This window comes from Medicago truncatula, chromosome 6, assembly GCF_003473485.1.
Source record: "Medicago truncatula cultivar Jemalong A17 chromosome 6, MtrunA17r5.0-ANR, whole genome shotgun sequence".
In the NCBI taxonomy this organism is placed as follows: domain Eukaryota; kingdom Viridiplantae; phylum Streptophyta; class Magnoliopsida; order Fabales; family Fabaceae; genus Medicago; species Medicago truncatula.
The window spans coordinates 14157092-14218039 of record NC_053047.1 but is presented as its reverse complement, the minus strand read 5'-3'; the positions used below and the strand labels follow the sequence as shown (position 1 = coordinate 14218039).

General features: G+C 34.2%; 2 protein-coding genes and 3 long non-coding RNA genes across 5 annotated transcripts; 2 read left to right on the top strand and 3 right to left on the bottom strand.

Moving 5' to 3' along the window:
* Window positions 1-2112: 2112 nt before the first annotated feature.
* Window positions 2113-2756, bottom strand: LOC25496214 (uncharacterized). The gene is made up of 3 exons (XR_003012996.2): window positions 2617-2756; window positions 2422-2524; window positions 2113-2342 (listed from the first exon to the last, which is right to left on the bottom strand). It is a non-coding gene; the product is annotated as an uncharacterized lncRNA (long non-coding RNA).
* A 5744-nt stretch (window positions 2757-8500) lies between these two features.
* Window positions 8501-13606, bottom strand: LOC25496212 (PXMP2/4 family protein 4). The gene is made up of 4 exons (XM_024785599.2): window positions 13124-13606; window positions 10162-10390; window positions 8877-9001; window positions 8501-8736 (listed from the first exon to the last, which is right to left on the bottom strand). Exons 1-4 carry the CDS (start codon window positions 13373-13375, stop codon window positions 8653-8655), a joined length of 690 nt encoding a protein of 229 aa, XP_024641367.1. The 5' UTR covers window positions 13376-13606; the 3' UTR covers window positions 8501-8652.
* A 6374-nt stretch (window positions 13607-19980) lies between these two features.
* On the top strand, window positions 19981-23377 carry LOC25496211 (uncharacterized). The gene is made up of 3 exons (XR_003013018.2): window positions 19981-20140; window positions 20232-20330; window positions 23073-23377. It is a non-coding gene; the product is annotated as an uncharacterized lncRNA (long non-coding RNA).
* A 10821-nt stretch (window positions 23378-34198) lies between these two features.
* LOC25496209 (uncharacterized) lies at window positions 34199-37592 on the top strand. Its single transcript, XR_005642143.1, has 3 exons — window positions 34199-34358; window positions 34450-34548; window positions 37312-37592. It is a non-coding gene; the product is annotated as an uncharacterized lncRNA (long non-coding RNA).
* A 21206-nt stretch (window positions 37593-58798) lies between these two features.
* Window positions 58799-60634, bottom strand: LOC25496201 (uncharacterized oxidoreductase At4g09670). Its single transcript, XM_013596474.3, has 2 exons — window positions 60066-60634; window positions 58799-59587 (listed from the first exon to the last, which is right to left on the bottom strand). The coding sequence occupies exons 1-2, from the start codon at window positions 60534-60536 to the stop codon at window positions 58967-58969; spliced, it is 1092 nt and encodes a 363-aa protein (XP_013451928.2). The 5' UTR covers window positions 60537-60634; the 3' UTR covers window positions 58799-58966.
* Between the last annotated feature and the right edge of the window lie 314 nt (window positions 60635-60948).

Below are 60948 nucleotides of genomic sequence, written 5' to 3'. Positions count from 1 at the left end.
TTGATTTGGAAGGATAATAATCCCATGCCTACATACCCTTAAAGAAAAGGGATCAAAACCAATGTAGTTCACCTAAAAAGTTTCTTTTTGGTGGGTTAGGTTTATTTTAAGATTTTTTGAAAATCGGTTTTTAGAAGGGAAAGAGGCCTCAAGGCATGAGATAAAATAAGGTGAGGTTGGTCAAATTTTAATTACAAAGAAATCAAGTCTATTATGAATATTAATTCAATTAAGCATTTGATTAAGAAAATAAAAGGAAAAAAGCACTTGGGTTACAAACCAAGGTTTATTAAAAAATATTTTTGAAGTTTTGACATATTTGATTTTTTTTGAGAAAATGATTTTTTTAACGAACGGTGAAAACTAACATAACAGCGTAACGTAACAAGAAATAAATGTGAAGTGTCGGTGCATGTTCTCATTTATGGATATTTACAAGGGACCTAGATACATGCTAAAGCCTCAAGAGAAAATAAACGACAAGAAAAAAATAAAGTGCACAAATTAAATTACATCAATTCCTAAATACACACTAAAATAATAACAATAAAATAAGATGACAAAAATTAAACATGCATGAGATGATTCAAAATACTAATACAAATATACTATAACAATAATAAAAAACAGTAAATAAATGATTAACACAAAGTAAACTTTTTTAGGAAATTTTAAGCAAAAAGGTGCAGAAAGTAAAAACAGTGGTGACAAAAGTAAAACAGTAGTGAATTTTAAAAATGGTGGGCTCAGACTGGATAAATCTGGACTGTTTGATGAATCGGAAGGTCTAGATCTAATCACAGGAAAATCTCATCACAGCCACAGGATCTAAGATCTAACGGTTTAAAAAAAACAGCACAAAAGCAGAGAAATAACACAGGAAACACAGTGACCGTCAGATCAACAATCTGACGGTTCAAACAGAAAATACACCATATTTCACATAGGAGAACACACACATGATTCAAGATCAAAACACGCAGTAGCCATCAGATCCTGGAACAATCCAGATCTGATGGTATAAAAAAACAACGGAGTATGGTGAACATTACGGTGGCGCACACATGGTATCAGGGGGATATATATATATATAGCAATCTCACACACATAACTTAATTTACTTCTCTCTCTAAAAACTTATAACACAAAATGCTCTCCCCTCTCTCTATAAAAGTTTCCGTCGGAGAAGAAGGACGAAGGTAGTCCGACGCGGTGGCCGGCCGGTTTCCGGCGGCGGAGCCACCGCGTCGGAAAACTAAACTTGTTTTTTTTTTTAAATTTTTTTTTGACAATCCTCTTCTCTTTCTCCTTCTAAATACAATTTTGAAGTGATTTTTAAAAAGGGTAGAGAGATTTGGGCTAGATCTAAGCTTGAAGATTTGGATTATTTTTTGGAAAAAAGAGTGTTTGATCTGAACAGATCTGAAACTTTGGGAGAATTAGGGTTTGTGAGTTTGACTATGCGGCTACTGATTGGTGACTCTGTGAAAGTTTGTGTGTGAACAGTTTGTGCGGCCAGGGTTTTTTATGATGTTTTTTTGGTTGTGGAAATTATTGTCTTTGTTCTGATTTCCTCTTTTTCTTTTAAAGGCTGATACAAATTCTTAAAAGGAAATAAATTAAAGGACCATGAATTGGCTTGATGGGTTATTAAGTGACTCTTAAAGGTTGGAACACGTTTTAGCTTGATTTGGAAAGAAAAAGTTGACTTGAGTAACTTTTGCCACTGAAGGTGGCGTGTTTGAGCAGAGGAAAGAAAGGACCTCGAACAAATTTTCTAACCTATTGACACTTTATTATTTTTTGACATTTATTACCATAAAAAAGAAAAACGAAAAAATAAGACCTAAAAATGGAAGGAATAATAATAAAAATAAGAGATAAAGGTAAAACTGAATAAAGAAGAAAGGAAAAACTAAAAGATGGAAGATTAAAAAATAAAACTAAAAGGCTAATAAATAAAAAGTGTGGAGAGGGCCCGACTCGGAATCAAAAATGAGGTACTTCAAAGTAACCTCTCTGTCGAAATTTCGTCTGAAACGACGAAAATTCCTGACTTTAAAAATACGAATAAAATGGGTAAGAATAGAGAAAAGTGATCAAAATTTGGGGTATGACACTAATATATTCAATTGTTGCTTGTTAATTTTATTTTTTTTAAGAAAACATGATATTGAACATTTTTTTTTTTTTTAAGGAAACATGCTTATAGCATTTCATTGATAATTAAGAATTCAATACATTCGAGTATATCATAATAAATAGTGGAACTAACTTAGAACATGACTTCTCTTGCAAGTACATGAGCAACCGCGTTGGCTTGTCGCCTAACAAACTCCACACTAAAGTTAGAAAAGAAAGAAGTAAAAATAGTTAGAGAGAAATTATAAGTGTAATAACTAATAAGATATACTTTTTTACCTTAACTAGAGCGTGCATTTACACCAACCATTAACGCACTTAAATGCAATTTCACGAGGACAAGAAAATATTTTATAACAGTCGTGGTCATCGACACATTGTCCTGTAGTGTAAAATAAAATAAATACATATAATTAAAAATGGTAGAATGATTATGTATAAGATAAACAAACGAAAATATGAGAATGAGTTTACTATGTCTATTTTCTCCACCGATCCTTTTTCCACTGTCGACTACAACAAGAAAAAGAGAAACAAAAAAGATCACAACATAAACAAACTTGTAAATTTCAATCATTTTTATAACCTTTGCGTGTAACAAATATAGAATTAGCTGATCACTTTATATAGTAAAAAAGATCATGCAATGTTTACGTCAATAAAATATTTAATAATAATTTTGTTATTGCAAGAAATTCTTCATTAAAATTAAATTAATTATTAAACTTATCTAAAGTGGATTGATGTATTATGTTTGTCCCTTTAGTTCATAGAATAGATCCCACATAAAAATAATACTTTGTAATTAGAGATCATTCTTGTTTAACAACCTTTCATTATTTTTTTATTTCTTATCTATCTTTTCATGATTGATATAGAAAAACCGTTATTATATTATATTTTCAATGAGTAGAACTACACTCGCATATCTTGAACAAACGACGATATCACCATCCTTTCTTCCATCACCTGGAGAATAAACCCCGACATCACCTGATGAAACAACATTCTCACCTCTAGATCTCCTGACTGTCTGCCTCTTGCTTGTGGAGTTCATCATTAGTGGCCTCTCCCAACATAGCAAAAAAGCTCAAATTTGAACTCCGTAGCAGTGTTTCCTGGGCCTAGGTCGTCCAAATTTAGGGGAATTTGCTAGTTAAGGACACCAACCTGTTGCGGAATACTATCAAAAGACTCTGCAATGAACTACTACAAAGGGGCATCCATCTCCATTTTACAAGCTGCAGAATTTAATCGGATAGATCCTTCAACTTAACCTTGTGTTTCATCTGGAGGGCTTCCAATTAGATAATACATTTCCACTCGGATGTCATCAAGGTAGCTAGGAGTGATTGCATCTTCTCAGTCGGTTTGCATGATCTTGACACTTTTTGCAGGCCAACTCCGATTATGTGCGCTTGGCCACCTATATCACCTTCTTCATATGCTCTTTCGATGTATCCCATTAAGTCATTAAGTGGAGGTGTTTTGCAACGACTCTTCTAAGACATCCTTATTCCTATTGATTTCCAATAGTCTTAGTTTCAACTTGGCATTCGGCTCCTAAAAAATTTGAGTTTTTTACTCATTGATACCTCACACCTCGGTCAGAGTGAAACAAAGAGCATGATCACGACATGATCTTTTCTTAATTCTTTTACATAAGTTCAAGTCTATCGCTTTGTTGGCGGAGCAGGTTCACTGGATCCATAAGGACTTCGTTCGTCTCCGGAGGCTGTGGAGCTTGAGGAGACGGAGGAGAAACATCCTTCGGTTGCGAGATAGGTGGAGGTAGCGTCATTGCATTTACGGAGGTTGTAGCGCGGACACCGTTAGCAATGCTGCGGATGGCATCGCTTCCCTCAGGATTCACCGGTCCAAGTATCATAACTGTTTGGCTCTAGAGAATTTGGATCGTAGAATGCGGTTCGGGAGAGGTGGAGGAACGACTCGCGGCGGTTCTTCTGCTAGTTCCGGCGATTACTTCGAAGGTAGGAGCAGTAATTGTCGACCGTTGCGCGTAAAAGAAAACAGTTACGGTGGAGGATCGTTGGACCGAGGTGGTTTAGTGAACGATCCCCTCCTACTAGCGCCAAATGATATGTCCGGTGAGAACTGTTGAGTCGTAACAGTTGTGGAGAGTGCTCCGATGATCGATAACGGCATCCGATGCGACGGCGAAGCGTTCACTACGGTGGAACGAAAGGTGCTGGCAAGCTAGTTAGCACTCCAACGATCAAGTCAGTAATGGAACTGAGAAAAAATCCTTAGAATTGTTGTAAAAAGTGTTGTGTACCTTGAGGGTGAAGCAAGTTCACCTTTATATAGGCGCACTTGGCATAACCGTCTCCGAGTTATGCGGCGTATGATAAGGAGTTAGAGCGGACACGTGTAGGGTGATCCTGGCAGGGCACAGGCGAGTTGGCGTGCTCCTTCGAGTGTGAAGCCTTGAGGCGGCATAATATTGTACACGTGTAGCCGTGTAAGTGGTCCAGAACAATATTGTTAATTAGGTGAGAGTTTTAGGAGTAGACTATGTGTTTTTTTATTTGGCATTTGACTGTGTATACCCTCTATAATGCCCTTAATTGTTTTGTTTTTGTGGGTAATCCAGTGAGGTTAAGCAACCACTGAACATAATTTATTCTCTCCCTTGGAAATGGTTTTTAGGTTGACACTTTGGTCACCAATGTTTCCTCTATGAATGGAAGGAAGAACCAATTCTTTGTGGCGCCAATAGCGTTTTGTTTAGGTGTCAGAGATGGATTCAAAATGTGTGGGGGCTTTAGATATTTCCCAAATCTCTGAGTCTTTTCTGTCATTGTGGTTTCTGGCTTTGAGAATCATTCAGAATATAATAGTTTTTCTCTTCTACATTAATTTAGAAGAGAAAATAACCTACTTCCTAGCCTCCAGAGACCACATATAAATTACTATATATGATTATCATTGTTAAATATATATTAGCCATGTATTATATGGTATTTCAGAAAGGTTCCTAATCTTCGCGAGCTTCTACAACTTTCTAGAAACTATAAGTGTGTGAGTGAGGAGTGTAACTTTGGCCCAGTGATTGAGTCATTCAATCTATTGTGCCATGGTATCCTATCAACAATCTTATAGTGTCATTGGCCCAAGGTTGTCAAAATCGCGATCTAACACTCAAGATCATACGATTTTGCGTTTTTTATGACCATCATCGATTTGGAGCGGTTAGGAGATCGAAAAAGACGTCGGAGCGGAAGATCGCAGAATCGGCACTTTTATGCAATTGATTTCGACCCGGTTCAGAGGTTGAAGACCCGACCCGACCCGGGTTTGACCCGGCACTGTCCAGTATAAAACGACCCGCTTTAGTTTGATTTCGACCCGTTTTCACTTGAAAAGGTCAGAATATGCCATTAATTTCGTTTTTGGGGAGTTGTTGGTGTTTTATTGAATCATTAGGTTAGGGAATTGGGTATTTCTCTGAAATTGTGAATTTTTCTCTGAAATAGTAATTGATTCAATTATTCATTCAATGAATCCATTCCCTCTCATCCTTCATTTGTTCTATAAATTTCAACCCATTCTCTCTTAGTTCTCATATCACAGTTATTGGTGCTTCCTCATCTGCTCCCCCTAGAGTTCAAAAAAAAATTCAGAAATGGAACATGTTGGGCTTGATCAAAATGTCTTGAATGACTTGTTGAACTAGTTTTTTTTATGTTTAAGAAATTGATGTGTTGTTATTTTTCTAAAAACTTTTTTTTTATGGAATGTTATTTTTTTTTAGTATCTTTTATTATTATTTTGTCTATTAGGCGGGATCTTACGATCCTACGATCTAGGCTCTTTCTATGCCCCAATGATCTTTAGTAGGATACCGATTTTGACAACCTTGCATTGGCCCATATTTTTCACCTCTCAAACATGAGTTCATTCAGCTAATCTACTATATATTAAACATGCACTTCATCTTTCTCTACTACTTTGATCCAAAATATAAACTATTCGAACCACAGTTTTACGACAGAAATCAGAATGACATATCACTTTCTTATGAAGTACGCAATTTTTCAAATGACACTTATAACAAGATTGAAAGGAATACCTAATAGACAGACAAACGATAAAAACAACATGATTATGAATAAATGGGCAGGCTTCTCCACCCTGAGTCTAAGTGGGATCATGAGAAAATTAACAAAAATAAGGAGGCATAGATGGAACTTGATTTAGCAGATTTAATAAGCCCTAGGAGATCAAATGCAGAACCATCACTATAAATAAATAAAATATTGGTTTAGATTTAAGAATTTTGTGCTTCCCCTCTCAAAAAACAAATTTGTGGTTTGATTAATTTCCATGTCGAGCAAGTATATTACCACAATTGTAAAACATTTTTTTATGACAAATGTAAATAGTTAGTTTGTTAGATTAATATTTTCTCCTTCGTCTGGATTATGAACCTATGATCTCGAACTCTTTTTCCCTTAGTTCAACATAGACTCGTAAGGAAATCTCGATCCCAACATTAGTGACTTCAACTCCAAACAAATTCTTATTATCTTATATGTGAGTACATAAATCAACTGAAAATCACCATTTAATGAAATATCATATAAACTTGGGGACAAGAATTGAAGAGCTTATAAGATTAACCATTTAAAATATGAAAATTACCTTGAAAACGATTGTCGTCGTAGGAGAAGAAAACATAATTGAGGTAAGTTTTCATCAAAGTTGATACCAAACCTCTCGTAGGTAAAATATTGGACAGAAAATTGAACCACAAATGCTGTGATGGTCCCAGGATTAGTAACCCATATACTGGTGGTTTTCTAATCATCTAACATGAATAAATCAATAGGTTAGTAAACTTATTAGACTTTTCCTAGTAAAAGTAAACTTTATACATTGACACAACCTTTAATAAGATGTTACGAATATGTTTTTATCGCTATAAATATTTTATTTTCAGTGTTAATCCCTTTATTCAATACGAGATGTGCAATGTTTAACACCGACAATAAAATTTGATGACGGAAAATTGTTTAACCCTAATAACTATAACCCTAGATGAGGTTATAACCAAAAAGTTATTGTTACCTGTGAAGAAAGATCAGCAGCGGCGCAAATAAGCGAGGAAGTTACGGCTTTAGTAATAATCGGGTTAGTTTCAAGCTTATTCAAATACCAAGCAACAAACTCAGATTTCTTAAAGGAAGACAAAAGATTGGGTGTTGGTGAGAAAGAAGGGTGTGAATATTTGTGATGGAAATGTGTTTTATTTTTCAATGGGTGATGACGACGAATATGTCGTGAGGAATGTTGTTGGAGGGTAGTAGAGAGGGTGTGGAAGAATCGTTTGGCCATTTTTGGGAGTGAAAGATTGGGAGAGACGAAGGGAGATGATGGTAATGTAAGGTGGTTTCCATAGATGACTCGTTCCAACAACTTCACCAACATGTGTTTTTTGTATTGTGTTTGTCCTTTTAATTTTTTTAATTTTAAATTAGTGTTTTATATATATACCTGGATTTGGACTATTTGGAAGGGCATGAATAGTAGAATCTTACGCTTCTGCTTATTGATGGCGTTGAACTATTATCTTTTAAGTGGATAAAATTTCATTTAAGTAATTCTTCTTTTGATTTCCATCATTGATGTTGTATCCCTTTGCTGAGTATGGGCATTGGCTAGCATTTTTTATTTCCTTTTGCTTTTGTTTTTTGTTATTGTATACTTTGCATAATTTATTGCTTTCTTTCAGGCACGCCTTGTGCTTGAGTATGGTAAAAAAACGATAAAATTATATAAAAAGATAAATATATGAATTAATACTCTGCCAATGTGGGTGGCATCCCATCTAACACTCGAATCTCTTTTCCTCAACAAAAAAAGTCTAACACTATAATCTCATCTCATATTATAAAATTAAAAAAAATAAACCAAAATAACACTAGAATCTCTACGTACTTAACAAAAGAGAGAGAGGTATTTTATAATACCTCATAGGTTTGAACAATATTCATTCATTCATGCATAATCATCTTGTTTGCCATTCATTCATTCATTCATTCATTCATTATACTGTTGGTTCCTATCTTCTGATAAATATTTCAAATTTTGTTTTTAATCTCTTAAAAAAAATTCAATCAATTTTGGTCCTCTAAATATTTTCCATCACAATGTTTGGTCTCTGTTTTATATTTTCCTCTAAGTATCAATAGTGTACTCTAAGATACTTACCTGGATGGTTAAAACTAGCCTCAATAGAGTACTCTAGTGACGGACAGACAGAAAGTGAAGACATTTCAATGAAGTACTCAATTCAGATTAAAGAGGGAAGTTAAGAAGTGAACTAAAAGCTATATACAAAACAAAATTGAATACCAAATTGATACAAAATCTATAAACTTGCCATTACCATGATTTTTATACCTAGTTACATATCCTTGCAGCCAAATAATGCTAAGCTATAAAAGATTGCTTTAGAACACTAAATACTTGTATTCAAACAAAAATCTAAGCTTCGGTCAAGTTTGTTCGGTTCGCCATGTAAGTTAAATAAATGGTCCACACATATGCGCAGGAACTATTCATCAGTGGCTGCAGCAATTATGAAAGAGAAAGATACATTAGCTAAAAAGCAAGACAATTACTTACTGCTGAGTTGAAGATCATGATGAAAATTAAAGTTATAACAGAAAATTAAGTTCTGACAATGGCATTCGTCGAACTGCACAAACCTGCAAATGGACTGGAACGAATTTGAAGGTGACAAAATCACATACAGGCCAAAACATAGCACCGCCTATTAATGTAGGAAGTAGATCTCGCTTCAGCCTGGCAACAATTTCAGGCCCACTTTCACCTGATTTTGGCATCGAAAAGGGAATTCAGAATCACCGATAACCATATACAAACAGAATTACCAATTCATGACCTTAATTCCTTTGCAAAAAATGAGTAAAAAAGCAATAGTGCACAATCATTCCATATAAATTAAGGTTTAAATATGTTAAGTCTCAATATATCATTTTAGCTTTCAACTCGTCTTTATTATGTTTCTCGCATTTGGTTCCTCGGCGTTTAAAAGTGATTAGTTTTGGACTTTTGGCCACTGGTGTTAAACTGGTTTTGCCAAGTGATACACATTATCAATGTCATATGTGATCTGTATGTGTCTTTTTTAGTAAATTTACTTTACAAAATTAATGTTTTAATACACAACCATTCAAAAGAAAAAAGAATTTGAAACCCTACAAGTTCTATTTGTTAGTCTTCTTCCTTATGAGAATTAAAGTTGTTTCTCTCTAAACAAAATAGTTTTGTCTTGGTGTCGTCATCCTTCCATACTTTTCACCTCACAACCATGAGTTCATTCACCATAACATGCTACTTCTTGACAGAGAACACTCCATTTTCTTGCTCTCTCTCTATTGTTTTGATCCAAAATTAAAAAATTATTTCCCCAGTTTTTCCCTAACTACCAGTCTGCTACTCCTTTTCTCTTTAATTAAATATTCTACCAACTACCAGCATGACTGATAAGTTTGCATTATCTGAATCGACACTTATAGTAAGATGGAGGGAGCATCTATTCGTTAGACAAAGGTTATACAAATTATGCCTGTGGTTAAATTGGTAATCCTGCACCCTGAGACTAAGGAAACCTGATTTGGCACATTTAACGAGGAAACTAGAAGATTATATGCAGAATCATCACCTTAAGTATATAAAATAAAATATATAATAATGGTTGAGATTTCAAAAACTTCTGGTTTGTTATACATGTCGGCAAGTATCCTATCACAATCTTAAACCACTGATTTTTTAACGAGTGGTTATCCTTGAATCATATAATCTTTAGGAATTCTCCTCACTTTGAGAATTCATATCGAAACTGATTCTTATATTGGAGTACAAAAGAATCAAAATCAATTGAAAATCATGTCAATGAACTATCATATAAACTCACGGGATTAAAGAGATGAAAAAAGTCACCATTTAAAAAAAAAATATGAAAGTTACCTTGTAAAGCACCAATGTAGGAGAAGAAAACAGTATTGATGACAGGTCCAAATAAAGCTTGTCCCATTAAAATTTTCTTCAAGGTTGTTGCCACATCTCTGTTAGGTAAAATTTTGGATAGAAAATTAAAATACTTATGCTGTGATGGTCCCAAGATTAGCAGCCCATATATTGTCATACGGGATGTCCTTTTTAAATCATACGAAGCAGAAGAGGGTAATGTAATCATCTAACATGAACAAATCAATAGGTTAGTGAAGACACAAAGACCTAAAAATAATAAAAATATTTAGAACACTTTTTTAGACCCAACTTCGAATCCCTAGACCTATAGTGAAAACAGGTATGTAGTTCCATGAAATCAAAATCGTTAAATGATATGGTAAGAAAAAACTATTTCAGCCATTCTACCAGCTTACAAATGTGAAAGTCGAGATGAGGAACCAATGTTTTATGATTCCAACCAGTAGAATCATAGAAGTCTTGGTGTCAAATATTTAGGATCGCGAATTTTTAGATTGAAATAACCTTTTCAGAAGATTAAGTTAATATATTATGATAACAAACTAAAATTAGGGCATTTTACGATATAGAAAATCCTCTGAACGCTTTTAAGCTATTTCATATTAGTTTAACCAATTTCTTCATTCGATCAAAACATAGCATGAGCTTAGTTAGATAAACTACTCCAGAAGCACTTAAGGAACAAGAAATATTTATAGAACTTTGCAGCAACTTTGGGTTTGAAAAAATAATTCATTTGTTGGATCAACTGGTACTAACAGAAAGATTATAGTAAAGAACAAAATTTTGAAATTGAGGAATGAATGTAGAACATACTCTTCTAACTTATTTTCCAAACCGCTTTCTCATTCTCCTCTCTCCCTATTATCACATCCCAACCAAACCTTATCTCTCTAATCAACTAATTAGCTAAATTTAACTAACAGACTATGAATATCTATCACTCTTGTATAAGTTGAAATTAGTTTCTTCATCTCAACATTTTGAAAACTACTCTCATATGCCACAATTATTATAGGTCCATTTTAAGTAGTCTGTCTTACTTCATGCGTCAAAGATACTCTAAAATATTTAATATACAATAAACGATACTACGAGATATTTTGTAGATATTTTAACGGTCTTTCGTACATCATCATGGGAAGAGAAGTCACCATAACATATCTTAGGAAAGAAGTCGGAACAGAACGATTGTCAATGAGAGAAGAGACCACCATTTGGTATGATACATTGCTAACAAAAGAAGTGAAAAACACCAGATTCAAGAATAACTTGAATAATGGTCCCCTATCCCATCCACTTTCTAAATGTTAAACAAACAATAGCCAAAATAAAAAGAATAAATATATAAGGAAGAACAGGTCATAGCAGAACATATAAACTCCAAAAGTGCAACTGGAGGATAAATAAAGTAGCCAGAATATGAAACACTTCGCAACACACCATAAGGGCAGCCAATTGTGTGATGCACCCATTACATTAGGTCGGGTAGGCAGGTAGATGTACTCATGTACACGGCCATATTCCCGCAAACGGTGAGGCTATATCTAGAGTTAGAACTGAAGACTTACCAAGCAAGGCAAACCCAAACCAATCCATGATAGAAAATACAAAGCACTAACCCCTATTGATATTAAAAATAGACTCCTAAAGTCCTCACCATATATGTAAACAGACAACGAAATGTGGTTAAATCTAGAAACTAATGCTAAGAGATCATCTAAGATACTCAAAAATATTTTACGAGGCAAACATTTGAAATATTTTCTACATCCTGTAGCATTTCATCCAGCAATATGACTGCAGATGGACAAATATAGTAACATGTTGGTCATATGAAATTCATTCTCATTGTTTCAGAAATCTTGAAACATACATTCACAATCATTTGGAAATAAATTTAGCATATTTCTATTCTTTTAGAAAATGGTTAATGCAACAAACCAACATAAAACTCAAGCTTAAACTATTTGCTCTGAATGCAAAATATTCTCTTTCACAATCATTTGGGTGTACAATAGCGAATGTACAAACCCAGTGGAAATGTCTTTTAACCTATGAAGCACGGGGACTCCTCAGATTAGGTGTGTCATGGACTCATGGTGTCGGACAGGTGTCCCTGTCTGAAACCGACACGACACCGAGACATATAACTTCATTGAATTATGTGATTTTCTCAAAATATTATCGATGTCAGTGTGTCGGTGTTTATGCTCTACCAAGCAAAATCCACATGTCAGTTATTTAGTCACTGTCTGTGATTATTAGATGTAGTAGTTAAAAACCACATTGGCAATTAACCGAGTAATTAAAATATTCAAGAGAAAATCCTAGAGCAAAAAAAAAAAAATCCTTTCCTCTTCTGACATGAAGCACTGGCATGGACATCATACACATACACAATACTGACCTGACACTGGTAATAAATAATTTCATAAAATGACATAATTGAATGTAATAATATGTATCAAATGTCAAACACCACACACGCCTTCAATCATAAGTGACCGTACTTCAAGAGATAGTATCATAATAACTTGACACCAATAATAATTTAAAAAATGACATAATTGAATGTAAGAGGAGTGCTATGAACACTTTATTTCTAAACACTCACTCCCTTGTTGGATGAAACTCGTATGAGCCTTGTGTTTTAGAAATGGATCCACGTAAAATGGTGAGATCCACATAAGTTTCACCCAAAAAATCAATAAAAGAGTGAGTGTCAGTACACATCTTCAATTAGAAGTGTCGGTGCTACAATTGTATAATAACTAACATGACATCAGTAATAATCTTAGAAATAATGTAATTATATATGTCGTGTCAGTATCACACCAAATACAATTTTGATCAGAGGTATCAATGTAACAAAGATTATATTATACATAATAACTACATAACCACATATATGAGTATAAAGAGCTATTAGTATTACCTGTGAAGTAAGATCAGCAGCAGTAAAAATAAGCGAGGAAGTTATACACTTAGTAAGAACAGGGTAAGTTTCAAGCTTACGCAAATACCAACCCACAAACCCAAGTTTCTTAGAGTTGTTAGAACAAGAAGAAGAAGAAGAAAAAGAACGATTATTCGTTTGTGAAGTTCTGTAATGAAAATGTGTTGTTTTGTTCTTTGGGTAATAACGTCGAACATGTTGTTGGAGAGTATGGAAGAAACGTTTCGCCATGTTTTTGTTTGTGTGTGTGAGAGAGATGATGATGATGATGTAAGGTGATGTTCAGTCGGTTAAGACGTGATCCGGTGATTTCGATTGATAGATGACTTACTTTCGATTGGTATATATCATTGAGTTTGTTTGTTTTCTTGAAGGATGTTGGAATTGGATGCACGCTGTAACTGCGTTAACGCAGGAATGGTTTGGGCCATATGATCAAAAATTAACGGTCATGATTAAAACTGTGTGAAATTGTTTATGCAAATCTAAACAGTTGGATCGTATTTATATGGGCAGGATTGTGTTCTGTGTGGAGCAGTTACAGCAGAGAATTCGGGTCCAAGGGGGTCATTTCTTTTTCTGATATATGCAGTATTCGATTTTACTAAGTCAATTCTTAGAAAATACTCAATCAAACCGTTTGTACTTACTTCAACAAAGGAAGAGGGGGCCTCCTCAATAGAAGGACTTTTTTTGCCTTGATCCCAATTCAAGACTAAACAAGTCCGAACTAATTGAATCCTTGTGTCGGAAATTCCCCGAATGGATTTTCCATTTCCATAAAGAATATAATTGACAACTTTGAGTTCCAGATTATCCCTTTCCTGGAATAGATCTTGGGGAAAAAGTTTTATAAAATCGATACTGTCCGGTATTTCATATAAAATTACAGGTCGAACCAAAACAAAATACTTTTTCTTGGTAGTTGCGATCCATTGGACATAGATCCAATTATTAATTTTTTTTGATTCCTTCCGTTTTTTTTTTACCGTTCCGGGTGGTATCAAGATAGAACTGTGTCGGGATATCTTATCCCTCTCTCCGGGAAAATGGATATTTCCAGAAAAATCCTATAGATTAGAAACTGTAACCTATAATATTATATGCATATCCTAACCTGGGAATATGCGCAGAAAAAAGCACCTTTTTTCACTTTATCACTGGATTGCGAACTTACTTATCCTTTTGATGAGAATGCCACTACTCTTACTTACTATCTTCAAAGCCGCCTATTGGCGTGTCTGGATCAGGTGAATCGCTTGGCTAGATATCTCCTTAAGCGATATATCGTTAACTCCTTAGTTCCGGATAAGAAGGGAGAAGCACGAAAAACCCTAGCTTTCTGTCGATCCTTAGCTCCAACTTGCGTCAGATCCTTTTGCCCCTTACTCTGCTGGATGGAAAGCGGATGCAAGAGAACTCTCAATGGCTGCAAGTAGAACTGCCATTGAACTATATGGATAGCAACTCCCACCGGATGGAGATATCTTAACTTTTTTTTCAAGCCCGCTTGCCGGTAAGAAAAAGAGACAGCTACTGGACACTACGGGGACTGTAAGCGATCTAACAGAACTGGCTTGTTGAACGGAACTCAGACTAGAGATATCAAATGACCCAGGGACTGGACCTCTAGATGTAGCACTGGATGTAAGAAAAAAGTCGCAGAATAGATAGGCAAAGCAGCACTTAGCACTCCAACTAATGGCCTTAAGACTGTTGCAATTGGTACAACTGCTTCAATGGGATAGAAGGAAACTGGCTAAAAAGGATTAGAAATGGACTAGTAAGAGACTCCAATGTAACCTCAAACTCAAATTGGAACCCTAACCCCCGTAACTTCGGGAGAAGGTTGAATGTTTTCTAATTGGTAACCTTGTGCCAAAGCATCTAAGGTGGGTGGGTAGGCGCATTAGACTGAATTAGTGTTTGTTTTGGCATTTGTAGCAGGAGAATAGGAAGAATTGAATGACAAAGCGATATTATCTTATAAGCAGAACTAGCGCTTAAGGTGCCTAAGCGGGGGAAGAAGTAAAGTCTCATCCCTTGACTACGAAACCGAAACTAAGCGGCTATTCTTCATATCGAGAAATGAAGTGAGAAGGATTTATAGCTAGTCTTCCTTATAACCGGGTAAATGACTTAATTTTTGGGGCTAAATTACATCAACAATGCATTTAAGTTTAAGATTTGTAATATATTATTTTGATCAATTATAAATTCTTTAAATTTGAGTTTGTAACAGATTGATTTTTAAGTTATGTTGGTCATGCGTAAGTTCTTTTAAGTTTGTAAATCTTTTCAATTTACTGCTTACGTTAATCAAATATTGTGAAAACAATGATGTTGCAGAATGACTAAATCGAAAACATTTACAAATTTAAATGACTTATGTGTTAACAAAATAATTTATAGAACTAATTTGTTATAAACCTCAAACTTAAATGACTTCTGATGTAATTTAGCGTATTTTGGGGTATATAATGTTTATCAGAATAGATATGTTAAGAATATTTTCTTACTGGTTAGCATTCTGTTTAACATTCACTTTCTTATTGAATAAAACTTGTTTGATTCTTGTCATTTTAGATCCATTTTCAATATGTGATACTCATATAGAATTCACTCAATAAGATAATGTGTTAAAGAAAATGTTGGAGAATGTCAATAACACTTCTCTCACTCACCTCATCTCAATTGAACCGGTTTTGATTTATACTTTTAAAAAAATTGAGATTATCTAATATTATTTTAAGGTTCTTTGATTTTGACCTTACAAACTTTTCATTGTGCAACATGAATGATGTGGCACGTTGATTTAGAATTTTTATTGTATTTTATTCCATTTAAATTTATTTTATTAATAAACACATTTGAAAAATAAAAACATAAAAAACATCAAATCAAATTCTAAAAACAAAAACCCAAGAACATTGTCTCTCTCCCACATGAACCGCAAACACAAGAAAAAAAAATTTCCAGCAACATTAAACCCATAATTTCTCTCGGTTCAGATCAAAACTTTATAACGACCATACAATTGTATTTTTTTATATTTAGACACCACAACATTTTCTCTTAAATCTTAAATGGTGTCATATTTGAATAAGTGTACGTCAAACAATCATTTGAATTTGAAGATTTAAAACATTCAAAATATGTTTTTAAAATAGTATGAGTTATTAAACTCATTAATTGATGTGATTGATGTTGTAACACATTATTGAATTGAATATATGTGTATAAATTATTGAGTATATTAATTAAACTCTAAGTAAAATGCATTTATCTAAGGTTTAAAAACTTATGGACCCTATGCAAACACGCTTTCCCCTCAAATATGAGAAGAAAGTGAGAAGAACATAAATATTTGAACCAAATTATCAAATCAATTGGCTTTAATGCTTATGAACTCTCCCTACCTCATGAAGCACGAATTCACCTGGTGTTTCAGGTTTTGAAGCTTAAGTCGTTCTTTGGACGGACATTGTTGCAAGTCCCACCCATAGACGACTCAGTCACAAGGCCCTTGGTTCCTTTGCAACCGACACTTATCCTGGGGACACATAAGCTACATACCGCTAAGGGTGTGATCACACATGTTCTTGTGCATTGAGAAGGCAAATCTGCTGCTAAGGAGACTTGGGAAAATTTGCTTGAATTGCTGAAAGCGTATCTCAACTAGGGGTGTTCGCGGTGAGGTTTGGTTTGGTTTTGAGCAAAAAAGTCATCCAAACCGCGAGATAAAAAAGCATACGGTTTGGTTTGGTTCAGTTGATTTTTAAAAAGTCATCCAAACCAAACCAAACCAAACCAATGCGGTTTGGATTGGTTCGGTTTGTGCGGTTTAAATCTCATTCAAATATGAACAATCCTTAACAAAATAGGAGAACCAATCTACAACATGATGAAAAACATTGAACACTATAACTTAGTTAGATTAATATCTCATTATGAATTTTGATAAAGTTACGAGATAAATCGAGATAACAATAAAAGGAGATAATCAAAATCCGAAATTTAGTTATATTAATACGTCAAAAAAGAATCGAACCTAAATTCTCTATGGTTGGTCAGACAACAACAGACATTTGGATTAATACAATGGTTAACATCATTCATATCTCAACCATTAAAATAAACTAATAGTGGAAACTAGTCTGAATCAAGTTGCACTGTCCATAGAGGATCAAGGACCTCAAAAAGCTTCCAGATAGTGTACTCTCTAACTATTTTATAACAAGATTTCTGAATGACTTACACAATACTTTTCCTTCTCTTCAATGCTCCCAATTTCTAGAATTTTCTAGAAACTGTAAGAGTGTGTAACTTCAGCGCAATGATCAAGTCATCGAATCTATTGGGTCGTCGTGTCCAACCAATAGTCATCTTGTGTCATTTGTCCAAATTTTTCACCTCTCAACCATGTATTCATTCATCATAATGTGATAATACTTCTTTTCAGAAGATACGCCATTTTCTTTTTGAACGTTTGGTATCACGCTGATACCACACATGCAACTCATCTTTCTCTACTGTTTTGACCTACATTAAACTATTTCTTCAAGTGGGGTCAGCTGACCTCATTGCCCCCTCATTGAATCTGTCCCGAGAATAAGAACTAAAATGTTGTTTTATATAACAAACTGAAATTATAATATTTTATAAAATAGAAAATCCTCTGAACTCTTTTATGTTATTTCATATTTGTTTAAACATTCTGTACATCTGATCTAAATATAGTATGAGCTTATTTCAATAAACTTCTAACTAAACACTTGTGGAAAAAGAAATAATATTACAATAACTTTTCGTTTAAAGGACTACTTTGATACCATCAAGTGGTAGTGTACTTGCTAAAGCACAATAATGGGTACCAGGATTCAGTATTGTATTCTACGGTTATTTAAACTGATTATTGGATGCCGTGAGAGTGATCACAAGGGTAATATTTATAGCCACTTATGGGTCTGATTTCAGGCTTGCTTAGGCGTTAAGTAACGAGGATAATTAAGTACTTTTAGAGAGTTCTAGGTGTTTCTAGAAGTGGATAGAGACGGCATCCTGAGGAGGACGCGCCTTGGGATTGGAGCTCTTGTTGGGGGTGCTAAGCCCTCTAGTCGGGTCTAGGAGCCCTTCTGGAGGTCTCCTAGGCTTTTAGGAGTATATTGACGGTCCACAGCCCCCCAAGCATAAGTCTTGGAACAAGGCGTAGTGATGATGTCAAGCTTTTGGAATTTGGAGCCTTATTTGCACATACAATGATGGTCCATAAGCCCCTTAAACACAAGTCTTGAGACAAGGCGTGGTGATTATTCTTCTAGCCTCTCAACCTTTGGAGCCTTGTTTGTAGATACAATGATGGTCCATAAGCCCCCTAAGCACAAGTCTTGGGACAAGGCGTGGTGATTATTCTTCTAGCCTCTGTTCCCCTGTCCGCCTTGGCGACGTCTTATGATAAATCGTTTTTGGGTGAGATGTTTCCTTTTCCTACTGTCTTGTTTTAACGGTTCAGATTTCGCAATCTTTCGTTGGTGCCTATGTGCTCTCATCTTGGAATTTCCGCTACGTTTCCCCTATCGATGCCTTTGTCAGTGCATCTCTCGAAGCTACATCTAATGCCTGTTTTATAAAGGTAGTCCCTTTTCTTTCATTTTTCAATTCTTCCTTACTTTTTTCTCCGGCCGCCTGTCTCGTCTTTGTGTTCCACCTTACTTCCAATTCAGTTGTTACTCCGGGAAAGGCTTTTCTCTTTTGATTTCAGGTATTATTCTTCCTCATCCCTTCTATTTTTAGTATTTATTTAGGGTACGGAGTTTTTGGGCAAGGAGTTTTTTCCCACGGATCCCGTTGAAAAGGAAAAACTGAGGAGCGTGTTTGAGGCATGCTACGCGGCCAAATGGTCTTATCGATTGGGGAGCGTATGAGTTAAGCTATTTTTGTCATATGATTATTGAAGAATTGTCGAGTGGAAGTGATAGTAGTAGTAGTTCTGATGATAGTGATGACAATTGTTGTGCTTTCCTGTATTCGACTCCAAGGAGTGGTTCTAGGAAGGAAGTCATTGTTTACTCTCCTCTTGTAGTGGCTCGTAGGGATGGTGGTTTACTTTATGGGTCTGGCTCCGAGCTTGATATGAAGGGTTTTTCTGGTGATGTTCAACACTATGAATCCTCCTATCACGATAAGGCGAGCGTAAATTTTCTGCGGACCAAGATATTCATTTCTTCAACTGGGTGGAAGGAAGACATTTTGTTGACACCCTGCTTTCCTGGAGAAAAAGTTTGCATACATCCCCCTAAGAGTGTGAAAAAAATGTTTCATATGTACGGCGCATTTTCTTGAGGAGTTTGGGATAAAAATTCCTTTTACCCTTTCGGATAAGGACATTCTGAAATTTTCGAACATGGCTCCCTCTCAAATTCAATCCGGGGCTTTGCAATTTTGTGCGAGGCGTTGGGGATGGAACCTTCTGTTGGCGCTTTCTTTTACTTTTACGGGACCAAGGGTGTGGATAAGATGTCTTGGGTGTCTATAAGTGCGCATCCAGGTAAGAAGTTGTTTCCACCTTACGTTTCTAATTTTAAGAAGGATTGGAGGGAATCATTTGTCAACCATAAATATATATATTCTGAAATTCTAGATAAGTAATAAAAATTAATTGAATATTAGTGAATTGGTTTAAACTATAATTACAAACAACATTTTTATGTAATGTATATTACATGGGTTAAAGGGACAAACATGATACACAAATTTAATTTAATTATATTTAATAATAATTATATTTGTGAGGAATTTTGTCCAAACGAAGAGTTGTTAAAAAATATTTACTTTATGTAAACATTGGATGAAATTTTTTATTATATAAAGTGATCAGACAATTCAACATTTGATATATGCAAATCCTTTTTATTAATAGAATGGCTGAAATTCTCAAGTTTATTTATAATGCGATCCTTTTTGTTTCTTTGTATTTTATTGTAATTTATGGCGAATGTAAGCTCATTCTATTATTATTATTTTTTATCTTAGACAACACATTTCTTTTATATTTAGTAATATTTCTTTATCTTTATTTACCTTACAGTAGTGTGTGATACTGATGACGATTGCCTGAAATTTTTTCCTGACAATCCATATCCCATGGAGTGCATCAACAGTATTTGTCTTTCCTTGACCGACTAAGGTAAAACATAATTCTCTAATCTTTCATGTAATTCTTCGACCTTGCAATTTATTTAATCACATTAGAATCATTTTAAATATTTTTTTTTAGTGGAATATATATCAAATTGAAAAAGGAGTACAAGGGGTACTCCAACAACACAATAAAATCCAAAGCCCCTGCGAATGGGGATCATTTTAAATAGGAACTAAGACTCTAGAAAATCAAAATAATGGGATGGAAAAAAGTACACCACACAAAAAGTACAGCATACATCCTCGACTCAATCATATTATACATCATCGTTAAATTTCATTTCAGATCATTCATATGTATTTGATGCATATCAAACTAAGCGTTGACAATTAAACTGGTAAATTATGATGCCACAAATGGTCTCGCTAACAATGTGAAAGCACCCTGTTACTTCTAATGGAGTCTAAATGCTTTAAGCTTATTGCAGTCCATAATTTTGGCTAGAATAGATCACTATAGTGGCATTTAGCCATGTTCAAAATAATGATAATATCCTTTCTAAAAGATGGGACCAGTAATACACCTTGTAAAACCTCATAAACTTAATGGTGGAATAACATCAATAAAATCTTATGAAATTCTTCATATGTAATCTCTATAAGTCATGGAAACTTAGTCCATAAAAATCACTAACTAATCATTTATGTTTGTATGAAAAAGTCATGTTTATATTTTTATTCATATCCATAACCTTAGTCGATTGTCATACTTGTAATTTGTTTTCATCATAATCATAGTTTCCCTAATAATATTATACTTTTATCTTACTTATAATCCTGATGATCATAATAATCAATGATCACACAAAAACCTACAGTATATTAACACCCTTAAGTTAACATATAATAAGGCATCATGAACATATAACTGCTTTAAATATACAGAGGACATAACTATGTTATTAAAAATGAAAAATATATCATCTATGATATTTCGTACATAAATAAAATATCATATATAAAAGATGATCCAAATGCTCTTACGCTACCAATGTATGAAAACAATTAAAATATCACACTTATATTATAGACAATATATTGACAAAATATATCTATTTAGATGATACTCTTAAGAATGAAAAAACAAATTGTAGCTACCATTATCTTCTTAATACCTGGTAGATCTTGTTTCACCTATATATATTAATTGATAAACTATTTTACCATATTCGTCCCAAATATGTACTAGATATTTTATCCACTTTAGAATATTGAAGAAACGAAACAAATGCTTTGATAACTCTAGCACCTACACAAGTACGCCACAACATGTACAATAAGGAAAAACACCAGATTTGTCTGTTGTGATTCTTACATACACAAGTCGAAAACCGCACCAACCACGTCTACACAATACGTAATTCTATAGAAGCACAGAAACACATTTAGATTGAATCTTGGGAAAAGGAAACTCAATCCAAGTACCAAAGACTTATTTATATATATATATATATATATATATACACACACACACACACACTTTTGTTTCCTAGAATTTTTAATATAGTTATGTTAGTTCATCGTTACCAATGAGTCTAAAAGCAATAGAATAATAAAAAATGGCCAACCCAATGATATAAATCCATCCCAATACAAGGTAATAGGTTATAAAAGCTCCAAAAAAGTTGTCTTGTAATTGAAAATTTTGATTGACAAATGGAACCTTAAAACCACAAATAAAAATATAAATAGAATGGGTAATTTATATTTTAATGAGGATTACAACTTGTTAGTACAAAAGTGAATCCTTCTTTTCAATTAATTACAAGGTTGCTCCTGAGAATTTGTGTGTTGCGTATAATTTTGTGATTACAAGTATTAAGCCAAGCCTCGTAGCTCAAGTGAGCCAGTGAAAGTTCTTGGATGATAATATATTTATAACATACCTACATTGTAAATGGAGGGACTGGTGATAACATTTTTGACATGAGAATAAAACAATGATAATTTTTTATGTTACTTTGTGAAAAATGAATCATATTGAGTTACTTTAATATGAGTGAAAATATTAAATGAATTAGATGGTGAAGATGCCATGGGTTTGTCAACCCAATTTAAGGGGAGACTACTCTTCGGTGTGAAATCCCTAGTGGCTCTTTATGATTCCTTGATTTTAGAGTATATTTATAGTTGAGAAACTCTAACTAGTCGCTTAACATTCAAATAGTAGCGATATTCCAATCTGCTAAAGTTCACACCGAGCAGTGGTGTTCTTCTTTTACCTCCCTTGTCATCAAATTATACTTTCTTAAATACAAGTTATGTGTACGCGATATGCATATATAATAGATGTGTAGGAACGGTTCATTTGATATATGTATCTCTTATAGTATTATGTGTACGCCTCAAATGGTTTGCAGTCATAAACGTATATTTGTTTGTTTGCTTCTATGCAATACTACTTTACCACTTTAAATTTATTTTAACATATGTATTCATACCGAAAGGCTTGCATAGATGTTAATTGCCATTTTCTTCTTCATGTATTCCATCTATCTCTTAAATTATTCTACAAAGGCCCTAAATGAAACAAAATTTTCACGTTCAATTTTTAAATAGAAACTTTCATTGACTATAAACCCTAGCCATCCAAGCTAATGATACGGGTTCCATTCCAACTACCCACTTATATCCTATTTCTCTATATATTATATTCAAACATATCTTTTTCTATTATAAAATCTCACCCCCTATTTTCTACATGTTTCTTTTCTATTATTATATGCAGGTTATCCTCAAAACAAGATTGAGGAGTGATATCAATGTGTTTGTGTATAAGAATAAAGTGGATATTTATGATCTCACCTATATTATATTTTTATTTAAAGTTTTATTGATCAGTGTTTATGTTTAAATAGGGTTCTAGTCACTGATATTGTGACATCAGGGACAAGTTTAATAATTTGATCTTGACTTATTATCTTGGAAACTAAGAAAACATTACATATTTTATTTTATATTATGGATAATTGTAAGGCTCTAATAAGGAAAAATATTTTATTTTGAGTTATGGAATTAAATTTCTACTTGTCATGATGTGATATCTTAGGCTACATGAAAATTTAAACTCCCAAGTTTATATAAGGCTTTAACAATAGAAATTAAATCTTCAAATTATAGATATTATCAAACGTAAATCTTAACAATAATGTGAATTTTTTTTTAACAATAAGTGTTAATATATTGACGAGAAATAATTTGACAAATAAATAAAACTTCCAAGTTATAAACCTCTAACTTTGACTCGAAAATCCAATGTTATTTATATATGGATCCTGACAAGCATACTCAAATACTCATCAGAATTTTAATGTTATAAACTACAAAAAGCATCACCCCAAACACGATGAATATAAACTATATAACATATAATACAAAATAAAACTAAATACTCGGTTCCATGGATGGTGAGATAAGCATGGTAAAAATATGACAATCTACCTGATGGACGAAATTGACAAGTGCACCAAATCGTAACAATTAATAAAGTAGTAAGTTAATCGTCTCCATAGGGATTGTAGTTCAACATTGGAATTAGAAAAACATATTAAAAGAGTAAATAGAAAAGAGGGTTGCGGGATTTGATTTATATGGCCATTGCGAGATTAGGGTTGTGATTTAGATAGTTAACAGCGATTAAGGAATTCTTGAATCTCTCCCCCCCGTCTTTGTTGGAATTAACTTGATACAACATCAGTTATGTGGTGTCTACTTATGATTTAGGAAACTGGTTTTAGAACATCTATTTACCCTAACGACAACATGTGCGGTAAGTTACCCTAATTAAAGTTACAACGTTCCACGAAGGAAATATTAGAAAACATGAGGTTTCATACTTTATTTCATTAACTATAATTAAGAAATTAGAAATGTTGTGGACAGAAGAAGAATTTCGGGTTGTTAATCTTAATAATCTGTGCGGATTGTAACACTCCGTTTTCCCAACATATAAATAATATAAAATAAATTAGAGTTCATCTTAAACAGGATGTCACATTTCATTCTTCAAAATATCATTTAACACAAATAAAGTTAAATTTACTATTTATTTAAACAATTGCTTTCAATAATTCAAAATAATGTCGCAGCGGAAATATTTAATCTTTAAACATTACTTGGAACTAAGGCCTCAACATCAACAACATAAATAAAATCCACCTAAAAGTGGTCCAACATCAAATTATACGAAGATACGTAACAATGGAAAATAAAACACATAAGAATCCTCATCTCGTTACGTATCAGAGCATGATTCCTATGACGATACGAGAATTTAACTCACATATGCTGTTACTCTTGAATATCTGCACGTTACCGACGTAGAGGTAACATTCAAACAGAAAGGGTGAGATTTCACATTCGATAATAATAAGCAATAATTCATGTAAAAGATTTTAACAACACAAAACAGCAGCAATTCATCATCAACAATGCTTCACATAAGTCCAACTACAAATCATCAATTAACTTCGCTCAACATCTATTCTCAACTATCTAGGTTGAGTATCTATTGTTGCCCATCTCTAAGGGATAGAATGCTACCCAACATATCATATACATGATCATACTCTCATGTGCAATTCGAATACATATTTATAAAGCTCTTTCTTGAATTAAATCATAGATTATGTATATGTTCAATAGATGTTATGCCCTTTGAAATAATCTTCTAAAAGTCTACATTACTCCTATGATGGTTTTGGATGTATAAGACACATAAAATGGGAAGTTTCAGAGCCTTTTGAACTAAAAATATTATTTTTCAGCACTAGGTAAATCGATCCTTGATTTCTAAATCGAGCCTCGATTTTGAGTTTTCAGGATGGCCTTTTGGTTATGGAAATATCGAGCCACGATTTGGCAAAATCGAGCCTCAATTTTTACTACACAGGAACACCAAAATGTGTTCTTCCCTACAAAATCACACAAGAATCACACAACACCCAAAGGTGGGAACTAATCTATACGAACTCACCTTAACTCCTTGCATCAAGTTTATGCTCCAATTCCAACTTTGCCAAGAACCAAACCATAGTCTTGAATCTCTTCTTGTGAGGAAAAGGAGTGGAATCAAACTTGAATCAAGCCTCTAATGACTTCTTAAATATGGTAAGAACCATAACATAAGTTTAATCCTTGAGAAGGAGAAGTTTTGGATGATTGGTGAAGAGAGGGAGAGTGAGTAGTGATTTCTAGAGAGAGGGAAGAGAGGAAATGGGAAATGAAAAACAATGGGAAATGAGATATTTTCGGGGAAAAACACACAAATACCCCGTCTGGACAAAGTTATCAAAATGTCATTCATCTTAAACGTACTTAAGTTGATGCTGATAACTGAACCTTTGTGTATATGAATGACATTGCATGACAATTATTCTCCATTATAATTATCTTTCATAAACATTTATCCTCTGACACATCTGCGAGATAAAAAAGCATACGGTTTGGTTTGGTTCAGTTGATTTTTAAAAAGTCATCCAAACCAAACCAAACCAAACCAATGCGGTTTGGATTGGTTCGGTTTGAGCGGTTTAGCGTGAGATAAAAAAATATTACATTAACTCTAATATTGCCAATTTGTTACAAAATAAACATAGAACATTTTATTTTGATGTTTATATGATAACATATTAGGTAAAACTTATATCAAAATAGGTAAAATTAAGAAGAAACATAAGCATGAAATAAATTATTGGGAAGTAAAGGAAACAAATTCATCAGTGGAAATGAATTGAAAGAGATGAAAAGGAATTAGAATCGAACCTGATGGTGCAACAATGGAAAAATTGAATCAAAAGAGATTATTCTTGAGCTATGTAATTGGGCTAGTACATATTTAAGTAATATTCATTATTCTTGCGGTTTGGTTTGGTTTGGTTCAGTTGATGAGATGCAAACCGCAAACCGAACCATGCGGTTCAATACAAAAGTCATCCGAATTCATCCGAACCAAGTGCGGTTTTTTATGGTTTCGATTTGGATTGGTTTGGTTTGCGGTTTTTCTATTGGGTGGGTTCGGTTTTGAACACCCCTAATCTCAACTTAAACTTGAGAACAATGTAAATCTTGATGGGGTAGGCAATGATATGGAGGTGCATATAAATATTGGGCCTAAAGTCAATGATGGGCATGATAAAGAACGAAGTAGCAAGAGTCCAAGACTACATAGAGATAAAAAGGTAGGACTATTACTTTACCCACCCTATCCTTTACTAGCGGTTTGTAAATTTTTCGAAAATGTCCTTAAGCAATTTAGATTGTATAATCCGAATTCAATTTTTATTTTGTTATAGGTGAAAAAATGAGTTTTGAAAACTTCAAAAATAGGGCGCGCCATTTGATTTTTTCAGATTATATAATCCGAACACCCCTTAAACACCCTTTTCAAGGAAAGAACAGTTCGGATTACATAATCGGAACTGTATTAGCATAAATTCTAAACATGTTTGTAACATAGATTATCATTTTATGAACAATATTAATCTTCCTAACTCTCATCATTATGTTTTGGGTCATTGTTAGTTGTTCTTAGTCAAAAATCGGATTTTTGAACTACTTGATCGGATTGCTCCGAAACTTGCCTAGAAAATCAGAAGAAAAAAAAAATCAAGGTTCAAAACTCCCTTAGAAGAGGCTTCTTATGGGAATCCACCCCTGAAAATCTAAAATTCCTCGTTTCAGAAAAGCAACAACAATCAATCCAATCAGTTTCAGAAAAGAAAAAAAAAAACTAACAAATGAAAACCACCAGCACACCACCAGCGACGAATTCAAGTTTTGCAACAATCGAATCCAGCGACGAATCTGAGTCCAACATCAAATCCATTGACAACACCAAAATCGAATTCGGCAATAAAATCAATCTAAGAAATTTGTTGTTACGCATCCCTTTGTCAATTCCGGGAAGGAAGAGAGGTTTCACCTTGATTAATTTATGTGTGTCGTTTGTAATTGTCTCCATGATCTCCTCGTTCCTTAGCAATAATTCCTTACTGCTATAATAATCAATTTCAACGGTGAAACCAAGGGTTTTGTGTATTCTTAATTTGGGAACATGGTGGATTAGCTTTATTTTCTATGGGCTTTTTTTATGAAGGTTAAAGAAGGTCTTGTTGATGTGTTTAAGATTTTAGGATTTGATGTGTTTAAGATTTTAGGATTTGAAGTATTTTTTTGATTCTGTATATGATCAATGAAGGTGATTTAAAGTTCTGTGTAGTATGATGAAGAGAGAAGATGAAGTAAACTATAAAAATCAAGTGTTGATGGTTCACTCTTAAATACTATAGACCTGCAATCAAGTGGTTAAAATGATATCAAGAATAATATACATTAAAAAACTAACAAAAAAACCAAAACAGTATACGGAGAAAGATTTATGGGACCAAATTGACACAATTAATAGTTAAGGGACCAAACTGAGAAAATAAAATAAGTTAAGGGACCTAGGGATGTATTAAGCCTTTTTTTTTTTGTTTAAACAAGGTAAAAATAAACAGAAAGGAAGAAAAAAAGCAAGAAATAAAAGCTACAGGGAAGCTAAAAAGCTTCTAGCGGCGAGCAAACTGAACACGAAGAGTGCATCAGGTGAGACTAGCACCCATCTTCACCATGAAATCAGCTGTAGCATTTGCCTCCCACCACGTATGACTCAGTTGGAAATTCCAGTCGCGAGCCATTAGATCCTTGATATTGCTGATAACAGGTGCAAAGAGGTGCCAAGAATTCACCTCCATGTTAACCAATTGAAAGGCCAAAGTTGAGTCTGAGAAACAAATAAGATGCCTATACCTCTAATCCCACGCAACTCGTAACCCATGATAAATAGCCAGCAACTCCACCTGAAGAATGGATGCAATACCAATTTTCCCTCCAAACCCGTATATCCAAGAGCCATCATGCCTTCTTAAAACTCCTAAAAAAACCGGAGATGCCTGGGTTACCGAAGCTGCTACCATCAACATTAAGCACCGTAGCCGAGCTCTCCATCGGGTGCCAAGAAGTCCATCGTCCACTTTCGTTTGCCGGACAAGTAACAGTACATGTTTTGTGAATGAGGGTTGAAAATTTGTACACCTCCATCTTTAGCTGATAAATAGTAATGTGTTCATCCTCCATACATAACAGATTTCTTGCTCGCCAAATCCACCAGCAGGCTGACAAGAACAAACTCCTCTGATCACACTCACTACCTTGACACAACCATTTTTAATTTTTTTTAATTTTTCATATTCTTAGAAAAGTTTGAAAAAATTTGCATTAGTTTTATTTGATTTTTAGAATTTTGTGGTGGTATTTTTTTACTTTGTTTTTTGTTGTTTTTAAAAGCAAAATTCAAAACTGCTGAAATGTAAGAGATTCTGATTGCTGATTATACATAAGCATAGTTCGGAATATAAAATCTGAATTATACAAGGACATTTTTAAAAAATTTACAGAGCGCGGTGGAAAAAGTAATAATAAAAAAGAAAGCACGATAGAGTTAGTTAGTTAACGTTCTTGTAGAGTCTTGAGAGAGTTCGTTAAAATATTTCTTATTTCCCTTGCCTATAGAGTTAGTTACCGTTCTTGTAGGATCCTGAGATATGTGTCACGAGATCCAATAGGCTAGGATAGAAAAGACTCTATAGTCTTCTTTGATGTAATAATAACATCAGAAGAAAATTAACCAAAAGCACCTTTTCCCACTTTAATCTGTAGTTGGTTTTGCTCGAAAGTACTATTTATTATCCTAATTTTATCGGTAAGACTGTGTGTTTTTAGACTAGTCACCGTGTTCTTGAGTTTTATTCTATTTGTACATCAATTAATTTTGCTCCAAAAAAATGTATATAATATTTTGCAAACGCGTGGAAAATCAGATAACTGTGGTGAAAGAATCATCTCTTGATCCCGTTAAGCCAAGGTATTCCCTCAACAATCCCTTTAATTTTCTTCATACAAACATTTAATATTCTTTTTGGCTTTTAATTATTTTATTGAAAAATGCTTGATAGCACGACATATTAACAAGCACGAAGGCACACGAAAGTTCCAGTATGACCACATCATGGCAAATTACACTTCAGAAATAAATAGAAAAAGGACTATATCTTTCCATTGGCTTTCTGTGACGGTGCTCACCACCATGTGACTCACTGATCTCAAGTACCCATGAAACCAAAGACTTTTCACCATTATTGTGGTTTGTTAAAATATGTGCTTTTTTTAAAACCATTTTTAGGATATCTTGCATGAAGGACAATGCATGTACTATACTATGAGCAAATCAAGTTTTAGTTCATGATAGAAAAGTCAAAATGTCATGTTTTCTCGCTGTCATGCATTTTCGTGCATACAATGTGTCGCACCATTTAGCGCTGTTCTATTTCATTTAGTTCAAAGAAAGAAATAAGAAAGTAACCAATGTATATACGTTGCAAATCTCATCATTAATTTTCTTTTTGACAGAGATCAGGTGTTTGAGCATGTAGCTTTGATCATAATGACACGAACCATGCTAATAACTATCTTAGCTTTAATGAATATGTCATCAAATTATGGTAAATTCATGAAGGAACATAACACTGCAGATACTCCTGATTATAGCTCTTGTGCTATGAAGCACGAACACTCCTTGAATAAGGCGTATCCCCATGTCAGACACGTGTCATGTCCGACATTGATACATATAATTACACTGCATTTTATGATTTTTTTAAAAATTTAGCTGTGTCGACGTGTCGATGTCCGTGTCGTGTCCGTATTCGTGCTTCACAGCTCTTATGTTATTTTTTCAAATAGCAATTGGTAAAATGGTACATCATCTCCCTTGTTTCATTTACAGCTGCCTGCATCACTTTTTTCATATGCGCTTTTACACTTTCATGGTTTTCTGCAACTAATCCAAACTTGGTTAGGATCCTCTCTATTTGACATAATAAATGGAGTATAGTACAATTTGGAGAGAGGGTCCTATCACTAAGCTAGTCCCATAATCATTAATTACTTTATACTTTTGGCAAAATGCATCCGACGGGCTTTAAGGTTTGTGTTTGTTTCAGATTAGTCCTTTTAAATATTTTTTTTGAAGTTCTAATTAGATCCTTTTAGTTTCTGAATGTTAGAAACATTGTCCTTCCCGTCAGTGTCCGTTAATATAACGATGATGTGGTCGTTAACTTGGTGACTGGGCACGAAACGCAACGTTTTGGGCTTGACAACGTGTATTAGACCCCGTTGTTCATCTTTTTCAATTAGAAACTAGGGTTTTGGGAAGAAATTGGGGAAAATGAAAATAAAAATAAAAATTGAAAGGCCATTGATGTTCTACTCGTTTGTATGTGAAGGGGAAAAGAGTTTTTGCTAATAGAACAAGGTTTGTTACTCATTTTTTTAACTAGATTTCATTTTTTGCTAATAAGAAACTAACTAGGGTTTCTTATAGTTTTTTTTTCTTATTTTTTTTAATTTTTTTGGTAATAAAAAAATATTCCAGATTTTTTTTAGAAAAATTCCGTAAAAAAAATTATTTCATTTTTACAATTTTTTTATTTTCAAAAATTAATTTTCAAAATTTTTAAATAATTTTTATATTTTTTAATTAATATAAATGAATTTATATTATTTTTTGAATTTTTAAAAATTTTAATAATAAAATCCGATGTGGCCAATTAAAAATATAAATAAAAAACCAAGTCAGCGCCACATAAGCAAATTTAGTAAGTTGGACAGGGGATGGGGGTTTTTCGGATTTTTTTATTTACGAGGATGCAAATCAAACCGAAAATATTATAGGGGCGAAAACCGAAAATGACATATATTACAGGGGTGAAAAACACTATTAACCCTTATTTAAATCATCAATTAAAAAATTATTTAAATCTCATTCAAATATGAACAATCCATAACAAAATAGGAGAACCAATCTACAACATGATGAACAACATTGAACACTATAATTTAGTTAGATTAATATCTCATTAAGAATTTTGATAAAGTTAGGAGATAAATCGAGATAAAAATAAAAGGAGATAATCAAAATCCGAAATTTAATTATATTAATACCTCAAAAAAGAGTCGAACCTAGATTCTCTGTGGCTGGTCAGACAACAACAGACATTTGGATTAATACAATGGTTAAAAGCATTCATATCTCAACCATTAAAATAAACCAATAGTGGAAACTAGACTGAATCAAGTTGCACTGTCTATAGAGGATCAAGGACCTCAAAAAGCTTCCAGATAGTGCACTCTCTAACTATTTTATAACAATATTTCTGAATGACTTACACAATACTTTTCCTTCTCTTCAATGCCCCCAATTTCTAGAATTTTCTAGAAACTGTAAGAGTGTGTAACTTCAGCGCAATGATCAAGTCATCGAATCTATTAGGTCGTTGTGTCCAACCAATAGTCATCTTGTGTCATTTGTCCAAATTTTTCACCTCTCAACCATGTCTTCATTCATCATAATGTGATAATACTTCTTTTCAGAAGATATGCCATTTTCTTTTTGAATGTTTGGTATCACGGTGATACCACACATGCAGCTCATCTTTCTCTACTGTTTTGACCTACATTAAACTATTTCTTCAAGTGGGTTCAGCTGACCTCATTGCCCCCACATTGAATCTGTCCCAAGAATAAGAACTAAAATGTTGTTTTATATAACAAACTGAAATTATAATATTTTATAAAATAGAAAATCCTCTGAACTCTTTTAAGCTATTTCATATTTGTTTAAACATTTTGTACATCTGATCCAAATATAGTATGAGCTTATTTCAATAAACTTCTAACTAAACACTTGTGGAAAAAGAAATAATATTACAATAACTTTTCGTTTAAAGGACTACTTTGATACCATCAAGTGGTAGTGTACTTGCTAAAGCACAATAATGGGTACCAGGGTTCAGTATTGTATTATACAGTTATTTAAACTGATTATTGGATGCTGTGAGAGTGATCACAAGGGTGGTATTTATAGCCACTTATGGGTCTGATTTCAGGTTTGCTTAGGCGTTAAGTAACGAGGATAATTAAGTACTTTTAGTGAGTTCTAGGTGTTTCTAGAAGTGGATAGAGGCGGCATCCTGAGGAGGACGCGCCTTGGGATTTGGAGCTCTTGTTGGGGATGTTAAGCCCTCGAGTAGGGTCTAGGAGCCCTTCTGGAGGTCTCCTAGGCTTTTAGGAGTATATTGACGGTCCACAGCCCCCCAAACACAAGTCTTGGAACAAGGCGTAGTGATGATGTCTAGCTTTTGGACTTTGGAGCCTTATTTGCACATACAATGATGGTCCATAAGCCCCTTAAACACAAGTCTTGAGACAAGGCGTGGTGATTATTCTTCTAGCCTCTCAACCTTTGGATACTTGTTTGTAGATACGATGATGGTCCATAAGCCCCCTAAGCACAAGTCTTGGGACAAGGCGTGGTGATTATTCTTCTAGCCTCTGTTCCCCTGTCCGCCTTGGGGAGGTCTTATGATAAATCGTTTTTGGGTGAGATGTTTCCTTTTCATACTGTCTTGTTTTAACGGTCCAGATTTTGCAACCTTTCGTTGGTGCCTATGTGCTCTCATCTTGGAATTTCCGCTATGTTTCCCCTATCGATGCCTTTGTCAGCGCATCTCTCGAGGCTGCATCTAATGTCTGTCTTATAAAGGTAGTCCCTTTCCTTTCATTTTTCAATTCTTCCTTACATTTTTCTCCAGCCACCTGTCTCGTCTTTGTGTTCCACCTTGCTTCCAGCAATTCAGTTGTTACTCCGGGAAAGGCTTTTCTCTTTTGATTTCAGGTATTATTCTTCCTCCTCCCTTCTATTTTTAGTATTTATTTAGGGTAGGGAGTTTTTTCCCACGGATCCCGTTGAAAAGGAAAATCTGAGGAAAGTGTTTGAGGCATGCTACGCGGCCAAATGGTCTTATCGATTGCGGAGCGTATGAGTTAAGCTATTTTTGTCATATGATTATTGAAGAATTGTCGAGTGGAAGTGATAGTAGTAGTAGTTCTGATGATAGTGATGACAATGGTTGTGCTTTCCTGTATTCGACTCCAGGGAGTGGTTAGGAAGGAAGTCATTGTTTACTCTCCTCCTGTTGTGGCTCGTAGGGACGGTGGTTTACTTTATGGGTTTGGCTCCGAGCTTGATATGAAGGGTTTTTCTGGTGATGTTCAACACTACAAATCCTCCTATCACGATAAGGCGAGCGTGAATTTTTTGCGGAGCAAGATATTCATTTCTTCAACTGGGTGGAAGGAAGACATTTTGTTGACGCCCTGCTTTGCTGGAGAAAAAGTTTGCATACATCCCCCTAAGAGTGTGAAAAAAATGTTTCATATGTACAACGCATTCTTTTGAGGAGTTTGGGATAAAAATTCCTTTCACCCTTTTTGATATGGACATTCTGCAATTTTCGAATATGGCTCCCTCTCAAATTCTACCCAATAGTCGGGCCTTCATCCGGGGCTTTGCAATTTTGTGCGAGGCGTTGGGGATGGAACCTTCTGTTGGCGCTTTCTTTTACTTTCATGGGACCAAGGGTGTGGATAAGATGTCTTGGGTGTCTATAATTGCGCATCCAGGTAAGAAGTTGTTTCCACCTTATGTTTCTAATTTTACGAAGGATTGGAGGGAATCATTTGTCAACCATAATATATATATTCTGAAATTCTAGATAAGTAATAAAAATTAATTGAATATTAGTGAATTGGTTTTAACTATAATTACAAACAACATTTTTATGTAATGTATATTACATGGGTTAAAGGGACAAACATGATACACAAATTTAATTTAATTATATTTAATAATAATTATATTTGTGAGGAATTTTGTCCAAACGAAGAGTTGTTAAAAAATATTTACTTTATGTAAACATTGGATGAAATTTTTTATTATATAAAGTGATCAGACAATTCAACATTTGATATATGCAAATCCTTTTTATTAATAGAATGGCTGAAATTCTCAAGTTTATTTATAATGCGATCCTTTTTGTTTCTTTGTATTTTATTGTAATTTATGGCGAATGTAAGCTCATTCTATTATTATTATTTTTTATCTTAGACAACACATTTCTTTTATATTTAGTAATATTTCTTTATCTTTATTTACCTTACAGTAGTGTGTGATACTGATGACGATTGCCTGAAATTTTTTCCTGACAATCCATATCCCATGGAGTGCATCAACAGTATTTGTCTTTCCTTGACCGACTAAGGTAAAACATAATTCTCTAATCTTTCATGTAATTCTTCGACCTTGCAATTTATTTAATCACATTAGAATCATTTTAAATAATTTTTTTTAGTGGAATATATATCAAATTGAAAAAGGAGTACAAGGGGTACTCCAACAACACAATAAAATCCAAAGCCCCTGCAAATGGGGATCATTTTAAATAGGAACTAAGACTCTAGAAAATCAAAATAATGGGATGGAAAAAAGTACACCACACAAAAAGTACAGCATACATCCTCGACTCAATCATATTATACATCATCGTTAAATTTCATTTCAGATCATTCATATGTATTTGATGCATATCAAACTAAGCGTTGACAATTAAACTGGTAAATTATGATGCCACAAATGGTCTCGCTAACAATGTGAAAGCACCCTGTTACTTCTAATGGAGTCTAAATGCTTTAAGCTTATTGCAGTCCATAATTTTGGCTAGAATAGATCACTATAGTGGCATTTAGCCATGTTCAAAATAATGATAATATCCTTTCTAAAAGATGGGACCAGTAATACACCTTGTGAAACCCCATAAACTTAATGGTGGAATAACATCAATGAAACCTTATGAAATTCTTCATATATAATCTCTATAAGTCATGGAAACTTAGTCCATAAACATCACTAACTAATCATTTATGTTTGTACGAAAAAGTCATGTTTATATTTTTATTCATATTCATAACCTTAGTCGATTGTCATACTTGTAATTTGTTTTCATCATAATCATAGTTTCCCTAATAATATTATACTATTATCTTACTTATAATCCTCATGATCATAATAATCAATGATTACACAAAAACCTACACTATACTAACACCCTTAAGTTAACATATAATAAGGCATCATGAACATATAACTGCTTCAAATATACAGAGGACATAACTATTTTATTAAAAATGAAAAATATATCATCTATGATATTTCGTACATAAATAAAATATCATATATAAAAGATGATCCAAATGCTCTTACCCTACCAATGTATGAAAACAATTAAAATATCACACTTATATTATAGACAATATATTGACAAAATATATCTATTTAGATGATACTCTTAAGAATGAAAAAACAAATCATAGCTACCATTATCTTTTTAATACCTGGTAGATCTTGTTTCACCCTATATATATTAATTGATAAACTATTTTACCATATTCGTCCTAAATATGTACTAGATATTTTATCCACTTTAGAATATTGAAGAAACGAAACAAATGCTTTGATAACTCTAGCACCTACACAAGTACGCCACAACATGTACAATAAGGAAAAAACATCATATTTGTCTGTTGTGATTCTTACATACACAAGTCGAAAACCGCACCAAACACTACGTAATTTGAAAGAAGCACAGAAACACAGTTAGATTGAATCTTGGGAAAAGGAAACTCAATCCAAGTACCAAAGACTTTTATATATATATATATATATATATATATATATATATATACATACTTTTGTTTCCTAGAATTTTTAATATAGTTATGTTAGTTCATCGTTACCAATGAGTCTAAAAGCAATAGCATAATAAAAAATGGCCAACCTAATGATATAAATCCATCCCAAAATACAAGGTAATTAGGTTGAAGAAACATATCAAACTCAAATAATAGATTATAAAAGCTCCAAAAAAGTTGTCTTGTAAATGAAAATTTTGATTGACAAATGGAACCTTAAAACCACAAAGAAAAATATAAATAGAATAAGTAATTTATATTTTAATGAGGATTACAACTTGTTAGTACAAAAGTGAATCATTCTTTTCAATTAATTACTAGGTTGCTCATGAGAATTTGTGTGTTGCGTATAATTTTGTGATTAATAGTATTGAGCCAAGCCTCGTAGCTCAAGTGAGGCAGTGAAAGTTCTTGGATGATAATATATTTATAACATACCTACATTGTAAATGGAGGGACTGATGATAACATTTTTGACATGAGAATAAAACAATGATAATTTTTTATGTTTTTTTGTGAAAAATGAATCATATTGAATTATTTTAATATATGAGTGAAAATATTAAATGAATTAGATGGTGAAGATGCCATGGGTTTGTCAACCCAATTTAAGGGGAGACTACTCTTCGGTGTGAAATCCCTAGTGGCTCTTTATGATTCCTTGATTTTAGAGTATATTTATAGTTGAGAAACTCTAACTAGTCGCTTAACATTCAAATAGTAGTGATATTGCAATGTGCTAAAGTTCACATCGAGCGGTGGTGTTCTTCTTTTACCTCCCTTGTCATCAAATTATACTTTCTTAAATACAAGTTATGTGTACGCGATATGCATATATAATAGATGTGTAGGAACGATTCATTTTATATATGTATCTCTTATAGTATTATGTGTACGCCTCAAATGGTTTGCAGTCATAAACGTATATTTGTTTGTTTGCTTCTATACATTACTACTTTACCACTTTAAATTTATTTTAACATATGTATTCATACCGAAAGGCTGACATAGATGTTAATTGCCATTTTCTTCTTCATGTATTGCATCTATCTCTTAAATTATTCTACAAAGGCCCTAAATGAAACAAAATTTTCACGTTCAATTTTTAAATAGAAACTTTCATTGACTATAAACCCATCCAAGCTAATGATACGGGTTCCATTCCAACTACCCACTTATATCCTATTTCTCTATATATTATATTCAAACATATCTTTTTCTATTATAAAATCTCACCCCCTATTTTCTACATGTTTCTTTTCAATTATTATATGCAGGTTATCCTCAAAACAAGATTGAGGAGTGATATCAATGTGTTTGTGTTTGAGAATAAAGTGGATATTTATGATCTCACCTATATTATATTTTTATTTAAAGTTTTATTGATCAGTGTTTATGTTTAAATAGGGTTCTAGTCACTGATATTATGACATCAGGGACAAGTTTAATAATTTGATCTTGACTTATTATCTTGGAAACTAAGAAAACATTACATATTTTATTTTATATTATGGATAATTGTTGGCTCTAATAAGGAAAAATATTTTATTTTGAGTTATGGAATTAAATTTCTACTTGTCATGATGTGATATCTTAGGCTACATGAAAATTTAAACTCCCAAGTTCATATAACAATAGAGATTAAATCTTCAAATTATAGATATTATCAAACATAAATCTTAACAATAATGTGAATTTTTTTTTAACAATAAGTGTTAATATATTGACGAGAAATAATTTGACAAATAAATAAAACTTCCAAGTTATAAACCTCTAACTTTGACTCGAAAATCCAATGTTATTTATATATGGATCCTGACAAGCATACTTAAATACTCATCAGAATTTTAATGTTATAAACTACAAAAAGTATCACCCCAAACACGATGAATATAAACTATATAACATATAATACAAAATAAAACTAAATACTCGGTTCCATGGTTGGTGAGATAAGCATGGTAAAAATATGACAATCTACCTGATGGACGAAATTGACAAGTGCACCAAATCGTAACAATTAATAAAGTAGTAAGTTAATCGTCTCCATACGTCTATTTCACACGTCTATGTCAACCGATTGGATGTTAACTCTCATGCTTATATGCTTATGCCAAAGGAGGTGAGAACATCGAAGGATCTATCTCTACGTTTACTAGGTTTTTTTCGGTGCAAAAACTTCATGCATTACGACTACATATGGTCGGTTGGAGAACTCCCTATTGGATTCACGCTCGTTCCTTTTGTTGGGATCGACAAATGCCTAAAGGCTTGGCCCTCATGAACCTCTGCGTGTTGAAAGACACTTTCCACGAGGATGGGAGATTGCCTGGGTTCCGCTGGCATGCGCCTGAGGTTGATTATGAATATTCCCATACTAGGGTTTGCATCCTCTGTAAGTTTGACAGTGAGCTTCACTTTTTCATAAGGACATTTTGCCTTGGCCCCCTCTTTTACGGATTTCAGTTTATCTATAGGGCTTTCTACCTTTTCAATGTATGCGACGAGTGCTATGTAATGAAACTTGCATTTAGTGTTTAAAAATTCGACACTTTTGTACTTTGCCCATTCGTGGCGTTAATTTATTAATGCCATCTTTTATATTTTTGAATTAATCTTGCGTTATTTTAATTTCTTGTAGTGATGGCTTATATTTTTTTTCAAATACTTTCCATTTATGCGCATAATTCGATTATCATTCGCTAGCTCTTCGACCTCATACGCATTATTCGAAAATACTTTCAAGACTTTCTATGGTCCTTGCCAACTAGGTGATAATTTACCAAAAATTTGATCTCTCCTATTCATAGTTAAGATCACTTTCCAAACCAAACCATTTACTGCAAAATTATGAGGTTTCACTCTTTTGTTGTAAGATTTCGCTATTCTCTCCTTTTGCCTTGTAAGGACATCTAAAGCTCTTAACCTCTCTTCATCCAAATCAACCAGTTCGTCCAAAACCATATCCCAATAATAATTGATGGGGATTTCACATTGTCTTTGGTTTCTAGTCGATTGAAGACAAATTTCTGTTGGCAACACATCATTGTGCCCAAATGATAGCCTAAAAGGAGTGGTATTGGTAGATTCTCCAGGAGAATTTCGATATGCCCATAAGGCTTGATCGAGAATCTTATGCCAACTCTTTAGGTTTTCCTTAACCGTCTTTTGGATTAAGGTAATAAGCCCTTTGTTAGCCTCTTCGACTTGACCATTTTCCTGAGCATAATATGGTGTCGAAGTCAACAGTTTGAATCATGTTTGACTGGAAAACCGCATCATCTTTTGGCTTGTAAAAACTGATTCTTGATCAGTAGAATCAGTAGTAATAGTCTCTAAAATTCCAAACCTTTTTAAAATATGTTTTTGAATGAAACTAATTACTGTATCTTGCCATTTGGTGAAATAATCTATTCCAACCAAAATGTGTTTATGTTGTTTTGACGAACGAGGTTTTATCAAGCCAATTTCATCGAGAGCCCTTCCTTTAAATGGCCAAGGTTTCACAATGGAGTGCAATTCACTAGCAGGGACATGTTCAATTTCTGCATGCATTTGACACTCTTGGCATCCTTTTGCAAAGTCTATGCAGTCTTTTAAAATGGAAGGCCAATAAACGCCTTGTCGAAACAAAAGCCATTTCATTTTGTGGCCTGCTTGATGAAAGCCACATTCTTCATCATGAATGCTGGACATTGCTAAATATGCCTTGGTTTCATTGAGACATTTAAGTAAAACTCCAAGTTTTTCGACTTCTACTCCCTGTGGGATTTCCAACAATTCATTTCCAACAATCACATAACTTAAGGCTCTATACTTAGTTTTTCGACTTCTACTCCCTGTGGGATTTTGTAAATATTCAACAATTGGTTTACGCCAATCGATGTTTGATAAATTGTCAATGGAAAAAATTTCGGCATAAATTTCTTCGTCAGCAAAATTATCACCATTTCGATTTGACTTTCTTGCCCCCCCAAGTTTTGGCTTTGGTAATTTATCCGGATCAGAGTCCTTTGAGGCAAGTTTTTCTCTTATTTTAATGAGTTTCTCTAATTTTATTTCAAAGATTCTATAACCCGAAGCAATTTCAGCTAAATCATTTGCTTATTGGTTCTCAATTCGTGGCATGTATTGAATGTTTTCCAAATCAAAACGCTTTAACAACACTTTAGCAGTAACAAAATAAATGATTAAATTTTCTTTGACACATTTTTATTCTTTTGTCAACTGCTTGACCACCAACTCATAATATCATTCGATTTCGACATGTTTTGCCTCCAACTCAAGCAGGATGTCAAGGCCGGCAATTAAAATTTCGTATTCATCCTCGTTGTTAGAACAAAACTTATCAAGTCGAAACATAAATTTAGTGGGACTATTTCCAGGTGAAATAATTAATCTTCCCACTCCAGTGCCATTTTTATGGCTGGAACTGTCAAAATAAAGCCTTTATGGTTGAACATCCACAAAGCTCAATGATTTTTCAACCATAGAATGATCGACAATAAAATCATCAACAATTTGACTCTTAACAGATTTTAACGACTAGTAAGTCAAAGAATACTCTGTAAGTGCCAAAGCCCATTTACCAACTCTACTGTGTAATACTGGTTTCGACAGCATATGCTTGATTATGTCAAAATGAGAATAAACATAAACATCAATAGGCTTTATATATTGCTTAAGTTTGATACAAGAGAAATACAAACAAAGGCACAATTTCTCACTTGGATGGCACCTTGTCTCGACATCATTTAAAACCCTACTAAGATAATAGATGGATTTTTCTACACCATTGTCATCTTCCTGATCTAGCATACTTCCTATGATATTATCTGAAGCAGCTGTGTACAATTTCATTACTTTGTCCCTAAGAGGTGGTAACAAAATATGTGGGTTAGTTAAATAAGCATTAATCTCTTCAAAAGCTTTTTGATGTTGTGGTTCCCACTTGAACGCATCTTTAATCGAAGTAAAGGCGAAAACGCTTCAGTTCTGCCACTAAGATTTGAAATAAATCTTCTAAGAAAGTTGATTTTCCCTAATGAATATTGGAGTTCTTTCTTTGTCGAAGGCGGCTTTGTCTCCAAAATCGCTTTCGTTTTGTTTTGATTTATTTCAATGCCTTTTTTGTGCACAACGAAACCTAAGAAATCACCTGCACCAACACCAAAGGCACATTTCAATGGATTCATTTTAAATCCATATTTTCTCATCTTTTCGAATGAACGTTGAAGGTGATCTAAATGATCCGTTTCAGCAGAAGATTTGACAACAATGTCATCTATGTAAACCTGCATAAACATTCCTATGAAGTCGGGAAACATAGAATTCATTGCTCTTTGATAACAAGCACCAGCGTTTTTTAATCCAAAGGAATCATTATCCTTTCATAACAACCTAAAGCCCAAAGTAACTCTGGTTAGTTTCTATGTTTTCCAGGACACCATCTTCTTTCCAAAGATTGAGCCTTTGATGCATGGTTGGAGGGACAACTCCGTCAACATGTATCCATTCCCTTCCCATGAGTAAATTGTAGTTGGCTTTAGAAGCAACCACCCGGAAAAGTGTTGATCTTTTCACAGTACCTACCACCAAGTCGACTTCCACAGCTCTAAAGGAATTCCAGACTTTCCTTCATAGTTGGAAAGTATGATAATGTGTGGTTTGAGGTCGGACTCTGACAAACCAATCTTTTTTAAGAGAAACTGTGGCAACAAATTTACAGCAGCACCACCATCGATGAGCACTTTGTTAATCCCAACATTATTGATTTTAGCTTGGATAAACAAAGGCTTAAGATGACTTTTCATGTGATGATCAAGTTTCTCAAACATTGCCTGTTCACCTTCGACACAACCACTATCCATAACATAATAGCACAGTGGTTTGTGAACCGCCATCTCTTGAGTGAAATCTCCCTCGTCCTCAGTAATTTCTGATGTTACATCATATTCGACTAGGAGAATTGACACAACGCAAATAACATCAATATCAGCTCCAGAACTGTCAAAGTTCGATGTCATTTCGGCATCCACTTTTGTGAAGTTTTCTTTAACTACAGAAAGAGGACGAAAAATCCTTTCAGTGGCATGTTTTCTTATCACTTCAAAAGCAGCCACTTGCGTTTCCTTTCCTTTCTCAGTATTAGTAACGTCCTTCAAAACATCGGTCTTTTATGACGTTGGGATCTACGCAATTTAGTCTTAGAAATGGGGTTTTTCCCTTTGTAATTGTTGCTATAGGCAAACTTCTTTGAATTGGACATTTATTTGAGCATTAGTACTAGTAATCCTCTTCACCCATTTTGTAGGTTGAGCATTGTAATTAGACTTTCTTCCACCAGAGAAGATCCATTTTTCAGTGGGGGACTTTGAAGGTGGAGAAAAAGTCTTCATCTGACTTTTCTTTAAAAAAGTCTTTTGAGTTGAAGCCTTATAAGTTAAATCACTTCTATTAAAATCAAGCTTAGGTTTTCTATCAACCCACTTTCCTTTCCACTTTGACTGAGGTTTGAAGCCTTCAATTTTTTTCTCAAATTTCACTGCATCAGTTTTGTTAATTAACCAACAATTTATACTAGCCATACCATATAATTATCTGCATGAATTCACTTCCCTTTGTCAAACATTCAACCACTCTTATTTCTCCCAATTCTTCTAAGTGGTAACCGCTATCCAAACACTTCTTGTATGGCTCACACTTACTTATATTCTAACTTAACATTTCCTTAGTATATATAGGCATTAGTCTCTCATAGGCCATGTACCACACGGTTTAGAAAAAGGTAATCAAACCCTCTCAATCATCTCTTGGTATAATGGTCACCTAGGAGTGGGTTTTCCACCTATAGTAATTTTCCACAAACACCGCATATATGCCGACATCTATATCCAACTCATCGACTTTTATCTTGGTCACAACTTATAATTCATTTTCGTCAATATTTTCCTGGAACCCCATATAGCTATCAACACTTTTGAGAATCATGTTTTCTTACCATTGTCATGGCCAATTGGAGTCGAGGAGAGTTAGTGGAGCGAGGAATGATGTGTATCGAGTTTGAGGTGGTTTAGAGTTTGGCTAGGAAGGAAAGCTTACGAGGTAAGGACTTTTTCCCCGTACGTCCATAATAAATACTAGGATGATGTTGTGAATTAGAAGTACAAATTCTTATCTTTTGGAAAGAAAAACAACTAAAATATATATTTCGTTGGTAATATTTAACAGTTTACAAAAGTTTATGCTTTATTTGTTTTTGTGATGTAGGAAAGAAATGTTAGAATTTGTTTTTGAAAAACCAAAGAAAGGAAAAATATGATAATGTGAGTATTATAAAAAGGGTATAAATCTTAGTGTTATACCCTGTTTTTGGACCTAAAAATACTGGGCCCAATTTCATTTCAAACTTTGTCAATTATCAAATTTCAACTGCACAGTTCAAATTGTCTCTGCTACGCAGTGTTTTCAATCACAATTTTATCTATGTTTTTCTTGCATAAAACCTTTCAAAATGTCTTTACTTGTCTTGTAGGTCATTCGAAAGTGTCTCTGAATCATTGCATTGCTTTTTTCTACAGTTTATTTCAAAATTTGCAAAAAGTCATACAGAAGGGCATTTTGGTCATTTCCTGCAGTGGGACCCATTTTCATCCTTGTGACTGTCTCCGAGTCTTTTCAGATTGTTTTTTTTTACATTTCATCAGTAAACCTTGTTAAATTCATTTCAAACTTGCATCTAAGTCAGTGTCAAGTCAATCTGGATCTGTTTAGGTCATTTTTAGCCCTAGGGGCATTTTGGTCATTTCACACAAAATTTTGGCATAGAGAGGTTACTTTGAAGTACCTCATTTAAGCCATTGGTTCGTTTTAGTCCGTTTTGTCAATTTTATTTTTTGTTTCGCTATACGTTTGGTCAAATTACGTTTTTTACTCAATTTTATTTTTTTATTGCATTTTGGTCCCTCATTTGAGGTCCCAAAATTACATTTTTGTCCAAACAGTTTTCTATTTCATTTCAGTCCTTTTTATTTTTATTTTTTACATTTTAGTCCTTTTAGGGTTAATTGCAGTTTAGTCCTTAAAGTTCTTATTTTTGCGGAAAGGTCCAATGCCACATGTCAGTTTCCTATTGGTTCCAATGCACACATGTCAGCTATAAAAGGTGTACAGTGCCACACAGACCCAAGGATCACACGCCACTTCACCACAAAAAAAACAGAATCAATTTTTCTCTCTCAAATTCAGTTAGATCAAAAAACAGAAATCACCAAGAACACAGAAAAATTCATCAAACCCTAACACACAAATTCATAACAAAATCACCAAAATCCATTGAAATTTCCGCAAATCTCAGAAGATTCGTCAGAGAATCATCATCATCGATTTGTTCCTTTCGCAATACGAGTGCGAATCCGTCACCGGACTCAAGCACGATCACGAAAGGTGTGCGAATCCGAGAAGAAAAGGACCAGCGCGAATCTGAGAAGAAGAGAGAAAGCACGCAAGGCGCAAATCAGAAAGAAGAAGCACGATCAAGAACAGCGCGAGCTTAGAACGAGGCCAAAGCCGTGAGTGTCGCGAATCCAAGTCGTGCAAACGACGGCTCCAACGACAACGGTTTCAACAACGCCGAGGAGGTATCCTCCTTCGTCTCCTGTTCCCTTTTTTTTTCAAAATTTCACCGAAGTTCAAACTCAGATCTACTCCGATTCAAACTTTTTTTGAAAAATCTAAGCTCGGATTCGAGAAGTACGTAAAAAAGGATGTTTAAAAACGTAAAAAAAATTTGAAACGGAGAAGTTTCGAACTCCGGCGCGGAGGCGCCACCGCCGTCCGCCGCGCCGGAAAAGCCATGCAAATCGGAGAAGATGACCGGAAAGTTAGAGAGAAGGTAGAGCTTCTCTCTCTAAAAGAGAGAAGAAAGAGAAAGAGGAGTAACAAATGGAAAAAAACCGGATTTCACAGATATATATAGAGGTTTGAACCGGTCCGGTTTATTTTCGGTTTTACTCTCTCATTCTCAGCCTTCAGATCAATCTAACGTTCCCTGATGCTCCAGATTTTCTTGTTATGGTTTGGGCCTTTCATTTTTGTTTTTGCTTCTTTTTTTGCTATCTGCACCCTGTCTCTTTGCTACTGGAACCTCTGCATGCTTAGATTTTTTAATAAAATTTCTAAAAAATTATCACATGTTTCTTGATGTATTTTCATGCTTTTGTGATATTTTTCAATAGTTTTAAAAATGATAAAAATGCATGTGATATTTTTCGTTTAAATTAGGTTTTTGATACAAATTTGTGCATTTTTTTTAGTAGTGCATTTTCTCAAAAGATGATGGCATATGTTGTGAGTGATTAATAGGCAATTTTATGATAAATATTGTTGCTGATCCTATGTGTGGCTTGCTGCTTGTGAATATGAACCTTATTTTTCTTCTTGCCTTGCAATTAGTATGTGTTTTAATAACAAATAAGGTGCAAAATGTCTTAAAAATGTGCCATGAGTTTTAGCTTGAATATGTCCTATTAATTCTCACCTTATGGCACAAAGCAAGACTTCTAAAAATTTGCCATAATGAAGGGATCATAGGTCATACACATGCTAGAGTTTTATGGCCACTTTCATGCACATTTTGTCACTTTATTAGTCTCTTCTATGTCTTTCCTCTTAATATTTTTTGTGCACTTCTTTTGTTCTACGCTTTATCTTACTAATCATCTCACTTCTTTTGTTCCATTCATTTCATGAGCATTTCTCCATTTCACCACTATCTCCTCCACTTTCTTTAGCCTAGCATTTATTTATTTATTTATTTATTTTTTTTTGTAAGTTTTAATTCATTTGGTGATGTAATTTGTTATCATTGGTTTGTAGCTTGGCAAAGAGGCCATAGAATGTATTTAGGCAATTTTTGTAATATGGACTACGGACACTATGACGCACCGACACGCACACACTCACCCTAGATGTATGCTTAGGATTGTATGCATAGATGTATGGCTAGGATTGCATGATTAGATGAACGTTTAGTTTCGAACACTTAGAGAAAATCCAATTTTTTCCAAAAAATATGCAAACAAATTCACTTCAAATATTTTCATGAAAGAATGGAGTCAAAACTCCAATAACTTCTCCCTTTTATTTTCTTAAGTAAAACTTTTAATGAACTTTAACCATACTTAGACTTCATTTAGCAAAACGATTAATTCCACCTCACATTTTCCAAATCTTATGCCCTTGAGGCCTCTCATCTCTATTCTTCAAAATCTCTTTTCAAACTTAAAATCAACCAACAAAAACAAAAGCTTTTTTTTGAGAACGAACTACGATCGGTTTTGATCCCTTAAAAGGGTACGTAGGCCATGAGTCAAAACTCCTCCAAGCCGAAATAAAAATCAAATTCTACTTCTTCTCACCCCCATTCTTCACTAATCATACCTCCGTTTTTTACAAATAAGCAATAAAACTAAAGCGTAGAAATAAACTTAGGAGAGCGGTTCTTATGGAATACCATAATCGCCCCGGGTGCCTAACACCTTCCCGTAGCGAAAACGACCCCCGAATCCGGAAACTCAAAGGGTTTTTCTCCTTTTACCCTTCCCAAGAAAAAAGAGAGATATCAACGGTCAAAAGGTTCAAGTCCAATTAATGGCTTGGCACCCAAAAACCATGATAACACTTAGAAATAATGATTATATGGTTGCTGAAATTCTTCCTGAATAAATTAATAAATTTTAATTTTATTATAGTATATATGTGACTATATTATTTCCTGGAGAAAAATGCTTGTAGTGTTATTTTTAGCATATATGTGGCTATATATTCTTGGAGCAAAATGCTTAAGTTTATTTTATTTTCCTGTACGGTTAATAGTCTAAATTTGCAGTATATGTATAGCTTAATTAATTCTTGTAGCTAGCTGACAATAGTTAATGTTCTCCACTCTAGTAGAAATAATTAAGTTAATGAACTATAAAAATAAAGTTGTTTGTTACTCATGAGTATGTATGTGTTGGTAAGACTTAATATATGAACTCAAAAGATGAAAGGTAGACTCTCCTTTTATGTGGGTATATGGGTTGGATTGATGAATATAAATGTCAGATCGTTATCGAACTGAAATAATAAGAAGAGAAATGAGCCTTTTATGAAAGATTTCTTTTGTCATGTATAGGATGTTGAGTTATTACTTTCTGTGTGGTTGCCTAAGTGGCGGGATTGCATCTATTTTTATTATCATGACATAAGCATTTTTGGTGTGCCTTAGTGGCGGGTTAAACTTATAATTCTTTGTGGTGCCTAAGTGGCGAGATCCATGATCCATTTTCATGATCATGCATAGCATATACATCTGTGTGGTGCCTGTGTGGCGGATTACTTCTGTGTGGTGCTTGTGTGGTGGATTATATCCGGATCATGTAGTATTTAAGAGCATGCATTTTACACATAATTGCATTACATTGGATCTGCTATACATATGTGTGTCTTTATTCATCTGTGTGTTGATAAGTGATTAAACTATTATAATGCAAAAGAAATGTGTATGAACTTTACTTAAAAACATATGACTTGTATGTATTTTCTTAAATCTTTTTGATTGAGAAGTTTTGATATTATCTATATTATGACATTGTTTCTTGTGCTTTGAGTATGAACCAATTTGGATAAGGAAATTGACTCTTACACTAATATTTTAGGTACCAAAGAAGAGATGGTCTATGCTTTGAAGTTTTTGCTAGAAGTGCGTACGGGGGACAAATTGGGTTTTTTTATCGAATTGTAAATTTTAAAGGATATTTATTTTAGGAATTTTTATTAAATTACGTAAAGAATTTTGTATAGATTTTGCTAAGAATTTATTATTGATGATAAAAAGAAAATAGTAGTAATTTTTGAAAATGAGCATGAATTAGGAGTAATGTCTTGGATCAAAATCTGGGGCGTTACACATCTCTTTTGGAAATCGACCAAATCCTCCTCTGATGTTGGATAAGCAACTTTCATTTTTTCAGCATATTAGTCTTCAGTAACCATTTCGTTGTTTTAAATATGGTCCTCAGTAACCATCACCACATCCTCCTTTTGATATTTGTTGGCATTTTTGGGTTTACCAAAACTTTCAGCAACACTTTCAGTAGTTTCAATGACGTTGACATCGGCTATCTCAACATACATGCAACCCACTTGTTTGAGAGGATCTACATCTATTTGCATAGGTTTATTTGATTTATCGCCAAACATTAGCCTTCCTTCATCAAGTGCTTTTTGCACTGAATCCCTGAAAGAAACACAACAAGAAGTATTATGGCCTAAATAACCATGAAATTTACAAAAACCCCTCTTTTTCCGTTGTTCTATTGGAGGAATTTTGAGACTTTTCGGCACTACTATAATACCTCGTTAACTAAAAGGTCAAATATTTCATCACTATTAGTAACGTCAAATGAGTACATTTTCAAAGGATATTTTTCATTTGTTGGTTCTTCAGGATTCTTACTGTTTGATAGCCTCAAAACTTTACAAGTGAAAGGAGGGCCAAGTTTTAATTCAGCAAGATTAACCTCACTATTTTTGACATCATCAAAATTTAAATCAAATCCTGATTCAATGTCATCAGTGTCGACATAAGCGACATTTTCTTTTTTACTTAATTTACTGGTCCTTGCTTTCTCAGCTTTATGTCTTTCGACTTGTTGGACCCTATCAGCTAATTGTGTCATATCCCTTAAGTATTGGGTATCTAGTTTCTTTTGAATAGGATAATCTAGACCGCCATCAGCCATTTCGACTAGCTCATGTTCAGACACTTCGGTAAAGCATCTAGCCTTCAGGTGTCAGAATCTATTTAAATAATCATCAATAAACTATGACGTTTTACGTCGAACACTAGCCAATTTTTTTAGACTAATTTTAGATTGGCCCATGTAAAACTGTTAATGGAATGCCTTATCCATTTGACTCCATGTAAATATAGAGGGGAGGTAGAGTGGTGAACCACGTGAAAGCATTCTTGGTTAGAGAACTTTGAAAATATTTCATCTCAAATTCTCATTGTTTGCTATATCGCCAGGCTCAGTTAAATAACGGGAAATATGTTCAACTGTAGATTTGTTAGTCTCTCCACCAAACTTGGTGAATTTAGGGATTTTCCATCCCTTAGTCAATTCTTCTGCTAAGACATAATCTGACAAAGAAGATACAAAATTAGGCCTATGTAAACCGATATTGAAACCATTTTGAACTAAGAAAGTTTCAATTATGTTGGCTATTTTATTTCTACCATCGAAATTATTTTGATGAACTTGTCGAACAATTTGATCAGTGTCTTGGTTTCTTTGAACCAAGATTGGGACCCTTTCATGCTCCTCTTGTTGTTGTGGTTCGACAACATGTTGTTGTATTTGGGCCACATGGACTCCATTATTCAATCTTTCCACAAGTATTTAAACAAGCCTTAAATTTTGATTTTGAGACACTGGCCTGTTTTGTACAGGAGGCGCGCCAAAGAAATCGACAATTTGTCTCATTTGGTCAGTTAACATTTGGTAACCGTTATGGGTTTGGTGTTAATCACCGTACCTATTTGTTGGGTTAAGATATTGACCATTTCATGGTTAGTAAATTCCATTTGTTGCCTTAAAGCCATTAATGAGGCATTGGTCAATGATTGTTGAGGGTTTGAACCGGGAAAGCCTACTCTAGGATGAAATAATGGAAAATAAATCGCATTCAAACTCTTTGAAAAAGAAGATGAATTAGTATGAAGGTCTTTTGTAAAAGATGACGACATGCCATACGGTTGGTTTCTATCGAATAACCATGTATTTGGATATGATTGACTTCTAAAACCAACTTGTGATTGTGCGGTTGCAGCAACGGTTGATGTTGTCGCGGGTATAGTTGAAGAAATGTGAGTGGGCATCGTTGCCCCAAATGTTTTTGTGTGACTCACACCAACGGTTTGCGTAACTTGTGAGTTTTATTGTTGTGAAGTAACTGCCAATATTACATCTGACATCGATGGATGTGATGGACCAGATTGTGCATAATTGTTACGTGTATTACGTACCATTTCTGGGAGTTTCTTTTTGCTCCTTAAGAACATGTACAACAAGGATCACCAGATTAAAAAAAAACGAACAAATTACTAAGAAAAAAAATGCTTTTTCGAAATATTTCTGAAACAAATAACACAAAGAGTCCCACTGGGTGTGCCAATTTGTTTGCCTTGGTTCTTAGTAAACAAACGTTGGTTTCCAAAAACGGTTAACTTGAGAGATCAACCAGTAAATCTTTGGGCATATTGCTAAGAAAAAGTGCAGAAGTCGGGACCGAACACGCGTCGAATCCGAGAAGCAAATTGCTAAGAAAAAAGGGTAAATTGCAAGGAATTTAAAAGAAAAAGGTTAAATTGCATAAATGAATGTAAAGTGGTACACAGATTCATACATTTAGAACTTGTTTACTCGTTTATCCTATAGTGCGGATAGTTTGAGTGTGTATGCGAATTGTGACCCGTTTTCCGTATGAAAATCTCTTATTTATACTAAGTAACTGCCTATACAGAAACCGTCGGGCATAACCTCTAAAAACTACCCTAGACATCTTTTGAATTTCAAATGATATCTCTTCGACAATAACTGTTTTTTGGCTCGTCGATCTGACACCAACTGCTCATCGATATTCTTCTTGCTTGTCGAAGCTTCTCCATCGAATGCTAATATCTCTTTAAGTCCACGAATTCGATCCAGCTTGAGCGTCGAACTGATTCAGACTTCTTCATAACTTGAGTCAAACTTAGTTGACTGCATTTATTTTAGCCTGTCAAAAATACAGGCTAACACGCGCACAATTTGAATCGATTCACAAGAGCCCAGGATGAAGATTGATGCGATTCAAATTTCAATGAATTGATTCAACACATGTCAGAAACTTTGTGTAATACGATTCAACATATTATGAGACGATTAAAAGGTGCGAATCGATTCAGAGATGAATGAATCGATTCACTGAAGGTCAGAAACAATGAATGATACAATTCAGATAGGATTGAATCGATTTATATATGCACAAAAATGATTTTGACAATGTTAAAGAGTTAGCCTGAAACCTACGAAATCACATGATGCTAGAGAAATATATATCTAAGGTGCTTTCACATAATCTACCATAAAACTAACAAGAGGCAGTATAATTGACAATGAAACATCATCAAGCTCAGCTAACACATATCATCAACTAAGCCAGGAACATCATCAAAACAAATATACAAGCATGATCTTCAAACCAAACCCAATTTCACGGGTTTTACTCGCTTTGACTGGGTTTAGGTATGGGTTTCGGTTTTCCCCGACTTCAAAACATGGGTATGGGACGGGTAACGGACATATAGGTACCCACCCAGAACCCATATCCAAACCCGTCCTGAATGTAGAAAATCAATTTATTACTCCTTTTATATAAATTGAAACTCAAACCATAAATTATTTCAGTAACACAGTCAGATTCTCCATCTCTCATATGACACTCACTTCTCAGAGTTCTCTCTATTCTCTTCAATCGTGTCAAAGTTTCAGTCTCTCAAATGACACTCACTTCTCAGTCTCGGTCTCTCTCTTTTCCATCACCATAGTCATGAATCTTCATCATCTCTTTTCAAGATAATGCATTGCAACATTGCGTCCGGGGCAGAAAAATACTTTTTTTTTTTTTTATTATGAAAAATTATCCACTACGGGGACAGGGATGGGGGCGGGGATACCTGAACCCGTCGGGAACGGGGATGAAATTCGATATTGATCCTTGTTTGATATGGATAGGGTAACGAGTAAGTATATGAGAGAAGAGTATGAGGATGTGGAAAGTAAAAACTGTTCCCACCCCCGCCACATTGTCATGCCTAATTGACTGGGGACCAGGGAGTGTGCTCCTCCTCATGACCTCAAAGTCGATTCTCTCCAGTGTCAATTAGATGAGCCAATTTACCTTTTTAAACAAAAAAAATGAGTTAAGGTATTGGAGGTTCATGATTCAAATTATAACAAAAAGAAAAATTAACATAACATTTAACATACTTTTTTTAATAGCCAATAATATTTAAACAACCAAATCCATTCAAGAAGATACGAACCAGACAAAGACACAAACAACAACACAACTACCATGACAAAAGTTTTTTTTTTTTAAAAGAAATATGCTTATAGCATTTGATTAATAATAAGAGATTCAATACAATCGGGTATATAAAAATAAACAACAAAACTAACTAGTAACGTGACTTCTCTTGCAAGAATATGGACAACCCCGTTTGCCATGACAAACATTAAGCAAAGCAAGAAAAAAAGAACACACACCAACAAAAATCCAAACTAAAAATCACCCCAAAAACCACAAAGCAAAGGCCAATTAAACTGGTAATTAATACACAACCCATACGAAACCCACCTAAGAACCATGGAAATTGCTCTTTGCTTTTAAAATTGGTCATTCTTTTAATTCAACCTGGCGTGAGTTAATTAACCGTGGACAAATTTCAACGTGAGTTAATTCACGCAAACACTTTCAAGATGTGAATGAGCAAAACCAAAGGGAAAAGGAACAATTTTCCAAAACCACTCCACACCAAGAATTATCTAGCTAAACAATCTTTTGGATTTCAACTCCATTCAATCATGTGTGAGGTGTAATTTTGTTGGTTTTGTTGAGTTGGGTACAGACAAGGACAAAAGGGGAATCAAAGTCAGAAAGTGAAAAGGATACGTTGCATTATTACATTAGCAAATAAATGAAGAGAACGACATTTACCCGCCATTTCAATTTTTTCTTCTGTTTGTAAACAAATAGCAATAATACAATGAAAAAACTGTTGCAGAATGTATTTGTTAACTTTTAAATATTATTTTCGTAAAAAAAGAATTTAATAGTTTTCCTAGGAATACATCCTCTAAAAAACATTTAAACGTTAATATAGATTTAATAATCAATTATTTTTCAGAAAAAAAATAAGAATTAATATATACTAGCACCTGGTATAAATTCTTGTGATCAAAATTTGAAGAACAACTTCTCAATTCCCCCAACTCAAATCAATTAACTTTTGTGATTTCAATACAACGAGACTCTTTTTAAGGATTCTAAATGATAAGTTTTTACGAACTTTTTTACTTTAAATGTATTGAAAATTAAAATATTTAACCATTTTAGAGAATAATTTTTTATCAAATGTTTATTTGAAGGACAATTGTTTATAAGACCCCGATGTAAAGCCAACATAATAGTAAGGCTACATACAATCACCATATGTAGTCAGACAGACCATATATTTGGTTAACTTAAATTTTCTAGAGTGATACAAAGGAGTGTACACATTTAGAGTGTCAACTTATCATTATTGTTGTTTTGAATGGCATAGATATATATATATATATATATAATAAAAAAAAATAAAAAATAAAAACATGAAAGCAAGGCAAAATCACTCAATAAAGTACAATAACATGCTATCAGATACAAGAAACTGAAAAGACCTACGTAGCCAACACCAAAAGAATACAAATAAAAGAACCAATAACCTAATACCATAAGCAATCTCATAAGCCTGGCCCCACCCAAACTACAAGAACGTATCAAATCCATCTTTGTCCAACACATAAGACCCTGCTACTCCGGAAAATACTTGGATGACATAGAGTTGGGCGACATTAGTGCCACAATGATTGGTCAATGTCACCCAACTCTATGTCACCCAATGATGATGACACCCCATCCAGACTATTCCATCAAATCCAAGAATCGTCACCCTCATAAAGGACCACCTCTCGAAGGATATCCACCATACCAGTCAAAAGTTCTTCCTCATAGACAAAAAACACCGTGTCTCCTTGCTTGAGCCCTTTTTGAATATCGATTTCTTAGGTAGGAGAACAATTGACCAGGATAGCAGGCTACTTATAAACACACACACTCTAGTCCACGACCCCATCTCCCATCAAAACAATAATCTCATTTATAGCCACAACCCCATCTACATGTTGTCTCCCTCTAACGAAGGTCGATTGGTTTACGAAAATAATCTTCTCCATGATATGAGCTAAACGCAAAGCAAGGACCTTAGCCATCAACTTTTACAGGGAACCTAAAAACGACATCAGGCTAAAATCCCCTAAAAGTATGGGATATTCAACCTTAGAGATCAAGGTAAGAAAGTATTAGGAGAAGATCTTAAGCAGATTTGCTGGAGTATAAAATTGCTCAAACATAATCTCGATGTCAGCTTTCAACATATTTCGCAACCGTATAAAGAAGTTGAGATTAAATCCGTCCGGCCTAGGGCTCTCGTTACCATCCAGACTAGAAACCACCAATTCCATTTTTGAAACCAAGAATTGAGCTGACAACAGAACATTATCCAAATTAGAAATATGAAAGAAATCAATATCGCCCATGGTCGGTCTATAGGTCTATGGGTCTGAGAAATGATGCGTAAAGAAATTCACAATCGCTTGTTTGTTCTTTGCAACATCATCCATCCACCTTTCCACCCTAGGAGCCGAGATGGAATTCCTCATACCTCTATTCTTCACACAGGCGAGGAAATAAGTTGTATTATGTCCTTCTCTCTCTCAACCACTTTGCTCTTGACCATTGGAACATCTGCGAGTCTTGGATCGTCAAAACAGTTTACAAATAGGCCAAACACTGGTTCTTATCAGCTACCTCCACAAAAACAAGATCCCTCCCCTTAGCCTACATGTAACGCCCTATAATTGTTATTTAATTATTTTTAGTCGCTTTAAAGTTTTTATATGATTTTAAATGATTTATGTTGATTTTGTGGTGTGGTGTATTTTATTAAATGACTATTTTCATCATTTAATAGAATAAGTGAGAATTAAGATTTAATTGGAGTTTTGGGGTTAAATGATAAATAAGTGAATTAAGTGGGAGTTAATTAAATATTGGGAGGTTATATTTATTAAGAAAATTAGAAAATAGAAGTCAGAAGTAGTTTTCACGTACAACAGAGTTTTGGGAGAAAAATCAAGAGAAGAGCCAAGTGGGGAGAATCAGATTATGTAGAGCTTTGTTCATCGATCTAAGGTAAGAGTGAGACTAACATTCAGTAATCATAGTGTATAAATTCTGAATTTGTGATTTAACATGTTGTTGTTCTTAGGTTGGATAGTTGGGATTAGGTTTTGATTATTGATTTTTGAATTGAAAAGTGTAGAAACCATCGAAATTGTGTTAAGAATTGATGTTCAGGTTGTAGAATAATCATAGGTTAAGTTTCCTATCAAATTTGGGGTTTGGGTGGATGAAAAATTAGGTTTTTGGCTGGAAACTGGTCTGTTCCCATAGAGTTTTCTGTCGCAACTCGCCACAGCGAGTAAACTCACTCGCCTCACGAGCTGCCTAGTCACAGCATACCATGTTTCGCGTTCTTGCGTCTTTTTCACATGTTTCTGTTTTGAATTGGCCTTTGGTGTAAACATGAAAGTTTTAGATAATTTTGTTAGCTTTCCAATGGCTTTGGTTTGACTTGAAAATGACTTTTGAGTTATGATGAAAATACTCCAAGGAGGTCTTAATGAAATATTATGAAAATTCAGCATAACTGTTTCTAAGTTAATCCAAAACTTATGGAATAATTCCAAACCTCAAAACTAGAAGTACTATGAGTTAAATTAAGGTGTTTTAGAGTATTTAACCTATGTTGTGAGTTGGTCCTTAGGGTAGAAATGAAGTTGTTTATAATATTAATGTTGTTCAAAGAGTCTGAAATTAAGATGACTAATGATTGTTAGTTAGTTTAAGTTATTTATATTATGAGGGAAATGTGTGATATAGAAAATATCGTTGTTTATATCATTCAAGTTGTTATTATTAATATTGCTATGTTGCTAGTTGCTTATGTTGTTGTCCCTGCTGTTGTCTACGTTGTCGTTGATGTTGTTGAGTTAAGTTAAGTCCATTGCATACTCATAAAACCGTTGAGGGCTTATGCCCTGTAATGCCTGGTCATTTAAACTGCTGAGGGCTCATTCTCTGGAATGTTTATCATTCAATTGTTGAGGGCTTATGCCCTAGAATGATTTGTCATTCAAACTGTTGAGGGCTCATGCCCTGGAATGTTTATCATTCAATTGTTGATGGCTTATGCCCTGGAATGCTTTGTCATTCAAACTGTTGAGGGCTCATGCCCTGGAATGTTTATCATTCAACTGTTGAGGGCTTATGCCCTGGAATGCCTGGTCGTTCAAACTGCCGAGGGCTCATGCTCTGGAATGTTTATCATTCAATTGTTGAGGGCTTATGCCCTGGAATGATTTGTCATTCAAACTGTTGAGGGCTCATGCCCTGGATTGTTTATCATTCAATTGTTGATGGCTTATGCCCTGGTATGCTTTGTCATTCAAACTGTTGAGGGCTCATGCCGTGGAATTTTTATCATTCAATTGTTGAGGGCTTATGCCCTGGAATGTTTATCATTCAAATTGTTGGGGGCTTATGCCCCGGAATGCTTAGTCATTCAACACGTTGAAAATGGTGCCCCATGCATATTGTAGTTGTCGTTGTTGAGTGAGTTGTTGTTATTGTTGAGTGAGTTATTGTCGTCGTTGTTGTTGTTGTTGAGTGAGTTGTTGTCATTGTCGTTGTTGTTGAGAGAGTTGTTGTCGTTGTTGTTGATTAAGTTGTTGTTTTTGTTGTTGAGTGAGTTGTTGTTGTTGTTGTCGTTGAGTGAGTTGTTGTCGTCGTTGTTGAGTTAATTGTTGTTGAGTGAGTTGTTGTCGTTGTTGTTGAATCTTGTTGTTGTCGTCGTTGTTGGTTAAATTAGTAAGTGTTGCTAAAGTTAAAGAAGTAAGAACATTATTGTTGAATATATTGTGTTGTCTATATTATTATGAGAAGATGTTGATGATATGATGAATTATGTTGTTATACAATGATGTTTTTGATGTGATGATTATGTTGTTATATGATGAATGTATATGATGTGATGAATATGATATTAATGTTGACTAGAAGTTGATTGATGATTTAATGAAGTACTATACGAATAATTATTATTATAAATTGATGAAGTTTAAGTTGTTAAATGTAATTGATGAATTATATGCTTAATATTATTGTTTGTGAATCTCACCCCTTCTGCTTGGAAATGTTGCCCTTCGTATGGGTAACTTGCAGGTGATGCAGAGTAGTAGCTGTTAGTTGTTGTTCACATGAGTCTTAGGTGCTCTGATACGTAACAGGATGGGGATCTTTATTGTTTTCCATATGTTACGTGATTTATTATGACTTTTATGTTGAAGACTGTTTAGACTGGATTTTTATTAAGTTGTTTAAGTTGAGGCCGTTGTGCCAACATGATGTTTTACCAAGATATTTTTCACTGCATTGAGATTTAATTTTGATATTATGAAATGATTGAAATAAATAGTAATTTTACTATATTTACGTTTGAAAGAAGTGTACCATTTCGTTTAAGGTGTTTTACTCTAATTTATGCTAAAAAATTTCAAGTTGGGAAAATGGGTGTAACACTACCCATCCAGATCCTTGATATTATCTCTCAACTCCCCTAGTCTAAAGTCCATATTTCTAAGTCTCCTTAATCCACCCCTTTAGGACAACCTTAAGACTCTAACTTTGCCTTTGACCGATGGGAAATGATACATGAACATCCTATGTGGCATACCACCATCTAAACCCTTCCATGTGGCATTTTTTAATTAGTTATAATGGGGCAATTTGTCATTAAAAACAAAATGAGGGGCAATTTTGTCCAATACACTCACAACAACTTTCACACCCTCTCCTTTCTCTCTTTCTTCTCCTTCACCGGCCACCACCAACCCCCACCGGCAACCACTACCAACCCCACCTGCCACTGTTGTCCTCCGTTCTCAAACCTCGAATATCACCACTACCACCACCATAGCCACCGTCCAAATGCTAGATCTCACAACCGTCGCCCTCGTCCTAAAGCTTAGATCTCACCACCACCGCCGCCACCACAACCACCATCGTTTTCAGATCTAAACACACATATCATCATCTCTAAACTCTCATCTCGACGCCTCCACCACCACCGTCCTCAAATTCTTCTCAAAAACACAACCACAACAATTTTAAACAAACCAAAACAAGAGACGCGACGACGTCTGGATTTGAGGAAACAAGTGGCAGAGAGAAAGAAGTGAGGGAGAAGAGAGAAATAGAGATAACGATTTGAGGAGAAGGAGAGAAAAAAAATCAGAATAGAGAGATGTGAGGAGATTGGCAGGAAGAGAGAACGAAAAAATCAAATTAGGGAGAGAGAAAGATGAGATAAGATTTCAGGAGAGAGAGAGAGTGACAAAAAATTAAATTAAAATGCCATGTAAGAGGTGTATAAAGTGGTAGAGAAAAAAAGGATGTTTATTTATCATTTTCCTTGATCGATAGGTCATCCAACCCGCTTGAGTGGGAGCCGACCAATGATGAAGCACCATGTTCGTAAAACCAATGAAATCGAATACATTAAATGAGTAAATGATTTTAGAATCCAAAACCACTAAAAATTAAAACTTACTATTAATTTGAAAACACCTCATATTAATTTTTCATATATCTCCATATATTAAGTTTCCAACTAATAACAATAAACCAAAGCAGTGTTCACTTGTTAGACACATTGAGATATATGCAGAGATTGAAATTCAAACCCTAGATTCTTTGCTTATTTATCTAATGAGAAATTTTCTTACCATCACATTATTTGACATAAAAAAATCAAAAGAGAATACAATTAGATTTAAACCTTGATTGAAAGTTAACCACAAAAAGTGAACATTCCAAGGTATTACAATCATGAAAGCATCTCTGCCATAAGATAGTTTCTTATTTGGAACATCAAACTAAAAAACAAAGGACAACAAAAGATACTTAATACTCAATAGGAACAGGCTGAAGACCATTATCAATTGAAGCTTTCACAGCATCAATAACCACTTGAGTTTTCCTACTAATAATTGCCCACTTATTCTCAACTTTAGAATTCCCATACTTAATCCCACCAACCAAATGAGCAAATTCCTTAACCATAAGTGCTTCTTGTGGAATATCATTTTTAACTACAACCTCACTTGGTTTAGGATTCCAACCAGCAGAAAGTTCAAGAAAATAAGAATTTGAACTTGTTCTAAACAAAGCCTCATTCTCTTCATTAGGTATAACATAATCATGAACACGCAATGACCCTTTTGCCCCTATTGCTGTTATATCCATAGACATGTCTGCTAAAAAGGAACAAAAGAAAGTTGCTACTTTGTTATCTTCCCATGTCAAAGAAGCTTCACATGACAGAAGTACCCCTGCTTCATTGTATTTTGGTTTGTGTAATGCTTTTGCTGTTTTGGGTAATTCGTAGTTTGCAGCCCATAAGATTGCTCTAATGCAGTACCAACCAGTATCACCTAGTGTTCCTAGTGAATCAAGATCTGGTTTTACACGAATGTCGTTTGCTAGGAAATATGGACTCGTCGGGTATGAAAATGTAGCATGTACCTGCAATTAAATATATATACTTAACGACACAAACCATCATTGACGAACTTAGATCTAATTTGACAATCTTGACATAGACCAATTATTTTTTGTTGTTTGTGTTAAACCAATGATATACTCTGAGCACGCACAATTAAATGTGGAGAAAAAGGGTATCCGTATAACATAATTATATCTATGTACGGTTAAAATTAAAAGTTCCCTTTTAATTTTAGTTTTGAGGAATGATGTCAAAAGTTGGTATAATATTTGCATATATAAACTACAATACAATCCCCCCGCCCCGTCTAAGATAAAATATTTTACATATTTATTGACAAAGTTATCTTTAATTCAATTAATAAAATAAATTTTAGATAATTAGTCTAAATTTTTTTGTTTCTCCAACGATAAAAGAATAATATTCGTAGTTTTTTCCCTCAAAAAAAAAAAAAATTTAACAAAAATTGAAACATGAGAAAGGATGGATGAATCATACCGATTGAAGGGAACCAAAGAGATTAGGATCAGATATAAACTGAAACATTTTTTCAGTTCTAGGATGATGCATCCACATAGTAGCATCCATATACTGCAATCCATTAGATTCACAAGCTTCCAAAATCTTATCAAGTTCCCCAACATTTAAAGCAACTGGTTTCTCAAGCAACAAGTGTTTCTTCTTTTGAGCAGCAAGAACTGCCCAATGAAGGTGCAAGCTAGTCGGAAGCGGCACATAGACCGCGTCAACGTCTGGATCGTCTAAAACGGCGTCGTATGAACCGTATATTTTTGTATGGGAAGGGAAATTATTGGAAGCTGCATATTTTGTTGCTTTCTCTAATGAACGGCTTCCAATTGCGTAGAGGGTTGAGTTTGGTGAGAGGGTTATGGCTCTTGAAACTTTTCTTGCTATCTCTGCACAACCAAGGATTCCAAATCTTATTGGTTTTGTTTCTTCATGAGCCATATTCTTTTTGGAAGAGAGAGTGGAAGAGTGAACTTGAGTGTGGCTTAGTTATAATAAGGATTGGGTGGCTATTTGAGGCAGCAAAGAAATACTTTGTTTTGAGAATGAGAAAGGTAAAATATATAACAACTAAATTTGGACGCCTCGATTTTTCTAACATTCATTTTACCCTTTATTTTAGGTAGAGTAACCTTGTAGTATTTTTGGGTTGTAGGGTCAATTGTACCTTTCCCATTCTATTTAATAATATTTATTTAGTTGCTAAAAACACTTATTTTTTTGACTATTTCTTTTTGTTTATGGCATCCTCATTTTATTGTATCACTCTTTTATCTCTTTCTCTCTCAACCTCCATACATAATGACGGAGAATCATATGATCTTTTGATTGTGTTTTTAATACTTTTTATTTG

Bases quoted from the DNA above. Each gene is read 5' to 3' on its own strand.
- LOC25496212 (XM_024785599.2), bottom strand. From the start codon at position 13,375: ATGGCGAAACGTTTCTTCCATACTCTCCAACAACATGTTCGACGTTAT. The intron at 10,391-13,123 runs GTAATACTAATA...TGTTCATGTTAG, and splicing joins CTGCTGATCTTACTTCACAG to ATGATTACATTACCCTCTTC. The intron at 9,002-10,161 runs GTAACTTTCATA...TGCCAAAATCAG, and splicing joins CTACATTGGTGCTTTACAAG to GTGAAAGTGGGCCTGAAATT.
- LOC25496201 (XM_013596474.3), bottom strand. From the start codon at position 60,536: ATGGCTCATGAAGAAACAAAACCAATAAGATTTGGAATCCTTGGTTGT. The intron at 59,588-60,065 runs GTATGATTCATC...ATTTAATTGCAG, and splicing joins TCTTTGGTTCCCTTCAATCG to GTACATGCTACATTTTCATA.